The following is a 72,089-nucleotide window of genomic DNA, read 5'->3' as shown; positions in this document are numbered from 1 at the left end:
AAATCTTTAGATAAATAGTGCTATTCCAGTTCTAAGTATGTTTAAAACATATTTCACATAGAAAAATGATGGAAAAATGTGATTTAGGCCATTGGTCAGACATAATGCAAAAGGCTGAATAAATATGTAAGATCATCTTTGCAATATGTGTACATCCTAACAAAATGATCTGAAAATAAAAAGTAGTTAGCCAAAAATTCCATTTAAAAACTGGTTTGCTTCACTGTTTCAAGCCATCTTGAGGATATTTGTTTTCAACATCTCTGGTCAGCTACACAGCTACAAGTACAAGCAGTCCCCAAGTTACGCGGCTCCGACTTATGTCGGATCCGCAGTTACGAACGGGGATTTTCTTGCCCCGGAGGACTGGAGCGGCGGGACGCCTGGTCCCGCCGCCCACCTCCTCCGGGGCGAGAAAAGCTGCTCCCCGTCTCCCTGGTCTGCTGGGGGAGCCAGCAGACCAGGGAGACGGGGAGCAAAGCAGCGGAGGACCCGGGGCCGGACCTGCGGTGCTTCCAGCTGATCTGGAAGCGCCGCAGGTCCAGCCCCGGGTCCTCCGCGGCTTTGCTCAGCGTCTCCCTGGTCTGCTGGGGTGGGGGGACGCAGCTAGTGCCCCCCCCAGCAGACCAGGGAGAGGTGGAGCAAAGCCCGGGGCCTGTGGAAGAGCAGGTGGGGTGCTGCCGGTTGGTCCCGCAGCACCGCTCCTTGGCACTACTGGACCAACCCGGCAGCACCCCAGCTGCTCTGTCCCAGGAGTCCTGATTCAGCCGCTGCTGATCAGTTTCGGCAGTGGCTGAATCAGGACGCCTGGGGCAGAGCAGCTGGGGTGCTGCTGGGTTGGTCCAGTAGCGCTGAGGAGCAGCCGCGCTACTGGACCAACCCAGCAGCACCCGAGCTGCTCTGCCCCAGGCGTCCCCAAGTCAGCCGCTGCTGAAACTGACCAGTGGCTGACTACAGGAAGCCCAAAGCAGAGTTGCTCTGCCCCAGGCTTCCTGGAATCAGCTGCTGATCAGTTTCAGCAGCAGCAGCTGACTTGGGGACACCTGGGGTTCTTAAGTTGAATCTGTATGTAAGTCGGAACTGGTGTCCAGATTCAGCCGCTGCTGAAACTGATCAGTTTCAACAGCGGCTGAATCTGGATGCCAGTTCCGACTTACATACAGATTCAACTTAAGAACAAACCTACAGTCCCTATCTTGTACGTAACCCGGGGACTGCCTGTATGAGTATTGAAGAGAGTAACTGTAGAAGCACATTACATTTTGGAATCAGATGTAGTTAATAGATCATTTTGTTTCTGAATGTGGGCTGTGACACAGAATTCTATTGCTTGTACTAGAGCAGGTTATACAATCTTTCCCCCTAATTACTTACAGTTCCAGTTAATGGAATATCTGAGTGCCTCAAAAACATTAAAAAATATATCCTTACTCTCCTCGTGTAGGTGTGTAAAATCTGCACCTAAATGATTTGTGTCACATAATATAGAAAGTCCATGACAGACCCAGATCCCCTGAGTCCAGTCCCACGTCTTAATCACAAGTCACTATTTCCGCCTTATAAATTATTCATTAGATATATTATTTACTTAATAACTGTATTCAACTAACTGCAGCTCATACCGTCATCTTTAAGCCAATTTTGAGTTAAAAGAATCAGTAAAACACATATAGGCCACTGTCATATTTTCCTTTTAGAACAATTTCTTCCTCACCCCTTAAAAAAAAAACAACTCCCAAACAAAAAGCAAAGAAATAGATTGACTTATTCAGATAATCTCTTACAGAATGGAAAGTACTTTTCACCCTCTGATAGCCCACTTGGAGTTATACCACTAACTCAATTAATATAAATAGCGGTTTTATTCTTTATAATAATAGTTTTTAAGCCTTAATAAGATCTTTTTTCCATCAGCTAGAGCAGACTACATTTGTTTTGTCTTGACTCCTGGAATATGGGATTACAGGGTTTTAATAAGTGTAAGTCCCAAGAACTATTATTATGTGCTCCAGGAAATGGCCTTTTCTCTTCAGAAATTCAAGGTGTAAAAGGCATGTCAGCGTCACGGATATCTAACTCTGTGCTTGGTTTAGAATGAATACTGAAGATTTTCCCCCCTAACAATTTCTTTTAATGGGTGGCCATAAAATATAAGTAGCATCTGATTTCTTCATTGTACTTTGAACTTAAATGGTGCTCTTCAGAAAAGCACTTTCACAAACATGAAGTAAGCTTTATGATATCCTATCAGGCTGGTATTACCATCATTCTGTAGAAGGGGAAGTTGCCATTTTTCTGTTTCTCAAGCTGTTCCCTATGCTGGAATATCTTGTCTAAGATTGTGCCTAATGGTCTTGCTCCACACGCTCAAGCCAGTGAGAAGGACTGGGGGGAGATGTTACGGCCCAGGCAGCTCTGAGAACTGGCTGTCCTCAGCCCTACCCTTTCTACCCTAGACCCCACCCTGTGGGAGTGCATAGCCACCCCTCTTTGCCCAGGGGCCCATGGAGGCTCTCGACTCCGCTGCCTCTGTTTCATCAATTTCCATTAAACTCATTTTGTTCTTCCCACCTCTCTTCTGCAAAATATATTGACAACGTATATGAGTAACCAGTGGTACTACCTACATGAACCAAGTTACTCACAAGTTTATATATGCACAAAAATAAGCCTTAAACTTTAAATATAACTTATTCTAGTTCTTTATTTTTATACCTAAAAGCTATATTTAAATGTCAGAAGAAATTAATCAGCCAGCTACTTAAGAAATAATTAAAGTTGAAAGAATAGATAAGTGGAGTCTACTTGACCCAGAAATGTTTTATAACTTCCATATGTTTCATCTTGTACTGCAGAAACAGCCCAAAACCCTAAAAGTGTGAAATGCTGAAAGTAAACAGTTAAGGGATGCAGCTATTTTACTCAAGGAATGTTTTTGTTTCATGGACTCTTAAGTACTTGCAAGTTACACCTCCTCATCTGACCTAAACTAAACCCCTGCTGATGTTAAGTTCTGAAATAATATCAGTGGATTTCCAGAGATGAAATAATGCATTAATAAATAATTATTAAAGGTCTCAAGACTAAATTAGTCCCACAGGGTATTAGTATATGAGAGCTTCTTGTGGCTATCTTTAGGGATGTGTAATATACTATTCTCACACCAGGAAATATATATGTTGTTGATTGCTAGATTTACTGGTAGTGTTAAGAAAACAGAATGTGTACTATTTCTAAAAAAATCAGCAACCGTTGGAAAGAAAAACCTTGACAAGGCAACCAGATTTTACAATCTCCCACCATTACATCTCCTGTAGACTTTACTGAAGCTTAAAAATCAAGTTAAGTTTTGTACATAAGGTTGGATAAAAGTCTAGTTTCATGTAATAGATAATGAATACAATTATAATTTATAGAATTAGTGTGATTTAAATCACAAGCTTACAAAGCTAATGTTCTGTTTTTCCTGTTCAAGTACTTACATTCTCCACTTTAATAATACATTAATTTATTTGCATAGAAAGCTTGCATTTTAATTACGAGTTGTAAAAGTGATTTGTTTTCATGAGGTCAGAGTCTTTTGTTGCCATAGATATAGAAGATAATCTCTGTAGATCTGTCAGAGGCTCTTACATTTATCTATGCCAGATAAGTGCCTAGTAGAAACTGCTCCTTCTCTACCTGATACCAAGGAATATTACGAACTATCAATACTAGACAATTCAGTCATACACAGCAAACTGGGAGTTAATGATCAAATGTCTTAAACAAAATGCAATCAAGTCTGTAACCTTAGAAGTTCCTGAAGTACTTATTACATTTTTACTGAGTTCTTATTCAGGGAGAATTCTCATTGTTAAAATCTGATGGCTGAATCTGCAGCATGAATCTGTTTCTGTTGGCTTCAATATGACTGTTCATGCAAGTACACATTACTACATGCTATAGAAACAGGACTTGACCTAGAGCTGTCATAAAGACAAAAAAGAGATCCTTGAATCATCTACTTTGAATATTTAGGCTACATCTACATTGGCAAGATTTTGCGCAAATACTTTTAACGCAAGAGTTTTTGCGTTAAAGTATTTGCACAAGAGAGTGTCTACACTGGCATGCGCCTTCGCGCAAGAGATGTGCTTTTGCACAAAAGCATCCATGCCAGTGTAGATGCTCTCTTACGCAAGAAAGCTCCTATGGCCATTTTAGTCATCAGGCTTTCTTGCACAAGAAATTAACGTTGCCTGTCTACACTGGCCTCTTGCGCAAAAACAGTTGCGCAAGAGGGCTTATCCCTGAGCGGGAACATCATAGTTCTTGCACAAGAAGCACTGATTTCCTACATTAGAACGTCAGTGTTCTTGCGCAAGAACTCCCCGCCAGGGTAGACAGACAGCATGTTTTTGCGCAAAAGCAGGTGCTTTTGCGCAAAATCATGCCAATGTAGACACAGCTTTAGTGTATTATAAGATGGTGCGATAGGATCCCAAATGCTGAAGCCTTGACACACCCCACTCCAGAAGAGAAGCCAGGGAGGCTAGAGTGGTTCCAGAGGAAGCGGCCCAATCAAGGGTTAGGAAGGACTATAAAAGGAGCTGGGGAACAAAGCAGCAGTCAGTGTCTGTGGAGCCTTCAAGGTGTGTAACTGGGAGACTGGCTGGCAGAGAGAGAGAGAGAGAGAGAGAGAGAGAGAGAGATGTAATTTCACATGAGATGTGTTTAATTCTGCTGGAGGGCTGAGTTGCCGATGAGCTTCAGTGGAGGAAATGCAGGTACACACACTAGGCATGAGGGAGCCCTTGCGAGGAGCGAGTGCTTCCTAATTACAGATGACATTTCTAAAAATATTTTATCTCTTGTTAAGTAATATTGTTATTGGGTAGCACATTAGTATTTTTTCTGCATCTGCTAAAGCTACATGTGTAACTCCATACCATAATTCTCCATAGAAGGAGTGGTAAATCTTGACTGTCCTAGTAACAGTATTAACATTTTGGTGCCTAAACACAAAATTACATGAATGGTAACTTGTGTAACTTCAAATTGTATAACTTCATGTTTGCAAGCTGTGACCATGGACTATAATATTTAATAATTGTCTGTAGCAGGACTAGCATGCATGCAAAATGACAGCCGTGAACAGCTTAAAAATCTGAATGAGAACAAAAAAAATGGTGGTAAATTTACAACCTTCAGGGAAAAATTCTAAATGTATTCACTATAGCAACTCTAAAAGATAGCTACAATTTTAGTCAAGATTAAATTACTTTTCCATATTGTGATTTACCACAGTATTTATAAAATAACTACTGTGAAGTTTTATATAGAAATCAAAATGCTTTGCCCCTGTGAGAGAGAATCTTTTTTTTAAAGGAATGGACTGGAAAAATGGAGTTAATTTTATATTATCGAAGTGTTGCACAGTGCTCGATGGAATTTATAGTTGCAGCTCAGCTCTACTCAAAGGTTAGTATAATCATACTTTTTAATAGATATTTGTATGTTTAGTCAAAATAAATAAAATACAGGTTGGACCTGCCTGGTCTAGCACCTTTGTCACCTGAATGGTCCTGAATGAGGGAATTTGCTGGATTGGGGGAGGTCCCCTGCCACCGGCCTCCCAAGATACTGCCCCTCCCTCTGTCTGGCTCTGCTCCAGCCCCACTGCCACTGAGCTCCAGCCCTGCTGCTACAGACCTTGGGCTCAGCATGCTGCCACCAGCCAATTGGGGCTCTCTGGGAACAGAGCTTCCCAGCCACCACAGCCGCGCTTCTACTCCGCCTGACCAAGGCTTCTAGGGGATGGGGCTCTGCGGTTTCCCTGCTTCTGCCTCACCAGGATGGGGTTCCACAGAAACGGGGTTCACCAGTCCCACTTGTGCCCTGCCCAGTCAGGTCCCCCTGAGGATTGGGCTCTGCAACTGCCCTGCTGGTGCCCTGCTAAGACGGGGCTCCACAGGGCCAGGGTTTCTTTAGTCCCACTGCTGCCCTGCCTGGCTGGTGCTCTCCAGGGATGGGGCTCACTGGTCTGATGGTGGGGCTCCCCTCCGCTGGACTCCCTGATTTGCTCATGCCAGTGCTTTCTGGTCTAGAAATATCCATGATGCTGCCAGACCATGGGTGTTGCCAGACCACAGAGTCCTGAATTTAAGAGATTCAACCTGTATATAGAACACAAAGGCTCCGATTCTTCAATTTGCAACATGCAGGTAGTCTGCGGCACCTTTTCCTGCAGAACCTCTGTAATTTCTGAGAGCCCCTGAGCTTGCAAATTGCAGAATTGGGTACAAATGAAAGAACTGACATTTAAAACTGCAAATAGTTTAAATTAAACAATATACAGCAACAGATTTCTACTTATATTTTTTAAGGCTATAAAATAGGTATATCAGGCAGGATTAAGAAGACATACAAATATCTTAATTTTGTATTTGTTTTCTTTTGAACGTAAGGTACTTATCCTCAAAGAGAAAAATACCTGGTAAGACTCCAAGTGTAAAACAAACAAGAATCATCCAGTCAGATCTGCTCAGGTGGACCCTTGCTCTCATGTGGGTCCCATTGAAATCACTGAAATCAGTAGAACTTATGTATGAGCTTGACTGCAGAACCAGGATAGCTAATGCAGCCAGTGAAAAACATATGAATGGATTTTGTGACATTTTCTTTCATCTTAAAAATCTCAGGCTGGTTAACAGTCAACCTTAGTTAATCGTGCAAATGAAGGCTACGACCATTCACATCATATGAATTTTTACTTGTGTTAATTATAGCCAACAAAACACTGAGTCAATCAATTAAGACCAGCATGAGCATCTATTTGAAGATAAGTTTTGCCTCCCAGACAGAAGGATTTGATTTGGCATTTAGAAGTAATGCATCTATACTTGGGGAGCTGTCACAGGTTCTTTCTCTCTCTCTCTCTCTTTATTTTGCAGATTCACTGCAAGTTCCACATCTTGTTTCAGATTGTCAAAAAGTCAGAATGTGTCCCTGCTAACAGTCATTAATTGCAAAACTCTCTGGCTACTTTATATTTTTTAACAAACCAGACATGTTAGTAAATAAGATTGTCACTTGTGAAGATGGAGTTTCCTTTTAGTAGCAGTAGTACTGATTATTTTTAATGGTTGATATGTTAAAATGGCTGCTTAAAAGTGTTAATGGCTTTGTTTTTATGAATGACAATTGGGCTAAGGATATTGTTTGTTCTGGTTGAGTTTGTGTTGTGTGTGCATTAGAAAAATCCTTGACTCTGGTGTTATTGCCCAAGGCTCAAACATTTATTGCTAGACTAACAAAAGAAAGCAAGATATTTTAGTGAGGGTTCTATTATTTTCCAACCTGGTCTAAAAAGATAAAAATGGGACTTACAAAGATGGAGGAAATGTAACCAAAGTGCAGCACACAATTATTTTACCCTACCTACATTTTTTCTGTAGCTGTTAATGTGCAAATAGCATTAAAAGGAGAACTTGACTTGATCTTGATACAGGTCTCTGATTCAGTACTTCTTGAAGGAGAAATGTGTAAAGGACTATAGCATGAATACATGCTCTGTTTATTTTGAGTATTGGCTCTTTTCAACAGCCATGACTCAGGTCACATATAGTGTGAGAGGGTCAAACCCTCCCCTGTGGTGGTATCCTCAAACTCCCTGAAATGAAATGTGTGGGTTCTTAATCATCAACCCACTGGTGCTGGCCACCACCCTTCAAAGAAAGTTGTGAGATTTCAAAAGGTCACTATAAGGCTAAGTCTACACTGGCATGATTTTCCGGAAATGCTTAAAACGGAACAGTTTTCCGTTATAAGTATTTCCGGAAAAAGCGCGTCTACATTGGCAGGATGCTTTTCCAGAAAAGCACTTTTTCCGGAAAAGCATCTGTGCCAATGTAGACGCGCTTTTCCACAAAAAAAGCCCGATCGTCATTTTCACGATCGGGGCTTTTTTGCGGAAAAGAAATCTGTGCTGTCTACACTGACCCTTTTCCGGAACAGTTTTCTGGAAAAGGACTTTTGCCCGAACGGGAGCAGCATAGTTTTTCCAGAAAAGCACTGATGATTTTACAGTAGATCGTCAGTGCTTTTCCGGCAATTCAAGGGGCCAGTGTAGACAGCTGGCAAGTTATTCCGGAAAAGTGGCTGATTTTCTGGAATAACTGGCCAGTGTAGACACAGCCTAGAGGTAACAGGAGCATTGGAAGTTCCCAGTATACCACAGTATTAGGTCAAGAACAAAAACAAAAACCTTCTTAGGTTCGGGAAGGAAGGAAATGGACAGGGTCTTTGGCCTCTGTTCTTCATAACAGCAAGATATGTACTGGCCCTTCCCTCAAGCTCCCACCCATCTGCATATACCAGTTGGAGGGCTCTACATTGCAGAAATTATTTCTGCACAGGATAAGGTTGCCCATCAGAATCTCGGTGAGATCACCTGCTGACATGATTGGTGGAGGGTGGTTCATACCAAGTGAAGGCAAGGACCTGCTAAATTGACTGTTGAGGGAGCCCCTGTCAACCTGCAACTCCATCAGGTTGCAAGGAGTAAGGAAAGTCAACTGGAGAGTATAGTTTAGACCTGGCCTTAGTGTTGAAAAAATACTGGGGCAGTAATTGAGAGATATGGAAAGTGGTGGGTTTTGTGGAATGAATTGGTGGACAGGGAGGTTACATGACACACAATGCTATGGAGAAAATTCCAGGGTTGGGGGTAGTGTAGGAAATCCTTGTTCTTTTCCTGGTTCTGTCCCAGGCTTGAACCACAGGCTTGGATGTATGGTGGGTGGAGTCCCAAACATCCTCGTCAGCAATAACAATCCTGCACTCTCTCACAGAGGTGAATTCTGTATTTAACGGTCATGGAGCGTAAAGTAAGATGATGCACGATAGCATCAGCCTGCTCTTTGTTAGCGTTGTTTGACTATCTCCTAAAACCCAGTCAGGAAAGAAAGAAGGGATGGGGTGAAGGAATGTCAGCATCGGGGGAGGACACTTGCACAGCTGCATAACCAATGCTTCTTGAAGTTGGAGTGTTTTTACAAGGAAATAAAAACACACAGCTACACATCTTTTCCCCCCTGTTGCATCATATTGTATAGATTAGAAAAAGTGATTTACTCTTAGACATATTATAAAAACTAATAAAACAAAAGAAAAATAATTGCACAGAGAGAAGGTAAGGTCACAGAAGATTTACCTAGCTAGTATGAGATCAATATCATTTTTGTAACTCATTATCCTGAGCCCAAAAGACAGTATAAAAATCAACCATCTATTGAAGTAACTACATCTTCCTTGGCAAGATTTATGAGGCAAAGAAACAAGAAAAGAAGTCAGCTCCTGGAAAGCCAAAGATCTCAAATCTTCATTAATGTTGTGAAAACAGCATCATTTATATTTGTTTTCCATGGGTTAGAAAAATCCAATAAATGCATACAACAAATAATAGCATATATTTTACTATGTACACTGTACATTATATCATTTTACAAGGATTTTTTTCAAATATAATTCATGTATCCTGGTTTAAGTATTATATCAAGAAGTTATGATACGCTTCTTTCCATTTCCTCTCCATTCAAGGCTGGATTTTGTTCCTGATGGTTTTAAACCCAGTGCATAGAGTGCCTGATCCATTCATTTCTATGAAAAAGAACTATCATGACAGTCAGTCGAAGTTCGGCATGCAGGGCTTATGTGTAGTGTAACTATAGTTGGAGATATGATGCTTTGGGGAAACTACGTGCAACTTATGAATTCTGATTGTTATTGAATTGTTGCACCATGGAATGTCTCTGTGGATGTTCTGTCAGGACTATGTCATAATATCCCCCAAAGATCACAAAGAGAAAACAGTTTCTTGCCACTTTAACCAGAAAGGACACTCTCTAAATGACTTAGCCACCTGCATTCTGCTACAAAGACCTTTTACATCTGCACTTGAAAGGGAATCCTCTGAACTGTCATTCATGTTAAAATTCGACACTTACCAACAAGGACTTAACAAGTCTTTGAACTTTCTCACCCATTACCAAGACAGTTTCCCCAATTATCACCTGTAATACCATTAACTCACAAACATCCCACTCTCCCTACCTTTAATATCAGCAATTCACAGACACTTACCTTCCTTCCTCCCCCTTCCCACCCCCCCGCATCCCCCTTCTGTTCTGCAATGTGATTTGTCCTTTTCATATTTGTTCATTTTTTTAAATTGTATCCTTTGGTATATATGGTTGTGACTACTTTCTTCCACTATTTGATCTGAGGAAGTGGGTCTGGCCCACGAAAGCTCATCATCTAATAAACCATCTTGTTAGTCTTTAAAGTGCTACATTGTCCTGCATTTTGCTTCATAATATCCCCCAGACCCAGGACAATGGAGAGTTTTTAACCTTAATGCCTGTGCTCTGACCATAAAATGAGTATGACAGGGAGGTTTTGCTTGAGATGTGAAATTAGTTTGACTCAGATTTTCTGCAGGCCTGGGGTTTGGAAAGAGGACAATTCCCAGACAGGAGAGCAAAAGTCAGATGTTAGCGCTGAGGGTATTGAAGCACAGAGCCTGAGAGGTTTAGAGAGTGCTCAGGACTCTCAGACACACATTCAATCTGTCTGCAGTGGCTTCAGCGAACCTGAGCAGAATGGTGGCTTAGCAGGGGAGGGTGCCTAGAGGACAGAGAAGCCCCATATGCCCTGGGGGCAGGACCTAGGGCAGAGGCAGTGTACAGAGGTGAAAGTAGAGGGGTACACCCCAGTGCACAGCTCCAGCAAGAACGGTCTGAGCCACAGCAAAAGCCAGCAGGGAGCTATTTAAAGAGCTGGCAGGAACCGGGTTGCAATAGAACAGCACCTGTAAGAAATTAAGTTACTTTCACCCCTGGCAGTGTGTGAAGGGGGTGCTATGCCCTTGCCCAGGAGGCTGCTGCAGAGCCTATAAGGTTGGGGCACAAACAGGCTAGAAAGAATTTCCTTCCTGCAATTGCAGAGCTTAACTGAGGGGTGCAGAAGCTTCCCCATGCCTGTGCTGTGTGGGGCTTTGGCACATGCAGGCTTGGCTCCTCCTGGCCAGCACCTTGGTCCATAGGCTCTTGTGCTTTCTCTGGGTGCCAGCCCAGCCAGAGACAGTGGGGGAAGGAAGGAGCCTGCCAATCAGACTGTTAGTGAGCTGAATGATCTGACCAGGATTTGGCTCTCTGCATAGTGCCAGCAGCAGGACACACCCTGCTGGGAGGAGATATGGCAGAGCCAGAATGTTGCGGGGTTAAAGGGCCTCAACAGGGGAAAGACAGTAAGGGGGAAACAGGATGGGAAGCCACCAAAATATATTCCACTGGTGGATGGGTGGCTGGTGAGCAAGAATCAAACCAGCAGCAAGACCCACCGGTACTGATGGGAAGAGAGAGACAGGAAATATGGGACAATTGAAACATTTGAAACAATTGAAACATACCTGCAGGAAGGCTTAAATATGAGACTGTCCCTTTAAAAATGAAACATCTGGCCACCCTAGCTAGATAGGGACCTCTAGGCAAGATGGGCAGAGTAATATGTACCTTCCCCAATTTGTAGATTATGTTGAGGCTTAGGCAGCAGGTTGGTGCCTAGAAAACTCCTACAATAGAAATGTAGGGTGGTGCAAGATGTGGTGTGAGTTTTGTGTATCTCAGGGCTGTCTAAAACTGGATCTCAGACAATTAAACCTGGTATTTAAGAACCTAAGTCCTTCTGTGGATCTGTTTCTAGGTGATGACATTAGGATAAATGATCACAAATTTCTCAAGAGAAATAGACTAAAGGAGAAATTTAGTCATCTTTTCAGGGATTACTACTGGCACTAGGGGAAATCCATGCACAGTGGAAACAGTGAGAAGCTAGAATGTCATGCTATAGATATATTTTACTTACATGCATTAATGGTACCTATCTAGGCGCATTAGGGATTTACATACAATAATAACATTCTATCCATTCCAGAATCTTAGAAGCCCAGGTGAAAAGCCTGACTCTACTAAAGTCACTGGGAATTATGCCATTGACTTCAGTAAAGTTGGGATTTCATACAAAGATTTTAGCCAGCCCCTGCAATCAGTCATTCCCCTTTCTACTTGGAAAAGGCTGAGTATATAGACTGCTGGTCACCATATGTTGACTATAAGAGGACCAAGGACATAAACATATTCCAGAGGCAAGACTATCTCTCTTGCATTAACCTTTTCCATTTCTACTAAGAATGGGCTTCAGCATCTTAAAAAATCTCAATTGCTGTGATTTGATAAATAGTCTTCTAAAATACTAAGCTTTATATTCTTTCTTCTATGACTACAGGTTTTGCAGTCACTCTGACAAAACCTTATCCCTTTCACAATATACAGTGGCAGCATGTGAGGTCCAGAAGCAGTGCAAAAGTTTTAGTTTTGGCAGTGCCACATACAAAAAATATTGCAACTACTCTCTGTGTGGGCTGATTTTCTTTTTTGTGCCAGAAATGGTTTTATACTGTGTAGCCCATGATTGGTTTGAACTTCCTGGCTTTACATAGCAGTCTCCAAAGGCATCATTGCTAAAGCTGATTTTTGAAGATTTATACATTTCATCTTTTTTATAGAGCTTACTGAGTAAATAGTTCTATCAGGTAATTCTGAGATCCTAGACTAATTTGTGTCCCCCACCCCTCAACAAAAAATGATGGCTATATACTTAATGTGCATCATGAACTCTTGCACTAGGAAGCTTTCAACATGCAGAAGCAAATAACAACTATAATGAAGCTGTTTGTTAAACATTACATATTTTGATATAGCTTGTGATGTATAAAGTCAAGCAACTGTTTTTCTTAATCTAGTTTTCTATCATTTAAAGAGTGTTTTGTTTGATTTACAAAATTATTGCATGGACATATTGGAGTCTGATATAAGAAATAGAAAGATAACAGATCTTTGGCACGCTACAAGGTAGATCTTTGTTTTAATTTATTATTCATCAAATATCTTGCTTTGATCTAAGATATCACCATTTGGATATATTTTTAAAACTAGTATTCATCTCTTAGGCCATGTCTACTGAAGGATCGATGCTCCAGAGGTCGATCTTCTGGTGTTGGTTTTAGTGGGTCTAGTAAGTACCCACTAAATCGAATGCTGAGGTTGACCCTATCTGTACCAGTACTCCTACTCCTCCTGAGGAGTAAGGGTAGTCATCAGGAGTATTTCTCCTGTCAACCTTCTGTTGTGGGGATGGCACCAAAGTTCGAATCAAGGTATGTCGATTCCAGCTATGCTATTTAACGTAGCTGACGTGGTATATCTTAATTCAAACATCCCCTAGTGTAGACCTGGCCTTAGACAATTACCCTTCGCTAATGCAGCTTTGCATCATCTGAAAAGCATTCTAGGGGCTTCTGAAACTTGGGGCAGGATAGTAATTATGATGTAACTATCTTCCATATACCTCAGGCAAAAGGCTAATTGAGGTAGAGGGAGGAAGAAAGTGTGCTATTTTGGTTGCTTTATCAAATATAGAATTAGTGAGGGTATACATGGTTATTATCCTGTTCTTATTCCCTGGGTAATATTTATTTCTGACAGCAAACTGACACCACTTTTTGTTTTGACCTTGGATGACTTTAATATACAGGTTCAACACATGAAGGTCAGAAAAGAGTCACAATTTTCCTAACCCTGACATCCAAATGTCTTGTGAAAGAGGAAAGGAATTACGACACCAGTGTTAGATTATTCCCTTCAATTGCTTACTATCTTTTCAGGTAGTGCAACAATATGAAAGAGAGAAAGCATTTTTTGGAGATAGGTTTTTAGTGTTTAGTTTTTAAAATAACTGGCAATAAATATTCTATATTTGTGATGGGTAGATATTATGGTGATGCTTGTGTATTACCTTGAAGAGCCTATTAAAGATTCATAGTCAGAAAAAGAGTAAAGGATCCATTCTAGAGCTGCTTGAAATTCAGGTCTTGCTGTTCACAGGTTTGTGCCAACTTTTTTTCTATTGTATTGACCTGCATGAGGTGTAATTTCTCATGTTTCATTTTGAATTTCATATCCAACAGCTCAGCAGATGAGTTTCACTTAGTTTTTCATCAGAACCACCTGAAACTACAAGTTTCATCTGCTACCTTTGTGAGCTATTAAACAGTCACAGGTTCTTTCAAACTGCCCAGGATGACTCAAAGTTTTCCAGAAATCAATGATCATTTGAATGAGTGTGTATTGACTTTTGCCTTTATAATGAAACCCAAATCCAGGAACATTCACTTTGTTTTGGTTTTGCTCTCTCATGCCTTTGTCTTTATAACTATTCTGATAGTCCATTCTAGACTGCAGTGTTGTTGTAGCCATGTTGATCCCAGGATATACGAGAGACAAGGTGGCTGAGGTAAAGCTTGTCTCTTTCACCAACAGTAGTTGGTCCAATACAAGATATTGCCTCATCCACTTTGTCTCTCTCATATTCCATTCTGAGAGTTCCAATTCTTCCTTACTGCCTATGCAGGCACTGAAGCTCATGTGAACTCCTGTCAAGGAAAGCATGACCTCTTCTAAAGTCCTATATTATGTCATCAGTATTTAACTTGAGATACTTGATCTTTAAATACTTTGTGTGTTTAAGATGGCCCTTTAGCTTTTCGAAATTTTGGTCACAAACTATGTAATAGCAACCAAGATCTATAATTAGTATGGAGCAACCACCAAACTCTATAATAAATTATCTTAAAATAGAATAATGACTTATTTCTGGAAATTGAGACAATAAGTAAGTTTTGAAATATTATTTTATCAAATATAATAAGAATACTGTTGATTTAAAATTGCAAATATGTTGGTTCAAGAAAATAAATACTAGGAAAATTAATACCAGAGGAAAATAGCACAAAAATCTATAGCAATTAATGTTATAAAAACATAACAAAAATTAGACGGCCTTATTACCTTTTTAATTATTATTAATATCCTGGTGTCAGTTGAGGATATTGCAATAGTTCTTACTATTTGCTGAGTTTAAGTAGTGAGACCTTATTAAAAAATGAAAGAGAGATGAAGTTTCAATACTTTATATATGGCTAGCATATGGGTCCATTTTAGACAAGATACTCATACTCTAGCTATTAACACAAACCTAGCTACAAGCACATGTTTTAGCTTGTTCAGGAAGAGTTTGTATATAGCATTTCCATCAATGCACATTTCACTTACAATAGCTTGAATTTTTCTGTACAAGATCCTATAGCCAGAACAAAATGGTGGCACTGAGACTTGCCAAATAATAGTCTATAATTCTTAGATCCCTCAGTTCTCTTTCCCATTGCTTATCTATCAGATTCTTTATCTTTTAAAATTATAACATAAGCACATCCATACAAGGTCAGAGCAAAGGTTCATCTAGACCAGTATTCTATCTTCAGACACTGGTCAATGCTAGGTGCTCCAGAGGGAATGAACATAACAGGAAATCATCAAAGGATCCATCCCTATTCCCATTCAAATAAAAGGGGAAACACTCTGAATTTCAGTTTCTCGAAGCAACGTGATTTACTCAAAGTAGGTAACTTTAATACATTGGTATTTTGTAGCAGTCAATCAAATGAATGTTTACTGTGTGTCTGTCTACACCAGCAGTGGGCAAGTACTGGCTTGTGGGCTGGATCCGGTCTGCCAGGATTAACTGCTGGTGCCCCACCCCATATTTACCTTCACAACCGCAGGTATGGGGATTACAGCTTCCATTGACCATGGATCATTGCTCCTGGCCTATGAGGGATGCAATTGCCCATACCTGTAGAGGCACAGGTAAATATAGTGGCAGTGGCCCAACAGGGGCTAACCCTGGTGAACCACCACCATTTTATTGCCCACCCTGGTCTACATAATACTCCCTATGCTATCAAATACTTATATTATTAGAGAGAACTAAAGAAGATTTTAAAAATTTGAAGCTCCTGTCAAGGAATGAGTTGGAACTTTTCTAATGCTTTCGTTCTAATCTTCTTCTTCTTCTTCTTCTTCTTCTTCTTCTTCTTCTTCTTCTTCTTCTTCTTCTTCTTCTTCTTCTTCTTCTTCAATCCAGCCAAGTGTTATGAGACCATGAAAATCTGGTTCCAAAATATATCCCATGATGACTCCTTAATCCACAATAGTTCAACAGCGTTAGAGTGGTGGTGACCATTTAAAGCTCAACATTTATCGGGCATTACTTCAACATGGTTTTTGAGGTGCTAAAACTCATTCATGCACAGAAAATGGCTCCAATATCTCTGATGTTGTATAGTATCTATTTCTTAGAACTAATTTTCTTTAAAGGAGGCTACTGTCAGAAGTGCACTGTACATTTTTGGGACTGGTAAAACTTTATTTTCAAATTGAGACTTGTTGTTTGTTTTTACCTGCTTTTCTAAATTGCTGTACTTGGAAGCACAGCACCAAATTAAGGACCTGGCAGCTTCAAGGTTTAATTGTACACTCATGAAGCAGACTCAAATAGCAAGTTGGCCACTACTGTGGAAAGGAATAAAATCAATATTTAGCTAAAGAGTCTTCTTAATTAACTAAAAAAGTGCAGTCTGAACTTTTTCCAACTAAAGTGCATACAATTTTAATGGAAAAGGTATATAAGCTTAAAAAGTGGAGCCCAACGATTTATACTACACTCTTTTTTCCAAGTCTGTCACTTGACAAGGGTCCAGATGTGCTCTTCATGAGGTATAGGGATGGGAGGAAAATAAATATAGAGGAATAGGATGTCAGAATGGATTATAAAGCCTATTACAGAGTGCTGTACTAGTTCAGAAAGGTGGTCTGTGGCAGTGCAATTAAGAAAGTCAGAAAATGTTAACTCCACAGTTTTTATTTTATATACCACTGTTCATAAAGTATCTCTCTAATAGCTCTCTCATATTGTGCCAAAAAATTCTTCCTATTTATTGACATCAGTACACTTGGCTACCTTAATTTAGTAGATATGTATTTTGTTTCTTCTTCCAAAGAAGCTCGAAAGTGTAACCTAGGAGCCCAGACCTGTAATAAAATGGAGACAACACTTCAGCAAAATACCCTAATTCAGTCTAGGTGTTCTGCTGACATCATAAACAACCAAAGTACATTAGGAGCCATTTATATGCAGCAGAACTACCAGTCTCAATTACAACAGTCTCAAATGTTCCATTACAAAGCATGTATTTGTGATTTATAACAGATCCTATATGACTTTGATATTTGGTGTTATATGCAATTGCTGCAGGAGAGGCAAGACATTTACAGGATATGGGAGGCAAAGGAGAAGAAAGGAGTGAGGATGACAGTACCTCATCTAGCTACAAGGGTATGTCAATCTTAACAATTAGACACTTATGGCTGGTGCAGACTCAGGCTAAGGTGCGGTGTAGACATTTGGACTTGGGCTGGAGCCTGGGCTCCAGGACCCTGTGAGGTTGGAGGGTCCAATTCCAAAAGTCTAGACATCCTCTTATCTCAAGCCCCTCGAGCCTGAATGAGCTGGCACAGGCCAGCCACAGGCTTTTAACTGCAGTGTAGTCATACTCTTAGTAATACTCACCACTCCTTCATGGACTGCTCCCAGGAAGTTGAATTTGAAAATATAGCACAGGAAAGGTGGATGGATGGGTAGGGAGGGATGCTTTACTTTAAAAGATGCTACACTTTTAAAAAAAAAGGATCAGTAAGTGAAAATGAAATGAGTGTGGTGGTACAGAGCAACTGCCGGGCATTACATGTGTGCTCATGGGAAGAAGGAACTCCTACCCTGTTCCCATTGAATATGTCTACACTGCAATGTAAACCCAGAGTTCATGGGAGTCCAGCAAGGGTGCCATTTCGAGCATATTGGGGGGCAGCAGCTGTGTGCTCTGGCATGTGACTAGCTTTTCATTCAGTTCTCCGGATGCTAAGAGAGTGAGGGGAAAGTGCTTGCATTCTGTGCATTCTTTTCACATCTGGCTGGTGAGCTCCCTTCACCAGCCAGGTGTGAGAGGCACACACAGAATGCAAGAGCTTTCCCCTCACTCCCTTAGTGTCCAGGGAACGGGATGAAAAGCTAGTCACATGCTGGAGTACACAGCTGCTGTCCCCCAAACGTGCCCAAAATGGTGCCCGTGGAGTCCAGTCAGCTATCCTATGTCAGGGAACCCTGAGCTTGAGTGTCTATATTACAATTTAATCCTAGACTAGGTTTTTTCTAACCTATGCTTGAACATCAGGCTCTGACATCTATGCTGAAGTGCACAGACCTGAGTCAAAGTAATCATATCCTGGAGGAGACGAGTAGTGTCGAGAGGAGTAGTGTCTCCACTGCAAAGCAAGGGGAATCAGACCCTGACTTAAACTGACCTCATACCTTCTAGTCTTGCAAGATTCTGTGACCTGGATGATTACAATTGCAGTGTAGACACAAGGGGGTTAGGTTTGATCTTGGGCTCAAGCATGAGTTTATGTTGCTGTGTGGACAAACCCTCAGTGGCTCTTACTGACCCAGGCAGTGCAACATTAGTCCCTATTATAGAAATTATTTCTATAGGTCCACTGATATGCTTGGCACTTTATGCGTGTGCAAGAAGACATGGGCCAGTGCTGGGAGCTTACAGTCTAACTAGACACCAAACAGGCCACTGAAGATTTTGTATTCTGAAAGATTTACACCGGGGAACCTGCTGTTTTCTGAAGCAGAGCGTATGTAAAAGCAAACTGATGCACTAACTGGGAAAGCACAAAAATGACTCCATCCTTCAGCTCTAGTCCGGGCTTGCTGTGAGATGGTCTCGGTGTAATGCTGCCACAGTTTTAATACAAAACATGTTTGAGAACCAAATGGCTCCATAATCTCCCAGAACTAGAGTGCCTGTCTACACTGTCACTCTGTTTAACAAACTTGAAGCATCTGATGAAAGGGCAGTATTAATCACTGTGCCCTGACCAAATCCCTGCCAAAAGATTTCCTTCAGCACCATCGTTCTAGGCAGAGACGTTCTATATGAAGGACCATGATTTACCACAATAAATCAATCAATTTGTGGGGAAGTTGCACTCTCTCCCTCCTTCCCCCAAATTTTTTAAAGAGCTTTGTGGTAGGTGAAAAGTTCATATTGCAAAAAGAATATTGGCTAAAAACATAATAAAATAAAGAGCAGTGTTTTCGCAGTGGTGGACGTAATGTTCAAATCATATTTTAGATGGTGGTTTGGCAGAAGTACAAGCAGTGTAATTGTGTGCACCTGTACCAATTACATTTCTTGCATTGAGTGAGGGGTTAAGGGATGAAACATTTTGGGCTGAATTTAAAGTATGACTGGAAACAGCTTTTAATGTTATCACTTATATAAGCCATGCTGCCGATCATTCTCACAAGTGATCTAGCCTGTGGTATAGCTTATGCCTGGAATGTACAGAGTAAGCATTTCAGAAATTCTGCTCTCTGGAAATGGGGGTGGACAAAGCAGTTTAGAATAAAAATGCTTGTAACTGCAGCCAAATCTCAAATTAAACTAGATTTGGATTCTAAGTCCATATATGTCTGTCCAACCCTATGATTCTATGATTGTAAGACAAGAGTAATAGAAATGAGTAGTTGCAGGTGTGTGAGCTGATTCAAGCTCCAATCTTTTTTTGAAGGTGCGGATCAGTTTGATTGGTTGGTTTTTCCTAAGTTGATAATTCCTCTAGCCCCCTCACCCCCTTTCTTCACCTCAGTTGCCATCTCCTCTAGCACCAGAGACATTTTCATAGAAATGTGTCTGTTTGAAACATATTCAAGTGTTTGGAGCCTTTTTTTAAATGCTGTTTTAGAATCATGCAACAAAATCCACCGCAAGACTATTTTTTTTTCTTTTTGCTGTTAGGATGACTGTGTGTAATGCTGACAAGAGGAACTGAACCTAGGACCTCTAGAGCTTAGAACATGATCCTCTACTGCATGAGCTAAAAGCCAACTAGCTATTACCTAAGGCTGTAGAGTATACACATTATTTTCTCTATAAGTGGTCTCAGCAGGTGTGGGGAGGGGGGAGGGGGAAGGAGAGAGGTTACATACTTTCCCTAGTTGAGGAAGTTCATCCCAAGCTTCAGAGACATCTCAGTTGAAATCCCAGACAAGTTCCCAACTTGTAATGCCAACAGGTGGAATTGAACCAAAGACCTTTGTAGCTTAGTGCACAAGTAAAAGCCCATGGGCTGTTAGCTTAGGGTGTAGAGAAGACTCATTATTTGCTCTGTAAGTGGTCTTAGTGCCATTGTCTGGGACAGTACACCACCCCCAGAAGGTATGTGAGTTACATGTGAAGAATGAAAAGGAACTTCCAGCTACAAATTCACATGTGGAACTGAGGTGGGTAAGGGAATTTTCCAAAGGTGAGATGGTCTAGGATTAACCATGTGGCTGGGATCCAGGAGGTATTAGTAAATACCATAGCACCTTTCAAATAATAGATAGATTTGCTATAATTCTATCAAATGAGGAAACACTTCCCTACTAATTTCCATGCACATTGTCCTGGTACAATCCACTACCTGATTTATCCCTCTGGTTTAGATACAGTAATTCCAGCAATTTGTTTTTTTCACCTAAACTGTTTTGGTCCCATCCAGAATGTATTGTCTCTGGGGATGCATCTTCTGGGTGTATGTTTTGGCACACAGTGGTTATTTGCTTCCTGAGTAGACAGGTATAAGAAGGAAAAGTGGAAGTAGGGTCCTGGGAAGGAAAAGAGATTGAGACTATCTGGTCAAGAAGAGAGGACAAGGAAAAACAAAAATTGAAGGAAAATGGGGACATAATGGAAAAAATAGAAGTGAAGGAGTAGTAGTATTTTCTTTTTTTCCAAGAAAGAGAAAAGAAGATAAAAGAGGAGAGAGAAATGTAAGGACTGGATGAAATAGTTGGAAAATAGAAATGGAAAAAGCATAGTAGATGGAGTATCAAAAGAGAAAAGAGATCTACAGAAATGGGAAAAGAACAAAACAGATAAAAACATGAACAGATTTCAGGGTTAGTGAATTCTATTTCTGTTCTTATTTTTATTTTAGTTCCCTGGCAGACTTCCCATGGTTGTGTGCATTTGAAGAGAAGAAAATTTCATGTATTTTGTTGGGGATCTGACTCTTATTAATTTCCCCTGCTGGTTCTAAAACTAGGGTCTCAATGATCTCCATAAAAAAACATCTGTAGGAGAACTGGAAATTGGAGGTGTGGTGGTCCATGGAAAGAGGTTGGAGGATACATTGGAGAAATTTTATGTTGTCAGGGTTTTTTTTTGCATGTAATTTTAATAGCTATAGGATATAACCCAGGTATTATTTAAAATTTAATTTAGAATGGGAGGCCATGGAGAAGTTTTACAATAATTAATTGCAGATTATTCCAAGGAAATATAAGGAGGAAAAATATTGTTATTTGTTTGTCAAGAAGTAGCTTGGTGAGAGACGACTGTTCCTCAAATACAGTGGTGGGCAATAACTTTAGATGGTGGGCCATGTCAGAAACTTTTGAAATGGCCTCAGGTCACTCAGGAAGGGGTGGTGCATAGGGTGGAAGGGGTGGTGCATAGAGTGGAAGGGGTGGGATCGGAGCACTTCCTTGCTTTCCTGCCCACAGGCCCTGACAGGCCTGGGGATGAAGGGAGTGCATGAAGTCTTTGGCCCTGCCTCCCCAGAGAGAACTGCCAACTGTTCTCAACAGCTGGTGGATCCCTCTAGGTGCCCGTGCCCCTGGCAGTGGGAGGAGACTTCGCACGCTGCCCCCACCCCAAAGTCAATCAGGCCCTGGGGGCAGGGGAAATGTGTGAAGTTGCTCACTCCCTGCCCCCACCCTGCAAAGGGCTCACAGTGCTTAGAGACAACCCTGGTGGTTGACTATAAGTGCCATGTGCACCTGGCAGGGGAGGAGACTTCGCATGCTTCCCTGTCGTCACCAGGCCCTGATTGGTCTGGGATGGGGAGAGAGGCAGGGTATCCGCAGGCTGGATCAATTCACTTGGAGGGCCAGATCCAGTCTGTGAAGGCCCTTTTGCCCACCCCTGCTCAAATCACTAATGGCAGCCAGTTATAAAGCAAGGTCTGGGGTTGACTGGCCCGTCGGGATACCGGGAATTTCCCAGTGGGTCGTTGTCTGGTGGGCCGTCATGTCCACATGGAACTGCCCCTCACTCGGAGCAGCTCTGCATCCGCGCTGCATGTGGCACCCAGAGCCTGACCCTCCACCTGCGCCTCATGCCGGACATGATGCAGGGGGCGGGGCTTGAGAGGCATGCAGGGGTGACGTCGTGAGGAGGGCCATTCTCAACCCATTTCCCAGGCCTATTTTGATTGCCAGTACGCTCCTGGCAAGGTCACTGGAGTAAAGGTGGATGGAAAATGAAGATTCCTTCTGGAGAAAACTTTTGCATTTTTTAAATAAAAAAATGTTCTCAACCAGGACAAAATGGCCACTATGTGAATTTTCCAGGAAAAAAAATCTGTTTGAGAAGAATTTGAATTCGGTAACATTAACAAGAGCATTCTGGTTGAGTCCTCTGAGACTGTGAATGCCTCAGTGCTCAGCCTCCTCTCCAGCTTCTAGGATAGACATGCTTGGGCACTGAGTCTGGGCCGCCCCCACAGAAAGCTTTTGTCAATCTCAAGTTCTACAGAAATTGACAAGAGTTGTCCTGCCCAGCTCCTGGAAAAGCAGGGAGCCCAGACGCTCACCCTCCCAACTTCTGGACCAGAGAGGCTGAGCACTCTGTCTTTCTGCTTCTGTGGTCCTGGAGCTCAGGGAAGAAGATGCCAGAGAACTGGAACCCTCAGCCTTGCAGCCTGCCCAGACAGCTTTTATCCCTCACAAAAAGAAGTTGATCCAATAAAAGGCAATCCTCCTCCTGGGTGGCTGGCATGCTAGCCGGGGGGGAAGGCATTTCCATCCCAAATTCCCAGACTGGCCCCACCCACACTCTGCCCCCTACTGCAGGCATACTGAGGGCGGAATGTTGGTGCCCCCAGCTCCCACCCACTCCTGTGCTCCAGGGACGGGGAGTTTTGGGCCATGCACCCTCCTCCCTTCCCATGCTTTGGGGCCAGAAGCTGGGGCTGCTCTCCCATCCACCCTCCCTCTATTTGCCCTGCCTCCCCATGATGGAGGGAACAGGGAAGTGACTTGGCTCCATTCGGGAGCAGGACCTCGGCAGAAGGGGCAGAGCTGGGGCTGGGGGCTTGCCTCCCCCAGCTCTACCTTCACCTACCGCCCAGAATCATCCCTCTCGGGCTGTAATATTCTGGGACCAACACAGCTATAGAAATACCATGTAGTAAAAAGTGAAGGCAAAAAGAGCTTTATTTTCTACCACCTTCTGGCTGCAGGTTAAACTGGTGTGATGGCTATTCTGTATTAAGTTAGGAATATGGTATAGTGACGTGGTGATCAGGCTGTTTTCTGTATTGATATTAAGTGAAAGCTTATAGGCAGCTGTGAGGAAAAAAGTAGGAAATGAAAGAATATCTCCAGATAAGCCACCATTCAGTAGTGCTTAAGGATTGCTAGGACGTCAGTTAGGATTCCAGCTTGATGTCTTTCTGAGTTTCCCATTTGGTTTTGTCCAGAAGGGCTAACCTCTAGGACTAGGGACCAGGGGTTGTGGGTGAAGGCCTGGCTTGTGTAGGCAAGTGCCAGCTTTGCCCCTTCTGTGCCCACCTGAGCCCAACCCTATTGTGTATGCCCAGTTCCTTCCATTATGGTGCTGCCCCTACACAGAACGCTATGACATACTTTCCCCCGTGCCAGGCATCCTCATATGCCTCAGCTTCCCGGCTCCCAGACCACCAGACAGTCCTAGCAGCCCTCTCCCTACTCTGCAAGCAGCTGGGCAGCCATATGGCCCTGGCCCCAACTCCAGCTCCAAGAGCAAGCTCTGACCCTGGGAGCAGCCAGGCAGCCATGTTGCCCTGGCACTGAGAGCAGCCACACTGTCCTGGCCCCAGGTGCTCCACAGCAGCCAGACAGCTGCATCTCAGCCCCAGCTTTCCTGGCTGGCCAGAGCACTAATCTGCTAAGCAGCCACACTGCAGCTGGAATCCCAGCCTTCCCAATCAGCTGGAGAGTGGTGGGCAGAGCCTCTTTGGTTGTTTTTTGGAAAGGCAATGCCTTCCCTTGCCTATAGTACCTGCCAGCCATGAAAGGGAATATAGCAGTTTAAAACAGAACACCCTTAAGAGAGTTTGAGACAACCAGAGTGAAACATGTGCAACCATTTGCTAGTTGAGAGACATTAATCCGCCCTAAATTACCCTCAGCATAAGCCTATATGTAAGGTGGCATGCATGTAGGCATTTTTTTCTCTAAATACTTTGCTCTTACCATTAAATAAACAACACTTCATTCTAATGTGCTTCTCAAACTCTGAAATGGAAGAACCACATGTGATCAATCTCATTTGGACCTGTTGAGTAAGAACAGTTGAGACGCAGGGTACTGTGACCAAGGGCCCAGTTGAGGAATGGGAGAATCACACCATTTATGGACTCAGTAAAGGCATGAAGCTCAACATATGTTGTGTACATTCAGAAGACCAGAAAGACCACAGAGGTGTAGCTAACTCTGTCATTGTGACAACTGTTACTTATGTCAAATCTGCTCTATTGTTTAGATCTGCAGTTAGCATGGTTAAATAATTATTCTCAGTTAGTAGTTACTTTTCTTAAGAACATAAGAAGAAGATAGCTAATTTATGCCATTGTTAATCATATTGGCCTGTGTTGCATAATTTTATTTCCATTAAAGTTTAGATATGTCTGTTCCCAGAGCAGCTGTAGCATGATTATTGTTAAATATTAGATCTTTCCATTTAATATGAAAGGCCACTTTTTCCCTCTTTATTCTGCCTGTATTTGGGAAGACACCAAGAGGAAGTTGTTTCTCTGTATCCAGCTCAACCCAGACTACATCTTTGTATAAGATTTTTGTACAGTTTTATCCAATATAGAGTATAAAGAATTATAGGAAGGTCTTCTCTCTAGGAGCATGGAGCCACATCGCCCTTCCCTACTTTTCCCAGGGGCCTGCAGAAGCTGTCCACTCCGCTGATCAGAGCTACTCCAGGGATGACTGCATGCATAAACTAGCATCAAAATGTAATGGCTAGGGATAAGATTTTTGACACCATGGCACCATAGATATACCTTAGATCAGTGCTTACTTTATAATGAAAGAGGTGCTGGAGCTTAAGCAATTTTATTTTAACTTTCATCACTGACATAGCAAACCCAGAAGTGATGGGGCTGTAAACTGCTGCCATTTGCAAAGGAGCCACTTTCATTTGGGTGGATTACAGATTGTCGGGATAGCAAGGGCTGGCAGAAATTAAGCACTGTTTAAGACACATGGAGACTTCTGGGATGTGTCACTTGCTAATAATAATAATATACCCCTGCATTATAGCCCTATAAACAAAACCCTTCTTGACACGACAGTAATATATTAAAAAGGCAGCCTTTCCCACCTTTTCCCATACAAGTTACAACAGATGTCCTGTAGTTTAAGAGATGGAAATAACTGTAATCTCAGGTAACACTATGTGGTAGTGGTGGGCAAATGCTGACACTGTAATGGTGCCTTCCATGTGCTTGTTTACACACTGAACTCCAATTTGGTGCATGCTGGGTTAACAGTGGTTAACACATTTGGTGGCTAAGCCTCAATTTTTCTTCTTACACAAAGTTGAAAATCTAACCATTTGATTGTACAGATTTTGAAGACAGTTTACATCTTGGAAGGTTTAGAGACAGTTCATAAAACACCAGAGGGATTTGGGGTTTTTTCGAAGGATGATGTATTTGTAGTTAGTCTAGTGGTAACGGTAACACATGGCTTAAATCTGACAGCTTGTATTTCTGTTGTCTCCCTCTGGGTGCCTTTTCTTATCAAATAATGCTTTAATAGCATTTGGTTTCACATTACAAAGGTTCATTAGCTTAGCCCTTTACTTAATTCATCTTGAAGTTTCTTTGTATTCACAGCATTTAGATTGAATTCATTGGTCCTTTCCACACATTCATATTTTCTTTTTCCTCATGTAAGATTGTCTTCTGTCTAAGAACAGGTCAAGTGCAGACTGAAGGGAGTATGTTTGGGATTCATTCTAACAGACAATAAATAGACATGAGCTTTAGATGTCACAGCTGTCCCCTACTAGATCACGCTTCAGATTATCAAGTTAAAATAATCTGTCCTGAATTCTCTACTGTGTATGGAAATGGGGGGGGGGGGGGGGGAGAGATGGGAGGAAGCACTAGGCACTTCCTTTAAAGCTCTTTAGGGTGAATTAAGTTGATAGTTTATAGTAGATAATGGGCCAAATGACAGCCAAGTTAGAGCAGCCTGTCACTGGAGTTAATACTCACACTTCTGTATTTTAGGTTGGAGCACAATTGAATGTTCATAATTGACTAGCTTTCAGCTTTAGTTCAGCAGGTCAAAGTGGACAGAGGTGAGGATCTGAATAGCATATAGTCTCCCGTAATTGTGAGCTACAGAATATTAGGAACAAGTATATGTAGATTTGAATCAATGTTGGGAATAGGATCTTTAACACAAAACACAATTTATTCTGATCCAATATTTTAATGGGTAACTTTCCAAAAAGATTTTGTATAGATTTTTAAAATGAGTGGTTTTACTTTGTGATCTCTGGAATAAAAAACAGTGAGATATGTAAGAGAGAGTATTTTGTTCTTTCCCACATCTAATTCAGAGTCCCTCCTGAGAATCTTGTATTTCCATTAGGTAATTGCTATGAAAGATTTTTAACAAAATAACTCATCTTTTTTTCTAAGTGTTAGATCCCTATTAAGTATTCTTTACTTATTCTTATTCCAGTGGGAGAAGTTTCTCCTGAATTACAAAATGTGAAAGAGAGCTCTAAATAATGATAATGGGTTATAGTGTGTTGTTGAGTTTTAGTCAAAACTCCCTTGGATGACAACCTAGCTCCTTTGAAATTGATGGTGAGATTCCTTGACTTCAATACAGTCATATCTTTTTCCCATTGATTGTAATGAAGACTTTTGTTTTAAAATACTGTAGTGTCTAACCTAAGATATGAATTTACTTAGACTCATGTTGGTCTCAGACCAATGAACTGAAGGCAAGAGCATCCATTTATTACTAAAATTCCAAGGCATACTATTTGATCTCTAGAACTATTCTATAAACTTAGCATTGTCTTTATTGACTTTTGATTTGTTTTTTTTCTTCTGTCTTTTTAGTCATATCTCAATCTACCCATCAGGCCTGCTGATGGTTGGGGCAGAGGGCAAAGAGTGCAGTCTGGAGCCCCATTGCCATAGTCCAGGGCCCTTTAAATTGCCACCGGAGCACTGCACCGTACACTCTGTGTGGTTCTGAGGGCTAGTGGGGCCATCACTGCACTCTGGGCAGTGCTGAGGGCTGCCCAAGCCCCACCCTTTTCACCCGAGGCTCCACCTCTTCCAGGGGCATGGAGCCAGTCGCCTACAAACCTTGCCTGAGGGCCTGCAGAAGCTGTTGCCACCCTTTGCTACCTATACCATTTCAAACTCTAAATTCATAGCAGCTGAACATCATACTTGATTAGTAGTATCCAGCCATATTCTTCATTTGTTAGGAACACTTTTAAAGCACACTTGGCTTTGCTTTTATCTCTATTGTTAAAAATGAGAAGGGAACCAGGTTTTTTGTTTTTTTTTGCAGGACCTGGTAAGCCCTTTCCCTCCCTCTCTAACACGTCTCAGGACCTTCTCCACAGCAAGGCAGTGCAGGTTCTCAGGGACTGTCTACACTAGAATACTGCACCGACAGAGCGGCACTGCTACAATGCTGCTAGTGCAGAAGCTCCATCGCGTTGAGCGGCAGTCACTTGGGTGATACGAGAGCATCTCCTGCTGAAATACCTCAGTCCACACTGGCACTTAGCTTGGTGTTACATTGCTTGGGGTGATGGCTTCTCTATAACCTGAGCAACTTATACTGAAGTAAATTCTGGTTTGTGCAAGCCCTCGGTATTCAGATATTATGGCGATAGTAGGTGGCCTGAAATGTTAAAATAGATAGCTCTTAGGCAGCAAATTGTACTATGTCTACTTCAGTGGGAGATGCAGTTTATTATTAGTTTATTTAGCTTTCATTTATCCATGCTATGAATTTTAATCTGTGATTGATGGATAACGTGCTACACACAGCATTGTTTTGCAGGATGGGTATGAGATTGCGTTTAACTTTGAGTTTGGCCACTTTAACTGTATTTGCTGCTGTGAATAGCTGTGAGAGTACTATTTTCAAATTTTACCTTTGTCTGCTGGTCACCAGCTTATACATGCAAATAGCCATTTTGTAGCTTCATTCACCTTCTTTGGTAATTCTATCTTTATATGACCACCTGATGAGCCATTCAGATTTTTTTTCCAGAAAAAGGTAACTATTGAAACGGAGACTATGAGAACATGCATGAGATACTTTCCCCTGTCCAATCATTTTCATGGCTTTTTTTTTTTTTTTTGCCCTTTGCATGTTACAAGAGACCCCCATGGGTGAGTCATAAAACTAACAGAGTCTGAACCAAGAGAGTTCTATAGAAATGGCACTGAACAGTAAATTCACATGAATGCCTTCACTGTGTTGCAGGTTTCCTTCCAGAGTGAGCCTGAAAGTGGAAGAGATGGAGTCAGTAGTCAGCTCCAGGAAGCAGCTCTTCCACCTTTGGGCCAGCTGTGCTCAGCCTGGATATACAAATGCCACTTGGCATTGTAACAGGAGCAACACCTCTGGGAATGTGAACTTGGCAACTTGGATGATAACCTAGATCCTGGTATCCTGGAAAATATTGGTTACACCCCCGGCAGAATACCAAAACAACATCATTCCTGCAGGTTCTTTGTTCCCTCACTAGAATGTGTAACAGGATATAACTTTCTATTACATTCTATAAGATGGCGTAAAAGGTTATTTTCTGTTACATTCTATAGGGACTTTGCCTAAACATTGAATTTGGACTTGTCAATTTATCTTTCTCATGTTTCCCATAAATGGGAATCATGCTGATAGCTCTAAAGGAGAGTCAGAGCCTCTTAGCACTGAACAATGAGAGTGCTGAGAGGAGTTCCTTCAGTGCTGTAGAGGATAATCATGTACAGAATAAGACCCAAGGGAAGCATTTTATAGTAGTAAGGCTGAGATTTTGGAAGGTGCACAGTGACAATAGTAATTTCCTGTGGCCCAGGCCCTGTATTGTTTATCCCAACCAAGTTCCCCAAGACTTGAAAATTTGAAAGCCCAGGAATGTTTGCATATTGGAAAATGGGGGAAACAGGAAAAAATAATGAAGAAAGGATAAAAAAGGAAGGCAATTGTGCTGAGGTAGTGACTATTTTTGTTATATGGGAGGAAAATTAAAATGGGGACATTATTGGGGAACATATCCCTGTAATTTTGTACTGTCAACAGAGACACGCCTACTACTTATTATGAAGAAATATGGTTCACATTTCTAAAATCAAAAGGAAAATACATCCAGGTAACTGTAGAACTATCTTAAATAGTCTGCACTGTGTAAAAATACTAACATATGGACATTCGATATTTGATGATTTTGGCTGATTTTTTTTACTTAAAAATCATCACACTTGTGGTACTAGGATACATTTCAATAAGGGCCTAGTATTCTTAGTTGTTACATATGGATTGACCCTTGCATGTGCACATAGCTGCATCAAAGTCGATGGTTTCTGTTTGATTGAATGGGCCAACTCACATAGAATAGGACCTAAATTAGAAGTTTCAGAACTGCTCCTGCATTCCTTACACTCCCCCCGCCTCCACACACACACACACGCTCACCAAGATTATAGACAGGTTTACATAAAAGCATCAAGCCTTCAGTAAGCTTCTTTTTGTCTGTTCCAGTATCGCTTCTTCATATGGCTCCAATAATAATGTACTCTTGTTATATTTTTAAAAATGAAACTGTTTGCAGAGGAAAGTAGTTTGTTTTTAAAACAATGTGAGATTTAATACAAAATCAAAATATATTACTTATTCATATGCCGGATTTAATTTAATTTATGTTTGCAGGGTTGTAGCTTAGAGTAACATCCGTGCTTAGACTTGCATTATATTTCATGTGACTCACAAGAGATTTTTCCATCTGTATAATAGAGATAGAATGAAGGCTGGCATTTTTATAAAAAATAAAGCATCCAAGCATGGAGAAAGATAAGAGAGTTTGCAAAGTATAATCAATGCAATTATATTTGAATCAGTTCACCTGAATTTACTATATACTTCATAATATCTAAATTGTTACTTTCAGTGTATCAAAGAAGTGCTATGTGGATATATATATTTGGCCTCTGGGGGGGACATAAAATTTCTTGAAAAAGAAGAAGAAAAATAGTTTTTCTTGTTTTCTGCCTATCTGAAATTTGACAAAAGATTGACCCTGGTATGAACTCTGAATAACCTCATAATACCAGATTGCTTTACGGCGCCACTAACACATTGTGGGCAAAGACCTGAACTTTCTCTTTGCTTGTTAATATATTGTGTAAGCAATAGAAAATGAACAGCTCAAGGATTATTAATTTGGGGCCCATGTTTCAAAACTTTTTTAGCTATCTCATATTAGTAGAAACAGTTTCTATGATTTGATTCAAATTACTATAAAACATATCATAGGGCAAAAGAGTTGCAACTATTCCTGAAAGAGACTTGAAAGAGGAAATAATGTACTTAATTTTGTATTGAAAAATTGTACATATAAAGAGACCCAATCTGGAATGCAATAGAACAAGTAGACTTGGTATTTTAACGTTTTGGGACACAATATTTTTTCCCAGTGAGGTCAACGAGTGCTTTGCCAAAGACTTAAATGAGTCCAGGATTGAGCTCATGCTGTTTTTGTTACGGGTTATGTTTGTGTTATTTACTTTTCCGCATCCAAAACACATTTCAATATGAATGAGGAAAACTGCACCCTCCAAAATATTGAATAAACTTTATATAATTATTTTTTCAAGATACTTTTTATGTCTGTCTTGTCTTAATTAACAAAGCTTGACAGAACATCTTTGTGAAGTGGCAAAGCATTAGAACCAGAACACCAAAAAAAGGAGGGGGGGAGGAGGGAAATTAGGGTAAGAGGATTATTACTTATGCCTTACCTATTATTACTTATGCTTTTCTCTAGAGAGATCTTATTCTAGCCATGTCAAATATCAAATCTATCTTTGCCAAATCTTCTGATATATACAGTAAATAAAACCATATTAAGTTAATATAAAACCTGGCCAATAAAATCGATCCAAAGAACGTCTTGGTGAACTCCATTCTGAAATCACTTTCCCATTTTATAGTTGGTGTCACAGCTTGTCACAGAATGCCTTTGGTCCACTACTAATATTGTTATATAGAAAATTATTGAACACATTTATTTTAAGTTTATGTTTCCAGATCAAAATGTTTCTTACCTCAAATACTCTTGAGGGTTTACATAATTCTGCTACATTGTATTTTGGCAAGGTTATTCTTTGCAGTCTTTAAGACATTCAAATCTATGCTTCTGAATCTACTCAGATTTATCTAACGGTAGCCCAATCTCTCTACATCTTCTCTTTTTGGGTGTTACAATCCAGGTCAACATTATTGGAGGAAGGATAAGAGAATGTATGATTCTGAAGGATGGAACAAGGCCTTAGTGGGTGTTATATCTCGCAACCAATTCTTTAAGGGGCCAAATCTCTAAAAATGGAGTAAGGAGGTCAGTCTATTTATGGATGAATGAACATAGTGGAATAAACTTATTAGTGGCACACTTCTTTATTCTGTCTTGGACCAGAGGTACAGCTGCCAAAATACATGAGAAAAGCTGTTCTTTGGATATAAAAAAAAGTTTTAAATTTTGTAAAAAGCTTTGTTCTCTTTCAACCCAATTTTGCAGACAGATGATGTTTTGAGAGGAGCTGAATGAACATGCAAATTTATGGATGGTTGCCTGACTCAGATATCCAAACCTTTTGAAGTTTGTCCACCCTTTATCTTATTTTGATACATATTCAGTCCCAAAGAAAACAAACGATATATAGAAAATATACATAGATTCATCCAAAGGGTTACCTATGCAATGTCTGGAACGCTCCTGTGTTTTTAATCCATTTAATAGATTTTATTGATGGTCTGTTTAGTCTGACTGCACTAGTGTACTTCAAAAATAAGGAACATATAATAGGGCCTAACTCTTCATTCCTTGTAATGTTAATTATAGTTTTACATGTCCAGGCAATATATTACCGGGGCCTCCATGACAGCAAGTATTGCATAATTGCATTTAATTGCTGAAATGGTTGTACAGAGTGAATTTTAAATGGCTAGATTTGTACAGTGCTCAGAATGGAGGCAATAAAATGGATGCTTAGATCCTCAACCCTATTAACATACTGTACTTCATCTGAATAGGAAGGCAGTAGTATTGCTGTTTCACAAATTATCCCATTTCACATAAACCTTTTCAAAGTCTCAATTTTAATAAATAATACATAAATAATGTAATTAATTAAAAAGTATGAGGGACCATTTTTTTTAAAAAAAGCTAACAAAAATATGGAAGTAAGAAAGTAACTCCCCTCTCCTTTCTTAAGTACTGTAATGCTATCAGTTGATTTGAAAATATGCTTTCCCTTTTCTGTAGCAATAACTGGATCTTATTTAAAGGAGTCTGATAATATCAAGAGCTACATTCGGCAGTTACTGTCTGCTCTGTGCTGGTGGCATACATTTGAACAGTTTTTCAGACTTTGTAAATCCATTAGCAGTCTGAATATCACTGTAAAAAATTAATGTGCTGATCAGCACATTATAACTTAGTAACTACTGCCAGAGCAGGTATTAAAGTTGAGCATCTCCAGCTAATAATTTTCTAGCTAATGTAAACTACTATAGAAGAACACTTAATGATGTTTATTTTATATGACTTCAACATGTTTTAGCAAATCCAATTAAGATAATGGCTCACATTCCTAATTGTTTGTTCTGTATCCTTACTGGAGTTAAACAAATGATCAAAGTCTACCTGATTGCCTTATCCATTTTACCGATGAGACTATACACAATACCACTTTCACCAAGTAGTCAAAAAGCAAATACTAAATGTTAGCAAATACTAAATGTTTTTAGAATATGTGCAACAAGTCTTAGGTGGCTTGTGACCAAGATTCAGCATCAAATTTAGTCTGCTGGGTAAGCTAGGTAAGAGTTGCAATGCTGCCAGCAATTCATATTATAGTATGCTTGGGCAAATGTGCAGATTCAGGACTGTCTGTGAATTTGCTGGAAAAGGTGGCAGTAACCAGAGGAGGAAAGACAGAAATGCAAAAAGTCATTTTAAGATAAAAGCACTCACCCCTTCTGATACAGATAACTTCTGATAGTAAATATGAATGGAAATCAATTATTTTATTTATAAAGTCTTGTCATTTGAGAGGAAAATGGTCTGTAGTATATCGATTAATTGAAACTATCAGAGGAATTTGTAGAAAAGTATTAAATAACTGTGTTATCCATTTGGTAGACCATATTTAGTTATATAGTTTAAAGCATTTCATTAGCAGTATTAGTTTTGGTGCCCAATTTGACATCCAATACGGGTAGATTTTCAAGAGCACTTTTACAGCATTTTACATGTCCTCTGTAGGATCTCATTGACACCATTTGCATTTGTGAGCACTCATCACTTTTGCAAATCAGACTCCAGATGTTTCAAGTTGGGTACCCAGGATGAGGAACATACAATGGCCACCTGTAAAAGCTTGGCTTACATGAATTGTCTAGCATCACAAAGGAACTCTGTGATAGAGGCAGAGACAGATTCCAATTCTTCATGGAGACATTCAGCTGCCTGAGACTATCCTTCAGATATATATAGCTGGGCCTGTGCAGTGGGAGAAGGTCAATACTATTTTCTTCCACTATTTGATCTGAGGAAGTGGGTCTGGCCCACGAAAGCTCATCATCTAATAAACCATCTTGTTAGTCTTTAAAGTGCTACATTGTCCTGCATTTTGCTTCATTTAAATCACTGTGCTTGCCCCAGTGGATTGCTGGACAACAGATTCCTTGACAACCTCCTTAATATCAAAGATGTAGGGAAGGGAAGAAGTAGTCTAGCAATTCTCTGTATTTCTTTACACAGCACACAATCAACCTGTGGAACTCTTTGCCAGAAAATATTGTGAAGGGCAATAATACAACATTGTTAAAAAAAAAGAACTAGATGAATTCACAGAGAATATGTCCATCATAGCTACTGGCCAGGATGGGCAGGGATAGTGCACCTCTGTGACAGAAGCTGAGAAAGGGCAACAGAGGAAGGATCACTTTATGGTTACCTGCTCTGTTCATTCCTCATGAAACACTTGGCATTGTCTATCATTGGAAGACAGAATAGTGGGCTAGATGGACCTTTGGTCTGACCCAGAATGACCATTTTTATATTCTTACAACTGGAAGAGGAAAAACATGAGGATTTATGAGGGCCTCACAGCCTAATGGCAGGTAGGGAGGAGTAGACGTGGAATGCTAGTCTGTGCCTTGGAAATTCTAGGGTGGAAGGAACACTTGTCAATCCATAGTTACACTTGGGAAGTTTAGGTGGAGAGGGTTGAGACATTCTCTTCATTTGGGATCTGTTCCAAACCCCTAATAATTTTTGTTGCTCTTTTCTGAACTTGTTCCAAAGCCAATATTTTTTTTTTTTTAGATGAGGTGACCACATCTGCATGCCGTATTCAAGATGTGGTCATACCATAGTTTGACTATCTAATGTCAAAGAATTTAAGGCGAGAGGGACTATCAGATCTTCTGTTTGTATCACAGGCCACCACCAGCCAGGACCCGCACACTAACTCCAACCAGTGAAATGTGAGCAAAGTATTACAGCTCACAGAATACTAGACAGTTTTGTGCCATAGACAGAGAATAGGTGGGACAGAGTTGCACCAATGCACTGGCAGGGAAATGATTGAACTACACACAGATATTCCTGGCAATTGATCCACACCTGCGTGCCGCAAAGAAAATTGACCATGGGCAGTTAGATGAAGGAGGGGCTGGGGATGCAAGCTCCCAAACCCACCCCAGCCCCGCCTTTTCCACTGAGGCCATGACCTCCACAGGAGCCAAGCCGCCTCCCTGCCCCCCGCCCACATGGAGGCAGGGCAGCATGCTGTGTGCCCATCCACCATGGCAGGGGTTCCCAAACTTTTTGACACGGGGACCAGTAAATCCATTCAGGAGCTTTTGGAGGACCAGTACATTCATTTGCATATTTGCATGTTCATTAAGCAAATGATGAATATTCAGATAAGTTGTTTCTGGTCCTTCCAAAGCCCCCAGTGCCAGCGTTAGCAAAGCTTTTGATACAGTTACTCACAATATTCTTGCCAGCAAGTTAAGGGAATATGGATTGGATAAATGGACTGTAAGATGGATAGAAAGCTGGCTGGATCAGGGTTTCCCTAACTTTTTACTTTAGTTGGAACTCGTTTTTTTTAGTACTGTCTTTTGCAGCCCAAAAATATAAACACATATAAAAAAATAATGAAAAATGAATAAATTTTCAGTTTTCACCCAGCTGCATCCTCCACCCAGCCTGGGCCAGAGCTTGGGGTACCTGGCGCTGCATGGGCACTACAGGAGGTGGGAGCAGGAGCAGACTGGGGGTAGGATAGCTGTCTAGGAGGGAGGGTGCAAGGAGGTATAAGGTTGCCAGGTGTCCAGTTTTGTACCGGACAATCTGGTATTTGAGGGTTTTGTCTGAGAAACAAATTGAGAAATTACCAGACATATAAAATGTCTGGTATTTTCTAATTAGGTAAGTTTTATTATAAATAGGTCCTTAGCTGTGAACTGTCTAGATAGTAGATGTGCTCACGCTGCCTGAGTGTGTCTACTTGCCAGGCAGTTTGCAGCTACTCGAGGGAGGGTGTGTGTGGTGGGAGGGGGAGGAATGGAATCCCCAGTCATACTCACTCATCTGCCAGAGTCTGTAGGGTCTGCATGTGCCCAGGTCAGTCGTGCTCCCCCCCCCCTCCTCCCGATCTCCCAGTCAAGCCCTGCTTTCCCCATCCAGACCTGCTTCCGGCAGCCAGTTCCCCCCACCTCCCACCACCACCAATCTCCCCCGGCCAGCCCTGTTCCCCCAACAACCCCTCCCAACCAGCCTAGCTGCCCCCATCCAGCCCTGCTTCCTGCAGCTGGTTCTTCCGTCGTCTTCCTCCTGTTCTCCCCTGGCAGGCCCTGCTTCCCCCGTCCAGCCCTGGTTCCGCTGCCTGTCCTCCCCAATTTCTGCTGGACAGCCCCACTGCCTCCAACCCTGCTTCTGCCACCTGCCCCCCCTCCATCTCTGATGGACAGCCCCGCTACCCCCAACCTTGCTTCCACCCCCTGTCAGTCTCCCCCATCTCTGCAGGACAGTCCCACTGCCCCCAACCCTGCTTCCGCCGCCCGCTTGCCCCCTCCATCTCCGTGGGACAGCACCGCTGCCTCCAACCCTGCTTCTGCCGCCCGCCCACCTGGATCTCCGCAGGACAGTGCCGCTGCCTCCAACCCTGCTTCCGCCTCCTGCCGCCCACCCACCTGGATCTCCACGGGACAGCTCTGCTACTCCTAACCCTGCTTCCACCGGCTGCCCACCTGCCTGCCCTGATCTTCGCAGGACAGCCCCACTGCCCCCAACCCTTCTTCCCGGTGTCCGGTTCTCCCCCGCGTTGCCACCTCCTCCCAGCCTACACCGCTTTGCTCCCTACTTGCAGCCATGCTGAGGCCCGGTATTTTTTTCCTGGTATTTTTATAGTTTGGGAAACACTGCACTATGGGAAGGAAAGGGGGAGGCATACATGTGCCTGAACCTCCCTGGCTGTGGAGCATGAGGAGGGTGGGCAGTGCTTAATCTCTTCCAATCACTTTTTTGGAAGAGATTTTAAAAAAAAGCCATCTAGATGGGGTTCTTTCAAAAAAAAACCCAACCCTTTTTCAAAAGAACCCTGTAAACCTCATTTTTTTCAGGAAGTTTCGATTTACTTGCGGCTTTCTGATCTTTGGATTTACTTGTGCAAAAATGCACTTGAGGTGTGGACGCTTCATGAGGTTTTGCAGCAAAACGGCCGTTTTTCTGCAAAAACTTTGTACTGTAGACATATTGTGAGGAACTGTGGTTTGCAACCTGTCCTTTAAACAGCTTCTATACCTTATAACTGGAAGATAGCTAATGTTATCCCAATATTTTAAAAGGACTCTAGAGCAGCATTCCCTCTAAGCTGCGAGACAGAATAGTTTCATGGGTGATTGATCAGATCTGCCCAGTCAGAGGTTCAGGGCTCTGTGCACCCAGCTGACTGACTGGGCAGGGCTGATTAATCATCTGTGAAGCTGTGCTGCCACTCAGCTTAGAAGAACACTGTTCTAGAGGTGATCTTGGCAATTACAGACTAGTAAATCTAACTTCAGTACTGGGCAAATTAGTTGAAACTATAGTAAAGAATAGAAATGTCAGATGAACATAATTTGTTGGGGAAAAGTCAATATGCGTTCTGTAAAGGGAAATCATGCCTTACTAATCTACTAGAGTTCTTTGAGGGGGCCAACAAGCATGTGGACAAGGGGATCCAGTGGATATAGTGTACTTAGATTTCCAGAAAGCCTTTTACAAGGTCCCTCACCAAAAGCTCTTAAGTAAAGTAAGTTGTCATGGGATAAGAGGGAAGGTCCTTTCATGCACTGATAACTGGTTAAAAGACAGGAAAAAAAGGGTAGGAATAAATGGTCAGTTTTCAGAATAGAGAGAGGTAACTAGTGGTGTCCCCAAGGGGTGCATCCTGGGACCAATCTTATTGAACATATTTATAAATGATCTGGAAAAAGGGGTGAATAGCGAGGTGGCTCAAGATAGTTAAGAACAAAGCAGACTATCATAGAATCATAGAATATTAGGACTGGAAGGGACCTCGAGAGCTTCAAACAGCTTCAAAAGGATTTCACAAAACTAGGAGACTGGGCAAAAAAATGGCAAATGAATTTTAATGTTGGTAATTGTAAAGTAATGAACATTAGAAAAAATAATCCCAACTGTACATAAAACATGATGGGGACTAATTTAACTACAACTGCTCAAGAGAGAGATCTTGGAGCCATTGTGGATAGTTCTCTGAAAACATCCACTCAGTGTGCAGCGGCAGTTGAAAAAGTAAACAGAATGTTAGGAATAATTTTAAAAAGATAGAGAATAAGACAGAGGATATCTTATTGCCTCTATATAAATCCATGTTACGCCCATATCTTGAATATTGCCTACAGAGATGGCTGCCTTATCTCAAAAAAAGATATATCGGTATTAGAAAAGGTTCAGAAAAGGGCAACAAAAAGATGAGGGGTTTGGAATGGGTGCCATATGCTTAAACATGCCACTAAAGAACATCACACTACAATATAAAGAAATGGTGAATGCCCATCACACCATGGAAACACTATGTCTAAAGGAGCTTGTCTCATGGTCTGGAAAGCTAACTGTAAAAGAAAAACAAGGTTACAAGAAGATTTGTTCATATCTTTACTGTTAGACCTCTTATAGGGCCAAAGACAATAAACAAAGGCAAAGATCACCAAGAGTCACCCCTGGGCAGGGCCAGAATAAGCTCTTTATAAGCGCTAGGCACTCTCATAATTGTAGGCCCTTAAATTAGACTATATAGAAATATAAATGGGAGAAATGCCCTATCACCCATTCACCTAATATCACCCACTTTGATTTTCGCTCCTGAAAGTGGCAAACTGTATGAGAAATTCATAGTACTTCATTCTAAAATAATCATTTTGTGGCATACTACGATTATATTTAGGATTCACCAGATAATTATCTGGCTGATAAGGAAAAAAGTAAGGTGATGTTGCCACCACTAGGACTATAAAATCCACAGCGCAATGCATTGCTGATAACCTGGGAACTTTGTGTCTCAAGATCATTCAACGTCATTTACGAAATAACAGTGCACTGACTGATGCGGCCACACATTTCCACGAGAAACGGTGTTTTGTAATAGCCTAGGCCAAAGATCTCCAACCTTTTAAAGCACAAGATCACTTTTTTGAATTTAAGTGCAATCCAGGATTTACCTCAAATCCAAATACTCTGCCCCACCTCTTTTATGCCCCGTCTCCAAGGCCCCACCCTTGCTCACTCCATCCTCCCTCTCCCATCCTTCCTCCCTTTCATCAGGCAGAAGCAGAGAGTTAGGATGCAGGATGGGGGTTCAGGAGTAATAGTAATAAGCAGTGTTCTCTCTAACATTTTCCATCCTTGAACAGGTTGAATTTTCTTATGTGAACCTCCAGCAGAAACAAAAAACTTATATATAAATATATATTTTAAACAGCTCCTAGCTACGGAAGACAAACATTTTAAAATAAGGGTTAATTAAGAAGAAGCAATGCTTATGATATTTAATATCAAATAAAAAAAAATTAACACTATCCTGATATTACATGTATTTTATCATCATTTCTAACAACTCAAGTTAGTAAACATACCAAACTCTGTATTATCTACACAGCTCGGCTTTAAGATGCTAAAGCAATTTATTAGTTAACTGGAAAGAGTCATGCTCTCCTTGCAAATATTAATACAATGTTTACTTATACAAGAAAGGAGAGAAAAAGGCATTCAGTCAGGCTTATATAGTTTCTCTGGGATGTCAGCTCGTAATTTGATTAATAGCGTACAAACATAGAACAGGAAAAATAAGTAATAAAGCAACACAGAAAGCAAACAAAGCCACAATTGTGAAAATAGGAAGGGAAGTAAAATATCAGGTGGTTGGTGATGGGGATTTTAAATTAATCTTTAGGACCACCATTTAAGTGAAACAGAGAGCTTTAAACACAGATAAAAGTTATCTTTGCTTGAAACTTTTACATTGTGGCTGTCTCTAGACTGCATCCCTTTTCCGTAAAAGGGATGCAGATTGGACACATCGCAATTGGAAATGAAGCGGGGATTTAAATCCCCCTCGCTTCATTTGCATAAACATGGCTGCCGCTTTTTTCCGTCTCGGAGCTTTGCTGGCAAAAAGCGCCAGTCTAGACGGGGATCTTTCGGAAAATAAAGCCTTTTCCAAAAGATCCCTTATTCCTCTTAAAATAAGGATTTAAATCCCTGCTTCATTTGCAATTGCGATGTGTCTAATCTGCATCCCTTTTACGGAAAAGGGATGCAGTCTAGACACAGCCTGTGTGTGTCACCAACTCAAAGAGTAAAAGCTCCAGATCAGCACTATACCACATGGCTTAAGAGTTTGTAGACAGATCCATTTTTTAAAGAGCTTAGAAATACAGTCTTCATCCCAAAATACACTTAGCTCACATCTAGTATGCCTATTGACTCATAAGAACCAGAACTATACCTTATAGCAGTGGTTCCCGAACTTTTCAGCATCACGCCCCCCCTTTTTGATTTTTGAGTTCCATCCTCCCCCTGCCCCAGCAAACCTGTGTTCTGGCAGACTCCCAAGACAGGAAAAACAGAAAATACCGGACATTCCATGTGGTAATTTCTGAATTTTTTAACCTTACAGACCAGGCTCTTTCTTGGGGGAAGAATGATGGGGAGGGGACTGGGTTGCCTCGTGCCCCCCCAGGAATTTCTTCACGCCCTGGGGTGGGAACCTATGCCTTATAGAAAAGATCTGGCCTTAATGCCTCTCCCCAAACAAATTCTAAAATGCAATGGAAATCACTTGTCTGGGATCCAACTCTAATTGAAAGGCCAAAAAAATAATCAGGTTCCAATGCAAAGTTCTTTCAGCTTTACCAGTTACCATGTATTAATCAGTAACACAAGATATTTAAAAACAAGCAAACAACGATTAGAGTCTTCAGATATCTACAACACTCCAAAATCTGTTAAAAGCATCCTTTTCTTTCTTTACCTTAAGCCATCCACTCGTATGCAAATTTTCTTTGAAATGTTATCATGCAAATATCATGAGCTAGGCCTACCCACATAATCCTTATCTAGAAAATCAACCTAACTGCTTTACAATAGAAAAACTCGAATACTAGTGAAGTCAGATCCTGCATTATGATCTGCTGATGCAGAATCTCTCTACCCTCTTTATCAATTTGCTCTGGATGTGTCTCCTTCCAAACAACCTAATTTTTAGCCCAAGCTAACATCTCCAGGCAGATTGCTTCCTGTTAACAACCTCAAATTGGCCAAAAGCAAGATCTTAATTTTTCACTCCTGATACTAGGTGAAAAATATTTTGATCTAGAACTGCTGAGGAGCCACTGTTTCCAGTTTGCTCTATAAATGTAACAGTGGGTGTTGTATTCTTTCCCCTATCATATTTTCCTGGCTTATTTAAGACCTTGTAATTATGTCACCATTCAATTGGTAATTAATACCAACTCCTCCTCACTCCAGCCTCAACAAGAAAAGGAAAGATATGTTTGAATAAGGATATGTCCACCAGAGGTATCCCAAAATAGCTACTCTGTGTCTTTTGAACATGTCCTCTATTGCATAATATAGCAGACGCTCTTTTTCACCATCCCTGTAAACCTAATTCTATGAGGAGTAAGGGATGGCTTGATATAACTCTTTATTTCAATATTTGGTGCTGTGTAGACAGCACCAAATGATGAAATAAGCTATTTTGAAATAGACTTTAAATAAGCTATGCAATTTATGCAGTGCAAATTGTGTATCTTATTTCGAGTTTCGGGTGCTGTGTTGACACACCCTAAGTTCCCTCTGATGCATTAGTCAGACAATAAAGTTTTCACGGAACCATCCCCATCTCCAATATAGCCACAGGCCCCATACCCCAGCATATCAGCATACCACTCTTCCCCCCCATGCAGCCTGTTTTCTTCTGTGCTGGGGAAGGGACGAGGGAGTCCTATTATGTCTCTCCCTTGCACCAGCAGTTGTAGCCCAGACAGGAGTGAGTCAGGACACCCTACAAACTCCCCCTAACTCACCACACAGATGCCAGCACCCACCCAGCCCTGTTTTTCCCACCTACTTACCCAATGAAGTCTACTCCCTCTCTCTTCCCCACCCAGTCCAGCAGGCTGGAGAGTGCTGAGTTCCTCACATGGAACTGCAGCCAAACCCAGCTACTGTAATCACACGGGTCCAATACTCTCCCAGCCCTGCCAGAACACCCCAAACTCCTCCCCTCTCCCCGCAGCCATTTATTGCCCCCTCTTCCCTACCAACTGGAAGAGCAAACTCTGTCTCCAGCATGGAGCTGATGCTGCTGAGGGAGAAATACTCCTCCCCCACGAAGTAGCCCCTGAGCATGTGTATATGCAGAGAAGAAGTCTGCGGCAGCAATGATCGGTGCACAAATAGCAGACAAGTTGGTGACAAGTTTTCCAACTGTCAACACTGCTTTCAGAATGCATGTCGCCATCTTGGGAACAAACTGTGAAGGGGGGCACTCTTTTTCAAATTTAAAACTTATAAAAGATCTGTCTTGGGTCTACCATGGGACAGAAAGGACTATCTTCCCTTGCACTACTTTCAATTGAGAGTGAGCTTTTGAAAAAAACCCACTGCATTTGATGATATAATCTGTAATAACAAAAAGAGTCAGAAAGAAAATTTTTAATTGTATGTTATACCGGTATAATATTTGTTGACTAGAGATTTAATACACCTGCATTTAATTGATCCTCAGCATTGGCACATATATTCTAATAAAAATAGAAAATAATTAAGTGTGACTTATTTTTGAGTCAATTATGATTTTTTTAATCCTCTAAATTTTTCATAGGCCCTACATTTTTTGTAGGCCCTAGGTACTGTGCTTACTGTGCCTAATGGATAGTCTGGCTCTGTTCCTGGGTCCAGAATACTATATCGCTTTCCTTTTTAGAAACCAGAGATAGTAACTAAGAGCAGGTTTAAATTTGCAAAGCTACCCCGATGCGTTAGTGAAAACAAGAGAGCTTCTCTCCATGGCTACGGCTACACTACACACTTTGCCAGAAGAGACAATGAAAATGAAAAGCAGATTAGCATTTTCTTGCTCTTCATTTGCATAATCTCTTCCGGTCTGTTTTTGCGCAAAGAGTTTTTGCGCAAAAACAAGCAGCGTGGACATTTCCATTTTGTGCAAAACCCCCATTTTGTGTTTCCTTTTTGTACAAAAATCCCTTTTATGGGAGGCATAAGGATCTTGCACAAAAAGGGGTTTTTGAGCAAAAAGGAAATGCCCACGCTGCTTGTTTTTGCACAAAAACTTACTGAAAGAGATTATGCAAATGAAGCATGAGAAAATGCTAATCTGCACTTCATTTGCAGATGTAGATATAGCCCATCAGTAAAGTTTATCCACCTATGTAACAGGTGGTAGCTATGTCAATGGGAGAAACGCTCCCCTTACTATAGCTCTGCTTACACTGGCAATTAGGTCAGCATAACTATGACACACAGTGGTTTGCATTAGAGACCTGGTCTCATTTGAGACTATATGTGGGCTTACTTGCTTTTACTCTCTATCATTTACTTTTCCTAGTTAATAAGCCTTTAGCTAATTTATTATAGAATTGGCTAGAGGTTCAAGATTTAAGGCACAAATTGATCTGAGGTAAGTGAATCTCTGAAACTTTTACAATTTTGGGGGTGGGTGGCTATTCATCTGGGTGGCAAGACAGACTGGAAGCCTAAGGCTGTGACTCCATGGCAAGATTGGTACAGAGAGCCAGAAGTTCAGATTTGTTACTGGGCTGATTAAATATAATTTCAGAACATGCCACCAGTTTCCTTGTTGCTTTTGCAGATAGACTAACACAGCTACCCCGCTGAGACTTTGCCATTTTTTGACAGTCTGTCCTGAGGTAAGCAGTCAGTCGTGAAACACTCCAGAGTGTGTGCCAATGATTCCTTTTCGGGGGGTGGGGAAGGAGGAGAGAGGATGCAGCAGTTTAAGCAATGTAGATTCCATTTCATTTCCTTGGAGAGAACTTTAGTTAAAGATGACATTGAGATCTAAGGCTAGTTATGACAGTATATTGTAGACAGTTATAATTATGAATATTTGAAATGTTTATAAGGAAATTAGGGACCTGGCTCCTTCTGTTTTTACATTGGCACTGAAAATAAATGAATAAATGGAAAACGAGTGCAAGACTACAGTGGCATTACTGCATACCTTCTGTACATGGTAAAGAAAGCAAGTAAATAATCTTGTTAGTCTTTAAAGTGCTACATAGTCCTGTATTTTGCTTCAAAATAGGTTTGACTATCATCAAGAGATTGGGTGTTACAATAATACAAATAATTAACACATTTTAATAAGATGAAGAGTGGAAACAAAGAACAATAAAGTAGAAAGAAGATACTATACTGGCATCTTTCCACAGTTCATTTTTATTTTATATGTGAAATCCTTTTCAAAATGAAAGTCAATGGCAAAACTTCCATTGACTTTAATGGGGCAAGGATTTCACCCTAGGTGTCCCTGTAATTCTTTACTTAATTATAGAAGGTTTATGCAATTTATCCCAAATAATTGGTTGCTATGAGACACTTTCAGAGAGGATTAAACATCCATCGTTGGCTCTAGATAACAGTATAACTCATTGTTCAATATTTCAAGCTTTAGATAATTAGAAATTGAAATTGAAATAACAGTGTCATAGTATCAGTGACTAAAATTGTTGAATGAATATATTAATATCAAAGGTCTACTACTGAGAATTAAAGGGGTCACATTAATATTCATGAAATAAACTATTATTGTGAATTAAGTCTGATAATCACTTACACTGTATCATTAAGGATGTCATAAAAATCCATATAATAGTATGCTAAACAATATGAGTTATATATAGTAAAAACTGTATAGTATCTGTTTTAGATGGTATATAATTATTCTAATGTAAGAAAATGATTATTTAAGTATAGTAGGAGTGTAATAGTTGGCATATGATGATGCCACATTTTGAACTATAAAACTATATCCTAAGACTGTAGATAAAATAAATTATGTATACGATGTTGCCACAGTAACATTGTTCCTCTGAAGTATAAGAAACTAGATCTGTACCCCATTGATTTTTGATTGTCTGGCTAAACCAATCAAAACATATTTTTCTGTTTCGATTGACTCAAAACAGTTTTTAGTTTGTTCTTTATTAGTTACTTAAAGCAGAACATCTTCAACAGGAAAGCTTCTTAACAACATACACAAGAATCCCCTATACCCTGGTGGTTGGGACATTTACCTGAGAGGCGGGAGACCTGGGTTTAAGACCGTACTCTGAGTCTGGTAGAGGGGGGACATGAACCTGAATCTTCCATGACCCAGTGAATGCTTTAACCATGTGTCGAGACTGTAAAAGGGAGGTACTATGTCTGCCAACTGCTTTTCTGTCATTGGCAGCTAAGTGACTTTGCATTTTGTCTCAAAACAGTTTTTTGGCCCACATTATCTGGCAAATATGTGTCAAATTTGGGAATCACTTGAGTCTATATAAAATTGCATTTTTTGTTGAATAAACTATACACCTGAAAAACTTTACCCAGCTCTATCTAAAACTAATATTAAATTTATTTTTTTCCTTCTTTATCCTTCTCCCCCTCCCCTATATTCCCTATTTATTTAGAAACTGGACCTTTAATAACTCCATTTCTCTGAAGTAGTGGGTTGTGACCATGAAAGCTCATGATACCATCTACATGTTTGGTTAGTCTCTTAGGGTACGTCTAGACTACCGCGTTTTGTCGACGGAAGTTTTGTCGACAAATACTGTCGACAAAACTTCCGTCGACAAAGAGCGTCCAGACACATTGAGTTCTGTCGACAAAGCAAACTGCTTTTGTCGACAGAACTCCGTAGTCTGGACGCAATGTTACAGGCAATAACACCTTCTGTCGACAGAGTTCTGTCGACAGAAGGTGTTATGCCTCGTAAAATGAGGTATACCAGCGTCGACAAAACTGCTGAGTTCTGTCGATGTTATGTCAACAGAACTCAGTGGTAGTGTAGACGCTGGTATAGTTTTGTCGACAAAAGTCCACTTTTGTCGACAAAACTAGGTAGTCTAGACACACCCTAAGGGTATGTCTACACTGCCACCCTAGTTCGAACTAGGGTGGATAATGTAGATATTCAAAGTTGCAAATGAAGCCCGGGATTTAAATATCCATTGTGGAACGAGATGTACTGGTAGTTCGAATGAGAGAGCGCAATTCGAACTACCTACTCTGTGCCATGTGTAGCCGCGGGCACGGAGTCCGCACTAACGGGGATTTAAAAATGGCAGCGGCCAGCAAGATGCAAATGACGCCTGGGATATTTTAATCCCGGGCTTCATTTGCAACTTCGAATGCCTACATTAGCCACCCTAATTCGAACTAGGGTGGCAGTGTAGACATACCCCAGGATGCTGCAAGACTTTTTTTGTGTGTTTTTTTTTAATCTTCCCAGTTACATACTAACTCAGCTACCCCTCTGAAGCTATTAAATTAAATAGTTGTTCCCATCAGTGTTCCCTAAGTGCTTGGGTGGCCACCCAGCAGAGATTCAAATGCCGCCCTGCAGATTAGCAAAACACCACTGTGCCCACAGCTGGCGGTGGTGCATAGCCACATATAGCTTACTGCAGTGTTTCTCAACCAGTGGTACGTGTACCCTTAGGGTACTTGAGAGAAGTCTGGGGGGGTATGTCAACACAACTGAAATTTGGAGAAAACTGAATTTTTGTTTTAAGTTTTACAGAGCTTTATTATTTTTGTACTTTTTATACCCAAACATTACATCACCTGCCCGGCTACGATTAAATGGTTTAAACAAATGTGTTGCAATGGTAGAATTTTTTTTTTTGCATGTATGAAAACTGTAGATTCTGGGGGTACTTATAATTTTTGTTTTTTTGAAAAAGAGGTACTTTATGAAAAAAAGGTTGAGAAATACCACCTTAGTGCATATAACAACATTTATTCTGTGCATAGATGTAAAAAATTAGAGAGAACGTTGGCCCTTCTGAAGAATGTTATGTGGCATGCTTGATTATACAGTCCAATAGCACATTTGTATTGTATTTATAAGTGATACATTGATTAATATTAGCTACAGAACAACATAATGTTCAGATTCTACATAAGACATACATTACTTTATGCCTGGGAATACTCTCACTGATTTCTGTGAAAGCTATTCATATGTGTCAGTTTATGTACACCAGTGGTCCCCAACGTGATGTCCGTGGGCACCATGGCACCCGCCAGGCCATTTCTGTGTGCCCGCTGACTGATCAGGGATGGCCCCAGCCCCAGGCGCGCGGCACAGGGGCGGTGCCAGCCCTGGACGCACAGCACATGGGCAGCCCTTCCCCCAGGCGTGCAGTACATGGGCTGTGCTGGCCCCAGGAGCATGGCATATGAGTGTCCCCGCCCCTGGGTACATGGCTCAGGAGCAGCACTGGCTCCAGTCGCATGGCGCAGGGGCGCTGCCGGCTCCTGGGCATGCGGCCCAGGAGTGGCGCTGGTCCCGGGCATGCAGCACGTGGGCTGTTCCGGCCGCGGGCGTGCAGTGTATGGGCTGCCCCGCCCCTGGGCACGCAGCACAGGAGTGGTGCCAGCACCGGGTGCATGGTGTATGGGCAGCTCCACCCTTGGGTGTGCGGTACAGGAATGATGCCGCCCCCGGGAGTGTGGCGCATGGGTGGCCCTGTCCCCGGGCTTGTATGCAGCCCCGCCTCCGGGCGCGTGTTACCAGATTTGCCCAATACTCTGGGGTATGCTTATTTATCAGGTTACTCTTATGGGACTGGGGGAAGGTTAACAATTCTCTCAGTGTGCTGTTTGTGCTTACTTGTGCTCTCATATGGAGCTGAATTCTCCCTGCTGCCAATTCCCCCTCCCACTGGAGTTCCCCTGCAAAAACTAGGTTCCTCAGGCTGGGGTTCTTACCATCTTGGCAACACACACAGACACTCACACCCACTAATCAGAGCACGTCTGAGAGGACTGGGTACTCAACACTCACGAGCTGACCCCTCATATGTCCCTGGACTCAACTGGCTGAGTTTCACAGCAATGCCACACTGCACCCTTATGTGCCTTTGGACTCCGTGGGCTGGATTAAACAGCACTTTAAGCTGCCATCCTCATAAGCCCCCAGGTTCAGCACCCCCTATCCCCACTTTCACACCACAGTCATTCACTGGTAAACCACACGATGAGCAAACCCCACAGGATTTTGGGCACTACAGGGATCTTTTGCTTGGGTACAAGAAGCGTTGTTGCTGAGCGAATGGGGAAGTCAAAACAACACCCCTTAAGGAAGAGTGAGCAAAAGAGAAAGAAAGAGAGAGAAGCAACAAGCTTAACTGATGTAGATATTGGGATAGAGAATACGCTTATTAAGTTTGCAGATGATACCAAACTGGGTGGGGTTGCGACTTCTTTGGAGGATAGAGACAAAATTCAAAATGACCTTAGCAAGTTAGAGAAATGGTCAGAGGTAAACAGGATGAGGTTTAATAAAGAGAAATGCAAAGTGCTCCACTTAGGAAGGAACAATCAGTTCCATACATACAAGATGGGAAGCGACTGTCTAGGAAGGAGCATGGCGGAAAGAGATCTAGGGGTCATAGTGGACCACAAGTTGAATATGAGTCAACAGTGTGATGCTGTTGCAAAAAAAGCAAATATGATTTTAGGTTGTATCAACAGGTGTGTTGTAAGCAAAACTCGTGAAGTCATTCTGCCACTCTACTCTGCGCTAGTTAGGCCTCAGCTGGAGTACTGTGTCTAGTTCTGGGCACCACATTTCAAGAAAGATGTGGAGAAATTGGAAAGGGTACAGAGAAGAGCAACAAGAATGATTAAAGGTCTAGAGAACATGACCTATGAAGCCAGGCTTCATGAACTGGGCTTGTTTAGTTTGGAAAAAAGAAGATTAAGGGGGGACATGATAGCGGTTTTCAAATATCTAAAAGGGTGTCACAAGGAGGAAGGAGAAAATTTGTTCCTCTTGTTTTCTGAGGACAGGACAAGGAGTAATGGGCTGAAAGTGCAGCAGGGGAGGTTTAGATTGGACATTAGGAAAAAATTCCTAACCGTCAGGGTGGTCAAATATTGGAATAAATTGCCAGCGGAGGTGGTGGAATCTCCCTCTCTGGAGATATTTAAGAACAGGTTGGATAGACATCTGTCAGGGATGGTGTAGACGGAGCTTGATCCTGCCTTGAGGGCGGGGGGCTGGACTCGATGACCTCTTGAGGTCCCTTCCAGTCCTATTATTCTATGATTCTATGATTAACAATGAAAGTGATTTATTTCTGCGTAGTGAATAGATATCAAAAAGTTACAATATTAAATCTAACAATTACAATATTAAATCTAAATTGAAACAGATTACAAATGTTAGGTAACCATATAACAGTTTGCATAGGGTAGGGTCAGGAGGCTATGCTTAGAGAGATAATTGATGGGAGAGAGAGAGAGAGAGACCGCACCACTCCACGGAGCTTGCATTGATCAGGGTTCCCAGATGATGATGGTAGACGGGGGGGTCCAGAGGGCAGGAGACAAGCAGAACAGAGGCCCCAGCATGATCAGACAGGAGATGAAGAAGTCTCAATGGAACTGATGAAGTTTAAGTCCAGGTATCAGAACAGTTTTTCTTGGGGCAAAGATAAGCGTTTTTATAGGGATAGTTCAAAGAGAAAGAGGAGAGACAATAGAGACTGATCACCCCTGGTTATGGGTGATGTTCCGTGAACAATGCAACTAGGCAGTTTCAGTATTTTAGATGTCAATAGGATTGTTACTAGAATTGGTCTGATAATGACTAATTTGGGTGTGAGCAGGCCTGGGTTCATTGGCATCTGGAACAGGGATTTCCCATCAGGCAGTGCTTCTCTGCTTTCGGTGTCCCATAGTTCACTGCAGTTCCTGCCTTGGAAGAGCTGCTCTCCATTCTGTCTGCTAATGAGATGTCCCTCTGTTCCATTTTTAATGTAAATGAGGCTGGGGTGTTTCCTTAATTGTATCACCCTTGTCTGAAGCAGTTTAGGTGTGTCTTCCCCAGCCTTTTCATTGCTATGTCTGATTCCAACAAAGGCTTAGGGGAAGGGGGGGTGGTTTTCCATGAATGTCACTCCCTGGCTCCCAAAAGCACTGGGCTGGTAGGTAACAGCATGTGTGGCCCCGCCCCCGGGTGCCCAGTGGGTCAGTGGCCCTGGCCCCCCGCATCCGGCAAGTTTGGGGACCACTGATGTACACTGTATCATATTTAAGATACTTTGGGCTGGATTTTCAAAGGCATTTATGCCTCTAAAGATGCAGATAGTGCCTAGTGCTAATGCCTACTGCCTTTGCATCTGTTTTTGAAAATAAAACTTGCCACTGCCTCCACTTTTGTGGTCCTGCCAATACTTACTTTTGTAAGGCTGCAACTAATTAAGGATATGAATGCTTTTACTTAGAGATCTAATTGGTCTTCTCGGTGAGGGCAATTTTTTATTTTTTACTAATGATGGCTATACTGCTTTTTAAGGCTATCTCTACATTACCAAGTTATTTCAAAAAGAGTTATTTTGAAATAATAAGTCCCGAAATAACTATTTTGAAATAAGCTTACTGCTCTTCACAAGCAGGAGTTATTATTTTGAGATAACAAGCCTATTATTTTGAAGTAGCAGGCTTGGTAGTGTGAACGCTCACCTTGTTATTTCAAAATAAGAGGAGTTATTTCAGACTAACTCCCCTGTGTAGACATGCCCTAAGGGACATTCCTGAACAGATGATTGTGGCAAACCATATAGCATGAGGGTAGGTCAGTGGCATATGGTTTGGCAAGCCTACAAATACCATGTCTAAGGAACAAGGCAGCCTAACTTTTTGATTGCTTTTGTACATAGACAAATCTCTCTAACATTACCTTACAAGAATCACTGTAAATGAAAGCTCTGCATAACTAGAAATCAGCAAGAACTTTTCACTATGGAACTACTTTAGACCCAATGAAATTGATATGAAAAATATAAAAATATGTTGGGAAAAAAAACCGAGTAGCTGTTCGGGAGATGGGAAAGTAGCTGGATAGTTTCTGGAAAAGAAGATTCATTGTATAAGTTGTGTGTGTGTGTGTGTGTGTGTGTGTGTAGGAGCTAATGATTCTTATTAGACTCATGTAACTAGTCTTTAAGAAGCTACTAATAGACTGTTGTTGTTTTTTTAAACTTAAAAAACAACAAATAGTCTGGTAGCACTTTAAAGACTCACAAAACATGTAGATGGTATCATGAACCTTTGTGGGCTCAACCCACTTCTTCAGACTACTTATTGTTTTTTAAGTTTTTCCTGTTACAGACTAACTTTGCTACCCCTCTGAAGCTTATCTACTCACTGTCTCTCTTTTTTTTTTCTTCCTCCCTTCCTTTTTTTCCTCCTTTCCTTTCTCCCCCCCCCCCCTTTTCCTGCCCCTTCCCTCCTTCCCTTATTTATTCTTGAATCTGGACTTCTAAACACTCCTGTCATCTGAAGAAGTGTGCTGTACCCACGAAAGTTCATGATACCATCTATGTGTTTTGTTAGTCTTTAAGGCGCTACTAGTCTATCTGTTGTTTTTTCAATTTTAGCTGTGAATTGGTTTTGTTTCACTTTAAATCTGTATTTTTTTAAAGAGGCATCTGAGTGGAATAGAACAAGAAGGCATTGTGGGAACTAAAGAGAGAAAGGCTGCATGGCTCAAAGGTTGTTTTGTTTATTTTAGTTTTTTAGTCTTGAGTGCTTACAACACTCATAAATGTTGGCTTAAACAACTTGAGGTTGTTGAGTTGGATGGGAAAATTTGCTCTTTTGAAAATGTTTGCTTTTATTTTTTAACTGAACATTTTAATTATACTTGCAATTACATGCACCCTTTGTTTGGCTCTTTGTTGGCAATGAAAGGAGGAGAGTAGAAAACAGAGGGGTGGTGAAGAAGCAAAAGGATCAGAAAAGAGAAGGTGATCACAGGAGTCAGAAGTAGTCATGGGGAAGGGTAAAGAGCAGGTAAGGCAGAGAGAGCAGAGCAAGGTGAAGTCAAGAGGAAATGATAAAGAGTAAGGGCCTGATCCAATGCTCCTTGAAGTCAATGGAAAGATTAGGGGGGTTTTGGATCAGACCTTGATGGCATAAGAAATACAAGCAATTGACTGCAGATGAGCTATCTATTCCAGTTGCTCATGATAGTTAGTATGTTATTCATCCCTTTGATGTTTAAAAGCTACTAAAGGAAACTACCTCTCAACTACCAATTGAAAGGTGCTTTCTTGTAAAATATACTGTTTAAGCTCAGTGTCATATTGCTTTTCTCAGAGTAAAAATCTGCAATATGTGTATTTTCTACTCTATCCTATCTACTGTTTAGCAGTTACTGAGGTGGATATTGTTTAGATTTGCATTTTAAAAAGTCTATTAAAAAAGGAAAGAAAACTAAATGATAATGATCACAATGTTTGAATCACATTAAAACTCGTAATTTGCTACAGTAATAATTTAGGATTTTAATTATAAGCTTGAAATCTGATTTAGAAACATAGTTGGCACGACTGTAATGTTAATTTGTCCTTTAACGTTTATTGAAAGCAATATGTCCAATGTAATTACAGTGCGTGTCAAATAACCCACTACTTTATTTTTTTAAATGTATGATCTGTTAATTTGCTTGATTAAGATGACTTGCCATCTGCTAAAGATTTTTTCTTTGTAGCTCCATCGTTACTTCCCAATAACAAGAAATGATAGAAAGCATTTCCTTTCATTTTATTTAATCTGCATTTTCTTGATGTTATCCCATTAAGTCCTTTCTATGTTGTTCATCATCATTGTTCCTATGGTTGTTACATCAAGGGTCATGTAGTATCTATTTCGTTAAACAGGATGAATGTGTTTTGGAAGCAGTTGTGTACAACTGTATCAGACATTCAATCAATGTGAAACACTTAGTGCCATATTTCCTTATGGAATGGGCTCATACAAACAATCAGATTGTTTATTTCTCTCTAAAAGTATTGATATCATTTTTATAATAAAAGTATCTATTTCCAGTTAAACAATCTTTAGTAACCCTCCTTTCTCCATTCCTTTATTCATGAGGCCATAGAGTCTTACAAATATTGATATCAGTATATATAGTCAATGTGAATCTAATCAGATTACATTCTTAATGGGACTGATATTTAAGAGAAACAGCGGGTATAATGGTGGATTTACATACCCACCCCATCATCCATAAATCTGACAATTTGAAATTGCCCTTTCTGCCAGCATGCAGAAGCACTTCTGTCAGCATCTTGTTTGCAGCTTTTCTTAGCAGTCCCATCGAACCAGCAGTGTTCTTTCCATGTTTTTTCCTTGAGTATGCACAATGTATGATGTCTGTGAAGCCATCTGCAGTGAGAGGGAGATGTCTCACTTTAGAAAATGTTGTCCACAGAAAATGCTGGCTCAGGAGGAGCCCTAGATATTTTTAATTGCCTCTGGAACCCTGCATAATGTGTACCAGGCAGCTCTGAGGGTTGGCTGGGGGATGGGAGGTAGGATGACATGCTCTGGTCGGTGCTGAGGTCTGGTTGCCCCAACGCCCAAATATTGAAATAAGCTATTTCAAAATTAACTCAAAGTAAGCTACGCAATTTGCATTGCTCAAATTGTGTAGCTTATTTTGAGCTAAGAGGACAGTGTTGCTACACCCTTAGGCTACGTCTACGCTGCCGTTTTTTTCAGCAGAAAATATGCAAATCACGCTCTCATTTGCATATCTTCTGCCGATCCTTTTTGTGGAAGAGGTTTTGCCGCTAAAAAGCCCCTTGTAGACGGGACCATTTGTCAGAAGAAAAAAGCTTTTGTGCAAGATTCTTTATTCCTCAAAAAATGAGGTTTACAGGATCAGAAAGAAGGTCCTGAGCAGGAGGGATGACAGACTTGCTGGGCCCCTTCTGCCCAAAGCGTGCTCCTTCCAGGAACATGCAAACAGACCCATCACACTTTGCCCAGGGGAATATTTTTGAGGAATAAAGAATCTTGCACAAAAGCTTTTTTCTTCTGACAAATGATCCCATCTACAAGGGGCTTTTTAGTGGCAAAACCTCTTCCACAAAAAGGATTGGCAGACGATATGCAAATGAGAGTGTGATTTGCATATTTTCTGCTGAAAAAAATGGCAGTGTAGACATAGTCTAAGGGTGTAGCAACACTGTCCCCTTAGCTCAAAATAAGCTACACAATTTGAGCAATGCAAATTGAGTAGCTTACTTTGAGTTTAATTCTGAAATAGCTTATTTCAATATTTGGCACTGTCTACACAGCACCAAATTTCAAAATAGAACGCTTTCCGAAATGTCCCTTCATCCTCATGAAACAAGGTTTACAGGGATGTCAGAATTGTGTGCCCATTATTTCAAAAGCTATTTTGAAATAACAGATGTGCTATCAAGATGAAGAAAATGCGCCGCTGTCTAGATGCACCCTAACTGAAAAATCTTAAAAAACAGCGACTGGCCCTGCAGCACCTTAGAGACTAACATATTTTGTTAGTCTCTAAGGTGGTGTAGGACCATTCTTTGTTGTTTTAAGTTTTTTCATCTATCAGAGGAGAGTTTCTCCATTCAGAATTTCTTTTGTAGGTTATTTGTTCAAGTGGAACCTGTTTCAAGTGAACTCTAATTTAATGAAACTCTATGCGAAATATAGGTGAAAGAAGCCCTGCTTCAGCTCATCTCAATGTGCAAATTGTATCTCTAGTTATATTGAACCCATGCTTAGCTCAGCTGGTATGTAAGGGGGGAGGGAGGAAATTCACGGTGGGCCTGTCCTTGTTCCAATGAAAGTCCATTGCAAAACTCACATTTACTTTAATGTTAGCAAAGTCAGGCTATATGAAGACTTCTGACTACATTATTTTATCAATAATCATACTTTTTTTTTTTTACAAAACACATACCTAATAATCATCTCAAACTTGCAGAAATACAAAGCATTACCAATTAGAAAATTGCACACTAAAACCCAGCATTTTGTTTTAAAGGTCAGTATTTCTACCAGTGTAAATTCCCCAGGCTCTACTCTCTCCAAAATGTGAGATACAGCATTGGAGCACTTTCTTTAGTATACACACACTTCTTTCTTTCTGACTACTCTGTTTAAATATAGTGAATATTGTACTGTTGTATACATGATGTATAAAGGACCTTTGTTTCTCATTAGAGGTTTTTCTCTTGGTCTATAATAAGTGCAAGATTTTCAGCTTGGGCTTTATACATTATTCTAGAATATGGTATTAGATACATTAACTGCACTTCAACAAATTGAGAACACAGTGCTTGTATTAGCAGCCTAGTTACACCTCTTCTCAGATGCATGAAAGATGAGACTGTCTTAAGGCTGCCACATGTTCCAAGTGCTGCTAATTAGGATATATTTCCTTTTAAAAGACTAAGATCTGAGAAAGGTATATTACAATCTCATGTGAGATAACATTTGGAGTTCAGATGTTAAAAAAAAAGAAAAGAAAAGATTTACTAGGCAAAGATTATCCCTTTGTAATTTATCTTAGAAAGCACTTTAAAGAAAAAATTATGTTTGGCACAGGAAATTACATTGAACTAAAAGCATTTTTTTTAAAAATGGGCATTAACAAATTAGTAGTGAATGCAGTAGTCACATCTCAGTCTTATGCATGTAATGCAGATAGGCCTACAAACACATTATCATTACTTTCCATACCTTTATCAAATATCGTAGCAACAGCTGCCCTAGTAACTAAGAGTATGCCTTAGGCTAAAGGAGACATCTGTTTGTTAACAACCTCGGATCAGATGACAAATGGTAGACAGTAATATCAGTATTTGGCAAGGTCAGAAGCCCTTACCAATATATTAGTTTCAGTTCTAGACCCAGATTTCTGGTCCACTGATGGGCCGACAGGAAAATGGCTGACATCAAAAAATTAATGATGGTGCTAATTCTGAACCAATTAAAATGAAGTGCTCTTATTTCAGAGTAAACAGGTTTCTGTAGATGTATTTTTTGTTTGTTTTTTTAATCTCCCCCACACTGAACCAAAACATGTCATAGAAATGACATTAAGTGACCCTTTATCAAGAAAGTATATTAGCTTTTGTTGAACAAATTATTCATATGTTTCTAGTTTCTACACAGTCTATAGTTAACTAAAGTCTATAGGTACAAGTATCCTAGGGCTGCAATATAATGTTTGAGAAGTGTTTCTAGCATTTATTTAGAGAAAATTTTGGAAGAGAGAATGACTCAAATTAGAATTTGACTAAGCCAGTAACAATAACACATCTTCTCTTGTTGAATATAAAGCTGGATCTAAATGACTTTAAGGAATGGTGTTTTATATCTCACCAGAAAGATGTCTCCTTTAGCATTCCAGCACCTGCAAAAACTAGGCTATGATATTGCATGACACAGTATTGACTGGGCTTACAAGAAAACGTAAGTTCCCAAAGGAAAATTAAAACCAAAAATTTAATTTCAAAGTGACATTTTCAGATGAAACAGAAGATTGTTTAATTTTGACTTTCCCAACACTACACAAGATGATTTTTAAACTAAAAAAAAGTTTTCTACATTTGAGTATTTTGGGGAGAGGGAGCTTTTCATGGGTATTTGCCTCTTTCCTTTTACATAATGATGTTTGATAGCTTACACAATTATGTTTTAAGATGAAGTGAAAGGGATATTTTTATTTCAACTTTTCAAAGTAATCAACACCTTTTCTTTTTGAAAATTATTACAATGAAAATAAATATCTTCATTCATTTCCTTGTCTCTGGATTCAAATTCATGTCACAGAATTCCTGTGTGAAACTGAAATTCTTTATATGAAAAAATTCAGAACAGGCATATTTCTAAAAAAATTTTCCATCAGCAAAACTTTGGTTTTCCAATAAGCTTGTTTCTATAGTACCAGCTATGATATAGTTCATCTTGAAATGATGGACTAAATAAATAGCAGTTAAGCAGCCTTCATTATTTAAAAAATATTGACACATATGGTGGATGAAGACAGAAACTGTATATGTGAAATTTCCTCTTTGTTATTATGAACTTAACGGTAGCCTCTGTTAGAAGAGATTCTGTTATTATTACATACCATATTTGAGCTAACCCTTAAAAATTGAACTAGAAATAGGAACGTGGGTGTCCAAAAATCAAACTGCCTCTGCTTTCACAAGCACCATTCTCTCGCTTCCTTCTAACCCATTGTGAGGGTTTGTTTGCATCTGCTTGGTGACATTTTCTTATTGGAAAGCTTGTAGTGAAGTTTCTGGGTCTTCCTATATGCATTTGGGAGACATGCACTATGGTTTGGACATTGTTACCTGGTCTCTCCAGCTAGATTTGCATGCCTGGATCCTGACTTGGGGACTCCTGATGGTTTTGCACGTCGGGGTCCCAGATGCTGGCCTCAACTTGAGTGGGATAGGGAGGGAAGGACAGAATTAAGGGCCCACCTTCAAACAGCCACTTTCTTACCAATGCACTGCACTAGAGTTCACCGGCTTACTTTCACCTTTGATTGTTACATGACAACAAAATAAACAGATGAGGGGGTTGCCTGGCTCTTTTCTGTTTGCTGCAGAGTCATGGGGTGAACTGCTATGATGCAATCACAGTCCTCAACACAGGACATCTCCCTCTTTCTCTGCTTCTCTGGAATGGCTGCTTATGTGGAATAGATATTGGTCTAATTTTTCCCCCAAGCCATTTCTTCACCCTCTAGTAAAACATCAAAATGGCTGTTTTTTCTAAAGTTTAAACCCAAATCCAGCTATTGTATTCAGTTTTCTGTGGAGCTTGGATTCATACCTGAAATCTATGTCTAGACAGGTCAGGCTCAGCACACACTTGCTGCATTTCATAAACTGGCATTTTATGTCCTTAAATATTTTAAATATGTTTCCATTCCTTCATTTCTGTTTTGCATTATAATAGAGTTACCTTTCCCCCTTCCAAACCTTCTTAATAGAGCCAAATAGACTGCAGTTAATCACTCAGTTAAACAGAATTTGTCCATATGCCGATTCTATTACCAAGAATGCAATATAACAGGTTCTGAATTGTTTTTTGCTGCAGGTAAAAATAGGAAACAGCTGCAGGGTATCCTCAGACATGTCCTTTCACTTCTCTTTCTACCATTTCTCCAGCTGCAGAGAGCTACACAGAGCAAAAATATAGGAAATTAGGCTCAAACATCAGAGCATCAGAATTAGACCCATTTGCATTATTTTAAAAAATAGCCTCTAGGAAGGCATTAGTGAAATAAAGAACAGTGAGATATCTGCTAGAGGGCTATATTGCTGCCCCTAATAGTGCATAATTTTACTGCCATTGGTTCATTGTTGAGCTACTGGGAAATTTTAAAACTGCCTTAAGCCAAAAGATTAGTGAATCAAAGAGGCAACTTTACCAGTTGATCACTGTATCCCAGACTCATTATGAACATTGTGTTTGTGTCTGTTCACATTTTGGGGAAAAAGGAGAGAAAAACAAGGATTTAGGTTCAGTATTGCTGCTTTAAATTTCTGCTTGAGCATCAGATATCTGATTCTGCTGCAGTTGAAGAAAATGACTAAACTACCATTGACTTCAATGAAAAGGTGATCAGGCCCAGAATGCAATCTGATCAATGTCATAGATTATATTAAATTGGAAGGCACTGTGGAATATTAGAGTTTACAATGCAACAGGATACAAGACTGACAAAATGTGGGTGTGTATGTATAGACATCATCTTATGGTGCAGAGAAGTAGTCATCTTGCTTTATAACCATACCTATTACAGTTAGTTCCAGGCACTATGGCTCGAAATATCCACTATCGTGGATGTGTGGGGAAATTTCCTCCATACTGATAGTGGCCTCTGTAGAATAAGCAAGAGGTTTAGCTCCAAAACCTACAAGTTTCCCTGAAGTTGTCTAGAGGAATGCTACCTTGGAAGCTTCCATATGTTGGTTTGTGGCAACACAGCTATGTTGGAAATGTGTTGTCAAGAGCTTTCCAGCAAGTCATTCCCCTCATAATTTCTCTCAAGGTAGAGGTTCCTAATTGCAAGGGACATACCCAAAAACACATTAAGATCCCTGGGAGTGGTGGGCTATTGTGAAGACAACCCACACCTCTTCTCTCCATGTCCTTTTTAGGGCAGTTTCTCCACCTGCTGGAAGTATTTCCACAGGGTCCTGGAGAAGAAGGAAATGATATTGTGCAGGATGCCATTCTCTTTTTCTTGCTTTGTGGCCTCATGGACCAACAAGATTTTTCCATCCTCTCAAAGGTTGGAGGAAGATGCAACACAAGTTCACCTTGCATTGCCAGAATAATATTAACAGAGTAAAGGTAGGTCAAGGAAAAGCAGCACAAACATATTAATGAAACAAAATTAAGAAAGGGGAAAGTGTCAGCTGACTATTATGAAAAAAATGTAAAATGTAAACAATAAAGGTGTGTCTACAGTAGCTCATTAATTCGAGCTAGGTAGGCAAATCAGGCAACCAGAGTTGCAAATGAAGCCCGGGATTTAAATGTCCCAGGCTTTATTTTCATTTTCTCGTGGAAAGAGGTGTAACAGTTAATCTGAACTAAGGACTTAGTTCGGATTAACTTTAAACTGCTGTGTGTAGCCACGGGCAGTTTGTTCGAACTAAGGGAGATTTAAAAATGGCGGCCGGATGGGAACATGCAAATAAAGCCAGGGATATTTAAATCCCTGGCTTCATTTGCAACTCCAGTTGCCTGATTTGCCTACCTAGCTCAAATTAACGAGCTAGTGTAGACATACCCTAAGATGTTAATTTGTGTGGAATTATCCTTAAGTAGCAGAGGCATGGCCTTAGTGACTTAATAAGATTCTTCCATCTCTGACTTACTGCTGTGTTTCTCTCTTCATGCTGGGCTTCTGTCTGATATACTCCCTGTTCTAAAAAGCCCTCCGTTTGGCTAACAATGGTTCCCTGGAACTCACCAATAATTATCCTGTGCCAACTGGAGGAACTGTTCAGCATCTTCCTCTTCTCTCTTCATTTACCATCCTGCATACAAACATGCTGGGCCCAATTCTACTCTCCGTGGAACCTGCGTGAATGTAAAATCACTGCAGACTTTATCCCTTTGTCTCTACCTGAGGATGAAATGCTGATCTTGATAGGCAATGATGAGCCACATACTGTTGTTATAATAATTGAAGTCTAGCAGGTCTTCTGCAGTGGTGAGGTCAACTTTTGGAAAGTGGAGAAAAGTTCATAAAATATTACAGTAACCTGTAACAATGAAAGTTGATAGACAAGAGATGAACAGAAGACAGACTAGATTAGTCCAAACAAAAAGGGCTTCTTACGTAATCCAAGGACTGTTTAAGAGCCTGGCTTGTAAACAGAAAGAATCTAACATTGGAAATTCATGGACCTAAATGGGAATATCAGAAATGATGCCTAATTGATAAACAAAACGGTGAAGAGGAGCCATTTCCAGCCATTACCCACACTTTAGGGTTCTTTTATAGAGATAGTTTGAGGACTGAAATGGCTAGTAGGAAACAGATCCTGGCAATTCCTTCAAGCATATGACTAGCTTTTTCTCTGACTCACCTCAGAGAGTCTATCTGCAAAGGGTCTTGATCATTGGGTCATCTGTACCAGTAGATTAGAAAGATCATCACAATTAGATAAGTGAAGATCCCAGGCCAATATGGGTGAGATTCTGCTCTGTCCTCCCTTTCTTTGCATGTTCCTTTTCACTCCCCTCAACTCCCTCAATCAAATTGCTTGTCTCTGTTGGCTTTTCACTGAAACCTGAGGTCAACCACACTATACATCATCACCTTGATGACATGAAACAGCTCACCCTGCTCTGCTGAGCCTTGGAAAGCCCAGTAATGAAGAAGGAATTGACCAGAGAAGCCAGATGAAGTCCCAGATGGGGGAAGTGAGCCAGGGTCCACAGCAATAACTGTCATGGCTGACTTGCCATCCGAGAGCATCCATTCCTGTCTGAGAACTGTTGTTCACATTGTAGCCTGAGAATATCAACAAAAAGCCACATTTACCCACTTTTACCTTCCTATCTCTTCTAATTCCTTCTGTCTGTTTTGTCAAAGACAGGAAAAATAACTACTTTCATAGTGGTCAACTCAAAATTCAACAGCCGAACTGAGCCTTGTTTGCCCACTAAGAAGGATTAGACAACAAAATAAGGAACTGTAACTGATATCCACAAAGACTTTGATTAGTTTTGATTGGTTTTGGTTTGGTTTGTTGTTTGCATAAGCACTCAGTTTGAAAATGTTTTGTTTTATGTTTACTTTTCTCTTGTTTATTCTAATCAACCAAGAGTCCTGTGGCACCTGAAGGTGTATCTACACAGCAAAGCTATTTTGGACTAATGGCTGTTATTCCAAAATAACTATGTGAGAGTCTACACAGCAATTTTGTTATTTTGAAATAACATATATGCTGCAGAGAAGCTTCCCTGCAGCATAGATGTGTTATTTTGAAATAAGCTATTTCAGAATAACTATTCCAGAGTAAAAGCAATGAGAAGTCCTGTGGCACCTTATAGACTAACAGATTTATTGGAGCATAAGCTTTCATTGGCAAAGACCCACTTCATCATATGCATGTAGTGGAAATTCCAGAGGCAGGTATAAATATACAGGCATAAGAAAAGAGTACCAATCAAGAGTAAGGCTAGAGATAACAAGGTCAATTCAGTCAGGGATGATGAGGCCCACTTCTAGCAGTTTATGTGGAGGTGGAATAGGAGTAACGGTAGTTCGGAATAGGAAGCCTAGTCCGAACTACCTAGTCCGTGCCGCGTGTAGCTGCGCGGCACGGAGTCCGCACTAGCGGACATTTAAAAATGGTGGCGCCCGGCAATATGCAAATGAAGCCCGGGAAATTCAAATCCTGGGCTTCATTTGCAACTCCGGTTGCCTACATTACCACCCTAGTTTGAACTAGGGTGGTAGTGTAGACATACCACCTGGTGAGCAACAGATGATGAGAATGAAAACAAATAAAATGTTACATTTCAATTGTCAGGTTAAGTACTGGAGCCCAAACAAGGCACTTGATCTTTGTAGATGTGTTGGTCACACATACTGGTTCACACCCTGGCAAAAAAGCAATTGCGAATTAAGATTGGGAACATGCGGTCCTAAATTTGCTTTGTTTCAATGTGGAGTTTTGTGAATAAAAAAAATCAGGGGCTCTCAAGAAAATATGTGAACAGGCAAACAGCTGTAACTTAAGGTGTGAATCAGAAAACCTGCTGCCATGTTGGCCTCTCAAAGTTCAGAATAAACATATGGTAAGTATGTACAAGATATTAAACAGGCTGAGGAGTTTTGAGGGAAAGCTACTGTGCTATCATTCCCTGTCTGTGGTAAAAGTTTATGTATGTAAGCAGGGGGCCGCAAGTGGGGACAGGGAAAACTGAAAGTAAATTAAAAACAGAACTTGAATAGACTTCAGATGAATTTAAAACTACTAACAATGTCTGATGTCTAAAGCTGATAACAGATTTGTATTTCCTATAGTCCTCTGAATTCTTTATCACTACATTTCCCTGTTAAATACCAGAGTTACATTTGGCATAGTATAATTTCGGTATCAGAAATCCTTGCAGATTACTAAAGGAAAGAAAAATATAATGATTCTTTTTAGATTTTAATGGCCTAGCTGGCTTCTAAAATATCCTATCTCCACAGGTGCAGAGACCATAACAGTATACATTTTATGTATAATGTCACATTCGATGCTTAATAATATATTCCAATCTTTAATTTGAGAACTGTGGTTCATATAGAGACATGAAAAAGTCCTATCAAACTCATTGCTACCAGGTAAATGAGCATGCTTTCAGTTTACCATAAATTTGTGTGCTTAAAGTGTTGAATCATTTGAAATTAAAACATCTATCTTTTTAAAATTATTTTTCCTAGTATTCTAATCAATGAACATTGTAAGTGAAAGAAATTAGGGAAGAATATATATTTCACTGATTCTGGTTTGTTGACTTTCTCTATTTTATTGTATTTTGGATACAGTCAATTCCCAGTTTCCCCTGAATAGTGATTTTTTTCTGGTTGTTTGTGTTGACCAACTGCTGACACCTTAGCCAGACCACTGACTGCTTAGTTCCACAGAAAATATACACCAGACTTTGAAAATATACGGATTAGAATAAGTCTCAGACTAACATAGCCATATCTGGAAAAACAACAAGGAGTCTGTGACACCTTAAAGACTAACAGATTTATTTGGGCATAAGATTTCATGGGTAAAATGTCATCATGCCTCTGATGAAGTAGTTTTTAAACAGAAAAGATTATGCTCAAATAAATCTTTGAGGCTACGTCTATACTGCACAGTTATTTCAGAATAAACTACTCTGGAATACACTCTCAAAGAAACTGAGGAACCACCTGATCAGTATCCTATACAGCAAACAGGAAAACATCAAAAAAGAGCTCTCAAATCTTTCATAAAAAAACAACCTTCCACACAAACTTCCACATGGCTGGACTTTATTAAAACAAGATGGGAGATTTACATTGCACACGTCACTTCTCTACAGAGGAAAAAGGACTATAATCTATATATAAGTCCGTCCTATCTTGGGGATTCTCTTTTTGCCCCACCACCCCCACTAACATGATACTGTTCTGTGGTGATCTTGAAGCCTACTTTTGCTATCTCTGACTCAAGGAATGCTTATAACACAACACTGAACAGCGCACTGACACACAGATACCCTCCCACCAACAACACAAGAAGAAGAACTCTGCATGGACTTCTCCTGAGGGTCAAAATGACAGTCTAGACCTATACATAGAATGCTTCCGTCAATGTGCGCAGGCAGAAATTGTGGAAAAACAGCATCGCTTGCCCCATAATCTCAGCCATGCAGAACGCAATGACATTCACAGCCTCAGAAACAACTCTGACATTATAATAAAATAAGCTGATAGGAGGTGCTGTTGTCATTTTGAATAGATCTGACTACCAAAAGGAGGCTGCCAGACAACTCTCCAATATCACATTCTACATGCCACTTTCCTCAGATCCCACTGAGGAATACACTAAGAAACTGCACCATCTGCTCATAAAACTCCATACATAAGCACAGGAACAAATCTACAAAAACACACCCTTAGAGTACCAACCAGGGTTATTCTATCAACTACCCAAGATCCACAAACCTGGAAATCCTGGACACCCCATCATCTTGGGCATTGGTACTCTCACTGCAGGACTGTCTAGATATGTGGACTCTCTACTCAGACCCTACACCACCAGCAAAAGCGGCGAGGAGTCCTGTGGCATCTTATAGACTAACCGAAGTGTTGGAGCATAAGCTTTCGTGGGCAAAGACCCACTTCGTCAGATGCATATACACCACCAGCACTCCCAGCTATCTCTGGGACACCACTGATTTCCTGAGAAAACTACAATGCATTGTTGATCTTCCAGAAAATACCATCCTAGACACCATGGATGCAGAGGCTCTCTACTCCAACATCCCACACGTAGATGGAATACAGATAGAAATGTAGCCGTGTTAGTCTGGTGTAGCTGAAACAAAATACAGGACTAGAAAGCACTTTAAAGACTAACAAGATGATTTATTAGGTGATGAGCTTTCGTGGGCCAGACTCACTTCCTCAGATCAAATAGTGGAAGAAAATTGTCACAACCATATAGACCAAAGGATACAATTAAAAAAAATGAACACATATGAAAAGGACAAATCAAATTATTCCTGATGATGACACAGCACAACTGGTGGCTGAGCTCTGTGACTTTATCCTCACACACAACTATTTCAGATTTGGTGATAATATATACATCCAAACTAGTGGCACCATTATGGGTATCTGCATGGCCCCACAATATGCCAACATTTTTATGGCTGACCTGGAACAACGCTTCCTCAACTGTTGTTCACTAGTGTCCCTTCTCTATTTAAGCTCCACTGATGACCTCTTCATCATCTGGACCCATGGAAGGAGGCTCTGGAAGAATTCCACCATGATTTCAACAATTTCCACCTACCATCAACCCCAGCTTAGACAAGTCTACACAAGAGATCCACTTCCTGGACACTACGATGCAAATAAGTGATGGTCACATAAACACCACCCTATACCGAAAACCTACTGACCATTATGCCTTCCTTCATGCCTCCAGCATCCATCATGGACACACCACATGATCCATTGTCTACAGACAAGCAATAAGGTACAACCGCATTTGCTCCAACCCCTCAGATAGGGTATGTCTACACTACCCCCCTAGTTCGAACTAGGGTGGTAATGTAGGCAACTGGAGTTGCAAATGAAGCCCGGGATTTGAATTTCCCGGGCTTCATTTGCATATTGCCGGGCGCCACCATTTTTAAATGTCCGCTAGTGCAGACTCCGTGCCGCGCGGCTACACACGGCACGGAGTCCGCACTAGCGGACATTTAAAAATGGCGGCGCCTGGATTTATGCAAATGAAGCCCAGGAAATTCAAATCCCGGGCTTCATTTGCAACTCAGGTTGCCTACATTACCACCCTAGTTCGAACTAGGGTGGTAGTGTAGACATACCCCAGGTTATTGCCAACTGTATTTAACCAGTGAAACTGCCAGTGTATATGTTTTTGGTTTGGACTTCATGCTCATGAAAGGCATGCCTCACCACAATCCCACACCCTGATTTGATGGGAAGTTAGTCCATCTTGCAAACTGAAGTTATTTTGATAATTGCTACTCAGGGACAATATGGACAATGTGCTGTTAAAGAATATGTCTTCAATTTTGTCCAAGCAATCAGCAAATGAAAATCATTTCCAGCACTAAGATGAGACAAAATTGTGCTAGAAATTGTTATACCAGATGTGCAAAAGAAACAACAAAAATTCCCTTAAGTTAAAAAGGAGTTAAAAAAAGAAGAAATTCTTTCCAAACTATAGAGGTTCACTGAAGACTTAAGACATGATAACATGACTTTCCCCTTCCCCCCGAGACAATAGAATTTGCTATCATTTTTAAAATTGTCTAGCTGGAAATGTTTTCAAACAAAAAACAAAAACAAATATCATTGGTGCACTCACTTGTGGTTGTCTGAGTTGTCTGACAGACGTTATCTTGTCCATTTGGACAAAATGATTGTTTTTGCCTAAAGGAAGCTGAAACTGAAGGTTCCACTAGGACTACAAACAGGAAAATTAAGCAACATATCTAAACATTGGTCTAGATACTTATTCTTTGAGGATGATTTCACTGTTAGTAAATGGAGCCTTTTCAAAGCCAAGAAAAAAAGAAATTCTTTCAGTGTTCTTCAGTAACTGTATAAATAAATAGCACAGTCCATGTAAAATGGTGTAGATTTAAATAGCAACCTCTATATAAAAGAGTAGGGGTAATTTCGAGCAAGATGACCTCTCTTGTAATCGATTATTTTTGTACAGAACAGAAGTTATTACCAAAATGAAACTTACCAAAAGGCCACATTCTCCATTGCTATAACTCTCCTGAAACAAACAGTTTTCCAATAAAGAATTTGCCCCTACTGGCTCTTAAAAAATCAGATATTTGGAATCCCCCCCAAATCTCTGTGATAAGAGAAAGATATTTCCTTTGTGGCTGTTATCTTCACTGGAGCAGTGCCTGGCTCCTACCCCACTCAAGGTTGTTTCCATTTATTTATTTGTTTTGTTCTTTTGGGAAACACCCCAGAGTAAGACTCATCCCTTACTTTCAGAAATGAATTAAAAAGATTCCTTAACGCCTTTCACATTCACAACTGCTGCTGTTTTCTCTCCTAAAAGCTGCAAAGGTTTAATTTACTTAGGTCTATTACCTAGTTGTAACAAACTCTTGCTAGTATTCTTGTTGGAGGCATATAAAAATACTGATGTTGATAATTGCTGAACAAAATGATTGAAGTTACCTGAGCACAACAATAGGCTGCTAAATGCTGTGCTGCTCAAATTGTCCCTTTGTGCTAATTAGAATATCCCTGGAAATAAAAAATGTAACAGACTAATCCCATGAAGCAATCAAGAATTAGCTTCTTAATGGCTCTTCTACATCACATTTCTTTCTGGCTTTGATTTTGCAATATATGCTGTTTTAAAAAGACAATTTTTATCTCCCTGTCAGGCTTTGTAATTACCCTCCTATTGTATTATAAGGGTGTTTTTTTTAAAAGTTCTCGGATGTTGTTCTCTAAAAGCATATGAGAGTTTATTTCCTGTCCTCCAAACTGTGAAAGAGATAGATTTAAAATAAAGTCAGCAGCATAGATCAGTAACAGGCTGTTGCAAATGGAGACATCCTGTGTGGCCCGTTGGGATTATTTTAATAAACCCCAAGGATAATTCTGAAACTCCCCAAAGACCCTGTGGGGAAATGTTTATTTTTTTCCAGAGCAATTTTACCTACTTTCCTTTAGGTTGCCCTTATCACAAGCATCTATTTTAGGATCTGCTTTGTTTGTGTTGAATATTTTGATGTATTGCAGGCAGCTTTGAAGGGACAATATGCATAAATCCGCAAAGCTCAGTTATAGGAAGAACTTGTAGGAAGTGTATGGTCAATTTTGCCTGTGACACTGAAAATATGTTTAGCCCAATTTCTTAATAATTCTTTCCAAGTGAATGGTGTTTCTTTCCAAGTGAATGGTGTTTCTCTCCCCCTTCCCTCACTGCCCTCCCCAATGTTTTCCTTAATGATTCCTCTACCACCCAATTCAATCATATTTGTCCTGACTTGTAGTGCATTTTTTGCTCAGGTCAGTAGACAGACAAGGCTTTATAACTCATGCCAGAACTGAGCGTTGGCTAACAGGCTGTGTGAATGCTCTTGCACTCTGTGTTTGGGTCACTTTTGCTCAAAGGCCACAATTTTATCATCCTCAGTGATTAGGGCTATGCATTTCTTCAAGTCCAGTTCTGAATACAGAGTGTCTGCAATCCCTTCTAGAGCAGAAAATCAGGATTGTTACTGTGACATATTGTCCATCTTTGCCTTGATTCATTAGAAACATTATTGTTTATCTCAGAGAAAATGGGTTTCAGGTCCAGGTGAGCAAGGTTTTATGTAAATTTAAAATGGCTGAAAACTAGAATTTTAAGCATCTTAAAATCCTGGTAAACAAGTAACATGCAAAAGCACTTTCTTGCATTCCTGGTAAATATCCTGTTAAGGGATAAAAACAAATACAGTAATGGATCTGACAGCAAATAGCTATTCAGTGCCATGTGTGGCTGAGAGAAGGGAATTACATTAACCAGAAAGTGGAAAAGCTATATTAAGCTTTGTCTACACTTAACAATTTAAAGTGCATCTGTGGCAGCACTTTAAACTGAATGTGTGACCAAGGCCCCAACCCCAGGGCAGAGTTCTCCAAGTGCTCTGTGTAAACCACCTCTGCAAGGGGAGTCGCTAACAGCACTGGGAGCTCACCTCCCAATTGCACTGTAGCCTGGTTCCCACTGGCACTTTACAGCACTGTCACTTGCTGCACTGGGGGGAGGAAGGGTTCACACCCCTGAGCCTGAAAGCTACAGCACTGTAAAATGCCAGTATAAACCTGGCCTCAGGGCCAGATTTCTTCATGCTCAACCCAACAGTGATAGAGTTAAACTGCTTTTAATGATACATTCACATGTATTCAAGGTGGCACACTTAAGGCTTGTGTTGCGAGAATCACAGGTCCGATGATGAATACCCAAGGGGGGAAGGACAGAGCCAGGTGGACAGTTTTATCAAATAAAAATATTTATTTATGACAGAGGTGAATTTATAGTATTTATTCTAAGATTTTTAATAAACCGTGTTAATAATGGATTTACAGTATTTATTATATTTATTCGATGGCTTCTAGTAAAACGTGTCAGAGATATAAGGATGGGAATGGCAAGGGGAATAGTCTCTAATCTTAAAATATCCAGCTACAGTAATTAAATAACAGTGATAATTACAAACTCTTATGTACTACCCAAAAACAACTACAACACTAAGCTTATACAATGAGAAAAAAATCAAATCATACATACCAACTTACACAGCACATGGAACATTTCACAGATATCGGTTCGGTTGCAAAGGCCTTGGTTACGCCCGAGAGTCGGGGGAGGTGGCTGGTCGGTTGATCAGGCCAGCAGCGCTTGGAAGTATACGAGAAGGCACACGCACGGTGGTACGTGTGTTGCGAAGACCTCCTAGAGCAAACTGTGCCATGGGTATTTATCCCCAAATCTGCACATCGCTTTCCCGCGCTTGCATATTACCATATATGGCCCAATGGTCACCAAGTGGGGGGTCTGTGTCTCAGGGGTTGGGCCGAAACTGTGCAGGTTTCATGCGACCAGGTAAGCCCCGCAGTTCTCACGCCAAGGTGACGGGTGGGAGAGTCTGAGGCAATTTTCCCCTTTTCACACCTTTTCTTTTTCTAAAGGCAATGGTATGCAGGAATGGTGCAGCCGGTTTCTCTCAAGGAGTACTGCAGAACAAGAGCGGCCTGGCCAAACTTTTTTACTGGGGGGGCAGTTTCTTTTCTCTAACAGCTTGGAAAAAAGTTTTCGAAGCAAATACATGTCACCTTGATGCTCTGCTGTGTAACTTGTGTTGTTGCTTATACTGGGTGATGAGGGGCAGAGGGGTGAGAGGAGAGGTCTTGGACTCTCTTGTGACATTTTTCTTTTCTTTCCTTAGATCCTGCATGGAGCTCTCAGTGGGATCATGGCTGATGCATGGGCAGGAGATTGGGCAGTGACAGAAATAGCTTACTATTGCACTCACTTTTTCCATGGGATCATGGTTTAGTGCCCTAGAGGCAGCCCACAGGCACAGGGTAGACCCCCAAAGGCAATTACCTCCATGGGATCCCAGGGCATTTGAAGCCTAACCTGTGGCTTTTTTTGAAGGGTGGCAAGCCTTGGACCCACAACAATCTGGGGAATGTGCCAAGGGAAATGTTTCTCCTGCATGTTAGCCTGACCCCGAGAGCTTCTGCAGGTTTTTGATATAAGTAAGGATCACACTGTGATATTACAATATGTGCAAAGTCAAATGTATAATGCTTTAATTTAAAATATTTTCATTAACTAAGCAGCTGTTCTTTACTGAAGAGCATACTTGTAGGGCTTTTGGATTATAAAGTTCAGCCATTTTAATAACATGTTTGATAGGGAAAAGTGTGATGATTTGTACTCTCAAAAGGATTTAGTTTTTTTCCTCTGCTCATCTCATGGGCTTTGCTCCAAATTTCCAAAATGACTGAGCACACACCATTGGGACATTAAGAAGGGACATTTCTTCTTAAAAGAATTTGCAAGTGAGAATAGGAAGTTATAATGAAAGCTGTGCTGGGACAAGGGCTGAGTTAATTGCTTCTACAACTTCCCAAACTATGCAAATCTCCATTTTTTAAAGAAAAATGAAAGCCTCTGGGTTTTGCTTAAACTGTTCAAACCTTTTGGCAAAGCTATTGGGACCCTGTGCACTATTCACATATATGGTCTATGCATATATATACATACTCCACTGGGATGGGATAAGATATTCTCCTCTCCCATGGCAGCCTGCACAGTTGTTCTGCAGATCAGGGCTAAGTAGGCTCCACATTAGAAGACTCACCAGCAAGTTGGTTGGGTATGGATTGTGAATTCAGCTCCAGAGACCCAATCATCTTGTCACAAAGGCATAGGGAGCCCTCACTGAGCGGGATGCAATTTCATGTTCTCTCCTTCTGTTTTTCCCACACTAGAATTGCACGTTGTAACAATTTTTCTAAAAAGAAAGTGTATAGGCCCTTTTTAATAAGAAATAATATCTAAAGTCCCTTTTGAGATAAAATTATATTTGTGTATTGAAATTTCAAGGTGCTGAAGTTTTCAACCAAATGAAGAATCAAAACACCTATTCATATCAGTTCATCTCAAGACACCCAATAAGATGAAATAATATATCTCATAAGATGAAAACAATAATGCACACTAGAACCTACTTTCCATCAGTATTTCAGGTGAGTGGATAAATTATCAGAGATGATAATTTCATTCATATTGCTCTTTGAAGTGATAGGTCTCAGACAAACACGGAGAGATGTCAATATTAGCACCTACTGAGATTAACAGAATCAATTCACACATCTCAAAGGGTACGTCTACACTACAGCGCTAGTTCGAACTAACTTAGTTCGAATTAGTTAATTCGAACTAAGCTAGTTCGAACTAGCGCATCTAGAACTAAAAACTAGTTCGAACTAGCGTTTTGCTAGTTCGAACTAGCGCGTCCACACTGATTGGACGCAGGGGGGCATTTAAGGGCAGCTGAAACCGGTTCTGGCAGGGCATCAGGTCAGCAGTTGCTTTGTGTGGCTGCTGTCTGAGGCTATCTGAGGCTCGTGCTTAAAGGGACCCCCCTGGACAGCCGGTTCTCAGCTTTTCCTGCTTGCTTGCCAACCTCGCCGAGGGACAGCAAAGCGTCGGTCTCTGTGCCCGTCTGTGTCGGTGCTTCCCTTCGGGGGGGACCGCCGCAGGTGGCAACATGGAGCCACAGCTCGCCCTGCACCTTCTGGTGCACGTTCTGGACTTGCTGCTGCAAGCCTGCCAGCAATGGCTTGAGGCTGCCTGGCACCACCTGGGGAACGTCAGCCCCCTGCCTCTCCGCCTGGCCGCCCTGGGGGCCGTGGAGGAGCCGCGGCGGCGCCCCGGCACCGGCGTGCCCCGCCGCATCTGGCGTCTGGACACCAGCAGCGACTGGTGGGACCGCATCGTCCTGGAGCACTGGGACGACCGACAGTGGACCCAGAACTTTAGGATGAGGAGGGACACCTTCCTGGAGCTCTGCGAGTGGCTCGCCCCTGCCCTGCAAAGAAGGGACACTCGCATGAGGCCCGCCATCCCCCTCCAGAAGCGGGTGGCCATCGCCCTCTGGAAGCTCTCCACGCCGGACAGCTACCGATCCGTCGGGAACCAGTTCGGCGTGGGGAGAT

The sequence above is a fragment of the Pelodiscus sinensis genome, chromosome 1, assembly GCF_052426305.1.
Source record: "Pelodiscus sinensis isolate ZL-2025 chromosome 1, ASM5242630v1, whole genome shotgun sequence".
NCBI lineage: Eukaryota > Metazoa > Chordata > Testudines > Trionychidae > Pelodiscus > Pelodiscus sinensis.
The sequence above is the reverse complement of the archived record's forward strand: the minus strand, read 5'-3'. Positions refer to the sequence as shown.